A 72,089-nucleotide genomic window follows, 5' to 3' on the forward strand; every position below is an offset into this window, starting at 1 on the left:
CCACCACCTCCATCTCCACCCCCAAAATGAAGAAATAAAAAAATCTGACACAAAACATGACTACAGTTCCTCTTAATTCTAGCAATCCATTATTCTACTATGCCCGCCCCCCCCCACCCCCCCCGTTTCTAGCAGGAAAATGAAGCAAGAATGGATTCAGAGCTGTCAAGAGTATGTGGGTTTGGGGGCCGGAGAGATAGTACAGCAGATAGGGTGTTTGCCTTTCACACAGCCGACCTGGGTTTGATCCCCAGCATCCCATACGGTCCCCCAAGCACCGCCAGGAGTAATTCCTGAGTGCAGAACCAAGATTAACTCTTGAGCATTGCTGGGTGTGGCCCAAAAAGAAAAAAAAAAGTGTATGGGGTTTCAGATCAGACAACTTTGTAACTGTTAGTCTCATGGTGATTTGATAAAAAAATAATAATAATAAAATGTAACTAATTTGTGTGTATAGTATATGTATAGATACAGATATATACATATACACATATATAGATGTAGTTATTTTGTAGATTGTAATAAAGTCATAAATAAATAAATAAATAAATAAGGAGTATGTGGGTTTCCCAAGAGGTCCAGCTCATACAACAACTGCTGTATCCCATGACACTGAGCATTTGATTTTTCCCTGGAGGGCCAAAACCTGTCAATCAGTAAACCTCTGGGTTAAGCTGAGTGCCAGAGTAGCTCAAAGGTAGGGCTCCTTGTTTGTAATTCATTAAATAATTCCGCTAATTCCTTAGGCACAGCAGAACCCACCTAATCTTCCTCTTTCCTCCCCTTCCTTTTCCCACTCACTAAAGAATCCTGATCCATAACAAATCTCATGCAGAGCATAGTTGGAACCTATCCAATCTAGCAAACACAGCCTGCCCAGCTGAGACCTGAGCAAACCAGTTTGACATAGGAAAATTCAATAGCCTGCTATTATCACAGCCAGGGAGACAGGGAACAGTTCTATCCAGCACAGCAGATTTCTGAGACTTTTCAATATGGAGCTGCAGGAGAAGTTTCATCTATTGGAAATATACTGATAGGCACTTACAGCAGTCATTTTCCTTTCATTATCTGGAGATGTCAGTCTACAGTAGAAAAACTAAGGACGAAAGAACGAGGGCGTAAAGAGTACAGGGTACAGATGATAACCTCCTTTCAGTACCTGAGTCCAATCAAACTCAAAGTAATTCCTGGGCTTTCTAAATTTATGTGATCCATACAAGATACGAGAACCAGAAGAAGTAAGAAGGGGAAGAAGTGGAGAAATACTTTGGGGGTGACAAAATCTACAACTGTGCTCTTGCTTGTAATGTGATGTTGAAGGGTAGTGGGTGAAGAAAAGCTTTCTTCTCTTTTTGAGGAGATGGGACCTTCCTACCATTCTTGGCCAACCAGGAGAATGGTTCAACAAGAGGTCCGGGGATGAAACCAGTATTGGCAGCATGCAAGGCATGCATCTTAATCCCTGAACTATCTGGCCTTCTTCTAAACCGTTTCCCCAGCTCTGTCAAAATGGTCAATGAGAACTTTCTCTGAGCTGAGAAGCAAGATTTGGCACACTTGGTGCCTAATAAACATTTATTAAATAAATAAATCAGTACTTGAATGGGCAAACCTATTGGTCACAATGCTCTTTTTGCATTTGAAGATTCACAGAAATGACAGAAGGCATGAAGATAAGCTTCCTCACAGATCAAGATGTACTAACAGTCCCCACTCCTAGACTCTGTAAGCAGTCAGAATGAATCACATAAAGGTGACTTCCTTTAGTCAAGGACCAGTTACAAGGGAACCAGGACTACGTGAATCCCTGACTTGAGAAAACTTGTAAGCTGAAGAGACAGAGTCAGACCACAGTCAACAATGACATAAATTATAATCAGCCTGAAGTCAGATAGGTACATTGTAACTGTAACTAGAATTCAAAGAGAGTGGAGTGGGGCTGGAACATCCAGAAAGTTCCACTGAAGTGAGATTTGGCTTTGACATAGAAAAAAAATATATATATATATATATGTGTGTGTGTGTGTGTGTGTTCATTCAGGGAAACTTGGGTTAATTTCTTGAACTATGATCCCAGCTGAGACATAGTGGTGTTATTTTCCAGGGCTCCCTGAGCCCCCTTCCTCCCAGAATCAGCAGGGCAGGTGAGATGTCCACGGGCATTAAGGCGGATGGGGGCCTCACAATGGACATGCATCTGAGTGGGTAACAGGTTTGAGCCTGAGTGCATGGTTGCTGCCAGGCTGTAACCGAGACATATGAATTTGCTGCTTTAAATGTTCCATTGAGAGAAGCGGCTGGGGAGTACTAATCCTAAGTGAAATCGTCTTGATTACAAAGGAAGAAACGACAACACGTATCATTTAACTGTTGAACCTTACAATGAAACACGAGGCGGCATTAAAGTTCTCTGCCTGTAATGCCACAGTCTAAGCAGCTAATCTTATTTTAGCTGAATGGCATGTTCATTACAGCACATAAGTAGGTAATGTGTGGGATTATTGAAAGGAAAAATAAACCAGTTATGGGCATCATGTTGATTTTTTAACTGTCCGATTTAACTTGGTATTTTTTAAGTCAGATCTAATATACACTCACTTAGCAGAGCTTATGGGACTCTTGCCCAGAAAAAGTATTATGTATGATTTAAGATGCTGGTTTTAATGACACCAATCCATGGTACTCAGCGCTGACTCCAGCCTAAAATTATTAGGAACACTTCCTTAAATTGGAGGTTTCCTGGATGATAAAATAGCACTTCTCTTTATCCACTGAAAACAAAATCATGATGTTTTTGCCATTTTAACTTTTCATAGGCTATGAGGCTTTTTTCTAATGTCTCAAACACCATTTTAAGGGGACCGGCTAAAGATAGCTTCTAATACAATGCAAGATAGTTCAGGAATGTATTCTGTCATTTCAAGCTTTCCTTAAACAAGTATTATTCTGACTCCAAAAACAACTCTTTGAAGTGGGAGTTCAAAAGGAAAAGGAGATAGTTTGTTATTGAAAGAACTATAGTTGGGAGGGAATTTAAAATAAATACAGATATAGGGAATTTAGGAAACCAAATCAAAGGTATAAGATCACACTGCAATTTGTGTAGGCTGCTTGTGGTCCATGAGGAAAAGAAGGATGAGGTGTTGACCAGAGAAATAGCACAGCAGGTAGGCTTACCTTGCATGTAACTGACCCTCCTTGATTCCCAGGACACCTCATACGGTCCCCCTTCATAGCTGGGAATAACCCCCAACCCCAGAGCCAGGAGTAGCCTGATCCAGGCCTTGAATTCTGTGACCAGAGGATCACTAAGATCTTTTTCTTTCAACAATATATATGTTCTTGAAACATAATGTTTCCACTTTAAATTTTTTAGGTTGCTTGTATTTTTGCTTCCACAGTTCACAGTGGGTTATGTCTATTATATGCGTGGTTCAAGCCTTTGGTCAGGAATGCAGTCCCAATTGTAACATCACACTAGGTCTTATGAAGCAGCTCACTTGGTAAGACGCGCAACTGCAGTTCAAACTGGAATGCACCCATGAAAGAAAGCTTAGAAAATACTGGTCCCCTCTGGAGGAACATTTAGCAACTGGTGTCCATTGATTTAGACTTATACTTGAAGATAAGATTGAATTTCTACTTCTCAAGTCCAACAATAAGTAAATAATCCAAAAGTATATTTTTATTTACAGAAAAATTATTTAAGTATAAGGTAATTTTTAACAGTAGCATTTAAATTCAGTACTTGAAAAGCTGAACAATAATGTCAAATTACAACTGAAGTTTTAAAAATGTACTGAAAGGTCAAATACGATACTGTAACTTCCTTAAGCTCCTTCCTTTATTTCAAGGGGTCAAAACACCTACCAATGTTCCTGTGCAAACACATATGCTATTAGTTTCAGAACCGGGACCTAGGCAAAGAATTTTCAATATGACTGAAAAAAAAAAACACTTTAGTATAGTGCTTAATACTTACTTTTTTGAAATCTATTGCTGATGCTCCTTCCCAAAGCATGACTGAACCAGAAAAAATAGTAATGGCTGTCTTTTCTCTTTTAAAGTGCTTATTAAGAACCATATCCCAAAGCAATGGTTTTTAGAAATACAAAATATTGAAAGGTGCTCTAAGAGTCACTACTTGCGGAATCGAAGATGTCATCTTGTAACTTTGCCCATGTAAGCTGGTTTTATCTGCATTAATGAAAGATTGCTTTCAATGGCCCTCGACCACATGCTTCAAATCAAGATAGTGCTATTAGTATCAGCACATGAGCAGCAAACGCAGAACAAACCCTGGCACATTCTGAGTGGATCACAGCCGATTAGAAAAAATGTGAACAGCTTTTAGCTAGGTTACAGATCCAAGAAGGGGCCTCTGCTTTCACTCTGCATATATGGTAAACATAAAGAGAAAAACAAAAACACTTTATCTCGTTCGAGCATTTCATAGTTTCTTGCAGAGATTCAAACTCTTGTACCATTTCATCAAACTCTTATTTCTACAAAGAGCAGTCTTCATCTTCTGAACATTGAAAACAAAGTACTTCCACCAAGAAAGCTAGGGAAAAAAATGAATAAACAAAATTCTTAACACTGAAAACCTGAGGAATAAAACTGTGACAATTCTGAAACAAGGCTTTTACTTAACACATAATATGAACATTCTGAAATAGACTTTGTTTTCTGAGAGTGAAATAAATAAATTTGTTTTCTGAGACTTCATTTCAAGCCTATCACTTTTATCATTTAAGTAACTTGGGAAAAAATAAGCTTCATCCTAAATCAAACTCTCATTCCCACTCAGTCTCCTTCGGAACCATCCAGCAACTGTACAATGAGTGTTCTCCAGGGCCCAGCCTCTCTACTGAAGCTTCAGTTTTTTCCACTCTTCCCTTGTCTCCCTTCCAAAAAAGTCTTCACATATCCATGGGGAAAACCACCATTAAAAACACATACACATACACACACAATTAATATAGTGTGCAACGTTATATCTGCTTTAAAGTAGTAATAAATTATAAATTTCCAAATAAATTAATGTAATACACAATGCAAATTCTTGGTGTATAAAATGAATTCATCTTGTCCTGAATATAATAAAGCAGTCCAATGATTTCAAATGACTTATGAGATAAAGACCAAAGCAATGTGTAAAATATTTATAAAAGTTAAGAAACCAGTTACCATAAATTTTTTTACAAAGATAAATGTAATGTGCTGTACTTCTTCTAAAAATTGGTAGGGAGATTTATGATTAGTGATTCCAAAAGTGACTTTAAGAAAACTAGACACTGAATTGTGTGTTTTATGTAATGCATCACATATTAAATATATATGTAACCATAATACTGTAATGGTAACTTAATCTTTGGGACCTGCTACTTTTTTTGTTTGGCAAGTATATTTATTTTTCAAAGTCTGCTATAACTGATTAAGTTTTAAATATTATTTTTCAAAAAAATTTCTATTTGAGGTACTACATTAAGAAGGAAATAACAGAAGTCTCAAATTATAGTAATATGCCTACCAAAAACAAAGCCAAGATTGTTCTTGCATTTTTTTGTATAGTAACAAGTACACTTTAAAATAGACAGTATCACTATGCCTGGAAATTAAAAATACCATACCCTTAAAAGGGGGTGGAAAAGAAAAGGAAAATTCTTATTTAAAAACAAATTCAAAGTCCTTTCTCCTTAAGAACTTGATGTGTCGAATCACAGTTTCTCTTCTTGTGGACTGAACTGCGTCTTCTATCATTCATCCATGATTTATGCTGCTACATCTCCAATTTTGTAGGTTTTAGTTTGAATTTCCTTGAATGTTTGCAAAGCTGGTACTGGACTTGAGTCGCTTAGCTAGGTAAATAAAAATTATATTTTAACTTAAAATTAATTCTCTAAACATAAAAAACTTTACATAAACTTTGTTTTATATAAACTGTAGTATTCATCTATTTTGCTTTGAATATGAATATATTCAATTTTTTAAAATAACTTTACATATGTTTATCTATTCCCACCAACCTCAGAAACCCTACTTTTGCTAGAAGCTGCACCTGACGGTTAAAATAAACATAAAATGTTATGTTTATTGTGATGTTATCTCGAACATCACAAAATGTTCCAGCTTAAGAAAAGGTACTCAGCTTAGAAAATGGAAGTACTAGGCCAGAGAAATAGCACAGGGGCTAAAGGGTTCGCCTTGCATACAGCTGACCCGAATCCCCAGCATCCCCTAGTGCTCTGAGCACCAAAGGCTGTGATTCACCCCCACCTGTCCCGCCGCCCCCAAATGGATTACAAAATGAGTTGTACACTCCTTGTATACACAAGTATACAAACATATGCTTTCTACAAAAATGTTTTAATTTTATTGCAATGCCAATGAATCATTATTATTATTACTATTATTATTATTATTAGGGCATACTTGGTAGTGCTTGGCATCAAACCCAGACCTTTGAGCTCAGCCCTGAAATCTTTTAATAGTGAATTCCTGCTCCACTCCCCTGCCTCCCGTCTCCTGCCATTCTTCTCTTATCACATGGTAGCCCAACCAAAATACACCTGCACTACATTGGCTGGATTATGGTCAGTATATTCTTTGAGGATCAGTATCTTCTACTGTATCTTGCTCTTTTTTAAAATTCCTAATTCCTACCTCAGGACTTGATGACTATGGAAATATTAAAACAGTGGCATAAAGAAAGATACAGAAAACTACCCAAAAGGTACTATAGCATAATAACTGTTTGATGATACTTGCAAAAGTCCTTGAGTTAATAATTTGCTTAGTCATAAATGATGCTCTGTGAAACATTAAAAGGTATTGAGCAAAGGTTCTACTGAGGGCAGGCTTACGGTTAGATTTGTGGGGGTTTCAGGTTTTAGCTATTTCTGTGTTTATTCACAAAAATGAAAATGAAGTATAGAAAGATTATAAAAATATGGAAAATTGGTAGTTTTGGGCCTCAGTAAAGGGCAGGCTCACCCTCATCCTGGGGTTAGGATGAGGATTAGGATTAGTGGTTAGGGTTACTATCAAGTTACGGAAATGCAATTTCAGACCCTTTCATTTATATTCCAGTACACTAATAAAGCTTCAAAAGGGAATTTCACCAAATTAATATTCTGAGAAACACATCCTAGGAAGTGCTGACATTAAATATAATGTTTCCAGGAACACAGAAAGAGTATAGGGGTTAAGGCACTTGCCCTGCATTCTGCCAGCCCTAGTTATTTTTTTTTGGGGGGGCGGGTCACACCTGGCAATGCACAGGGGTTGCTCCTGGCTCTGCACTCAGGAACTATCCCTAGTGGTGCTCAGGGAACCATATGGGATGCTGGGAATCGAACCCAGGTCAGGCGTGTGCATGGAAAATGCCCCACCTGCTGTGCTATCACTCCAGCCCCCAACCCTAGTTTTAATCTCCAGTACCACAAATGGGTCCCTGAGTACTGCCACGGGTCACTCCTGAATCCAGAGCTAGGAATAGCCTTAAGCACTCCTCAAAAGCATAACGTTCTTTTATTCAACCACTATTTTTGAATACTTACTATGGGCCAGGTATTTTTCATACTAAGTACTTTACATAGTAGTGACACAGAACTGAACAAATAAACACATTAGGCCAGGGAGCTAGACAGGGGTTAAAGTACCTCGTATCCCTCTGAGTCTTGTTCAAATCCCCGACAACCTATGTGGTCCTCCAAGTATTGTCAGGGGTGTCAGGAGTGACCCCTGAGTAGGCCCTAAGCACCACTGGGTGTATCTCCTCTCTCTCCCCCCACAACGCCAAAGGAAAAAATACAGACACTGAAATCTGTGCTAAGGAATCACTCCTGGAAGGGCTCCAGGGACCATATGTGGTGCAGGGGATGTAACCTAGGTCAGGTGCACGAAAGGCAAGCACCATACACACTGGGCTCCACCTCTGCCCACCTACTTCTCTCTTTCCTGTGGACTTTGCATCTACCCATTCAAGAATTTCCCTAAAATTAGTAACCATTTCCAAATTTAGTAATTAGTAATTAATAAACATTTACAAAAATTAGTAAAAAACATTTATTATGCCTCATCTACAGTGACTGGGAAATTAATTGATTTTTTTCATATGTATTGAGGTGCTGGACTTATAATACTGTTCATTATGCTTTTCTTGCACACAGCATTCCAATACCACACCCAGCACTGAGAGCCTGCTTTTCTCCACTCAGTGCCTCAAGGGTCCCTCCCAGCCAAATTTTTCCTCTCATGTGAGCTCAGTTCTACAGACAAAATCTCCAGTGACTCTGCCACTTGTTGTTTGCTTACTGTTTCTTTATATCCCACAGCTGAGAGAATATTTTCTATTTGTTTAGAGGTGCACCTCACTGACATCTATACACATAATATAAATAGAGCTGAACTCCTGAAAACAAACAAAAACAAACACTGTCCTCCCGTTGTTCATTGATTTGCTCGAGCAGGCCCAGTAACGGCTCCATTTTTGAGACTTATTGTTACTGTGTTTGGCATATTGAATACGTCACAGGTAGCTTGCCAGGCTTTGCAGTAATTACTATTTTATCATAGTAATTTCTGGCTGAGGAAATAGTTCAAGGGTTAAGGTACTTGCCTCTAAGTGCCTCATGGACCCAGTTAGACATGCAGTGGACCAGTAAGACCGGCACTACATGGCCCTCACAACACCACTTGGGAGTGTCCCTCGAGCAATAGAGCATGTCGCAAGGCCTGAACACTGACTCCTCCTTAGGCTCTGAAGGATTGCAGGGAGTGGTTCCTACGCTTCCTAAACACTGCATGGCCGGGCCCTCAAACTTTAAAAAAAAAAAAAAAAGATTATTCTGATGAAGCTTGCAGTTGAGTCCAAAGATATGTACTCAGGAGAGAAAGCAGGATCCTCCAGAGAGAAGAGAAAAGCCCCATGAAGTAAAAGAAAGAAATTATATAACCCAGGTTGGGACAGGAGTGGTGTCACAGTGGAATGCGCCAAATAGGTTAATTTCAATATTGATTAAGTGCCATTAAAGAAAGATAATACGTAATAATTTTTAAAGGGTGTAGTTTTGGTTTGGTAGGGATGCCATAAGATGTCTCTTGCTTTGACTTAAGAGCTGGATGACAAGAAGCCGACAAGAGGAAGGCCGGGTGGGTAAGTACAAGAACAGTGAAAAGGAGGCATTCAGGGCCTGGAAGATGGCTCAAAAAGTTCTGGAGTGCTCGGTGTGTGGGAGTCCCGTGTTCAATCTTTGGCATCACCGAGAGGAACCTCCAAACACTGAGCCAAGAGCAGCCCCCACACATCACTGGATATCATCCCCAAAACAAAAACAAAATTAAAAAAGAAAGAAGGATAAAGAGTCAGTGTGAAAGAGCACGGAATGTTGAAGAGCAGAGAGAAGGGCAAAGTGCCTCCACATACCAGGATAAGCAAAGAAATGGGGAAGTAATGAGGGACAGGTCACATAAATGTGGAGAGCATCTCAGGAGCAAGTTTGGAAGTTATTCTAGATGTAACAGGAAAACATGAAGAGTTTCAAGCAGGAGAAGAATACAGAAACAATCTGTGTTAGAAAAAAATTACACTGGGAAGGGGTCGGGGAGGGATACTGAGAATATTGGTGATGGAGAATGGGCACTGGTGGAGGGATGGGTACTCCCTCAAACACTGTTTGATTGAAATGTAATTGCGAAAGTTTGTAAGTCAGTAATTGTATCTTATGATGATTCATTAAAATTAAAAACAAAATTGGTTTTTTTTTTTTTTGCTCTTTTGGGTCACACCCGGTGATGCACAGGAGTTACTCCTGGTTCATGCACTCAGGAATCACTCCTGGCGGTGCTTGGAAGACCATATGGGATGCTGGGAATTGAATCTGGATCGGCCACATGCAAGGCAAACGCCCTACCCACTGTGCTATTGCTCCAGCCCCTAAAAATTTTTTTTAAAAAATAACTCTAGGAACTAGAGAGACAGTACAAGGTTAGAGTGCTTGCCTTAAATAGGGTCAAGTTCATTCAGTTCAATCCCTGGCACTGCATATGGTCTTCTGAGTACTTCCTGGAGTGATAACTGGGTACAGGCTGGGTGTGACATGGTCCCCTGAAGACTGTCAGGAGAGTGATCCCTGAGCACCACTGGGCAGGGCACAGCCACTCACATCCCCTCCCTCTGGGACAAAATTACTTTCAGTTACTAACTGGAGAGAGTCAGGAAATGAAAGCAAGGATATCAAAGAGCTCCTCCCTCATGTGGATAACAGCTGATGATGGCCCAGCTAATGTCTCCTGGCAGACTCAGAGAAACGACAGTACAGGGCATATATTTGGAAGTGGGCTGGCAGTACTTGCTGAGGCATTGACCAAGGGTGAGTGCCAATAGCCACCACCGACCTCTCGGCCTCCCATCTTCCTTTCCAGCCTCTGCCACTGATGACCTTATTCTACAGGACAGTTGAACATCCTCCCCAAAGCCTTAGAAGGGCCCCTGAGGAGGACTTCCAACTCCCTTACTCAGCAACTGCCTTCACATCTCTCCCCTTAGGAGGCATGATTGTAGCTCTGGACGTGGGGAGCTGTTCTAAAATAGAGATGTCAAGTTTTCAGAATGTGTCGTGTTTAAAACAGGCCTAGACATGGCAGGGTTAGGTTTTTATTGAAATAAACCAACGGGGTGTAAGCAGAAACTTACGCAGGATGAGTTTGCGCTTCTTTTGCTCGGAGTGAAGGAAGCTACTCAGATAGAAAACCACAGGCAGGAAGAGAATGAAGACAGACACGGCCACGACGGGCACCGTGTCACTGCAGAGGACTGTGCAGTTGAAGGTTCGACTCCAAAGCTTCCGCGTAATATTCATCTGGAACAGCAGCAAATCATGTTATCAGGTTCTATACGTCACCAGTCTTCCATTCCATTCAGTTACTTTGTTAAAAACTTAAGAGGCACCTAAAATTTGGACTCACTAAACATCCCCCTAAAAAACTCTGTTGATAGGTGAGGGGACAATTTCTTCTGCCAAGATATAAGCTGGTTCACAATCAGTCATTTTATAAACTTATACCTATATTGAAAGTGCATACTCTACATTCATAAACTGTCCAGAGAATGTCCACCTTTCACTGACCTAAAGAAAATTTATTTCAATAAGAACATAGTTAAGTGTCTGCTTCATTTAAAAAAAAAAGAAAAAAAAGAATTTCAAGGGTAACTTTGGGAGTTGATACTGAACTCTGGGACTCCAATTCATAATGTACATGTTCAAATCATCACATCATACACAATAAATGCATCACAGTTTTTAGTAGATCGCTAATGTTCAAGTTGGTTAAAGGTATTTACAATGAATGTACCTGAGATTTGCTTGATTTTTGCCACTTTACTCCGAATGTCTAGATAGTGCCTGGTTTTCAGCAAGCTCAAAGTGGTGGCACAGCTGGCAGTGCCGGAGCTGGTATGGTTATTTATATACATCATTCTCAAGCACTGAGTTCACCCATTTTTATTTCAACCAAAAGTTTGTTTCATCTCACACCTCAATACTCAGGCATCATGTTCCCCTAAAGAGAAGACGTGGTTGCCATCTAGTGATGTTCCCTGTAAAGGCAGGTTCTAAAGTAGATTTTCAAAAAGTCTTTTCTTTTTTCATGCTAAGTGAAATTAGTTAGTTGCACTCATCTGTGGAATATAAAGTAGCATAATATGAGACTAACACTTAAGGACAATAGAGATAAGGGCCAGGAGGATCACGCCATGGTTTGGAAGCCTGTCCCACGTGCTGGGGGAAAAGGCAGTTGGGATGGAGAAAGAACCACTAAGTAAATGATGATTGGGGGGAATCGCCTGGGATGAGAGATGTGTACTGAAAGTAGACCAAGGACCAAATATGATGGCCTCTTAGTAGCTGTATTGAAAATCATAATGCCCAAAATTAGAGTAAGAAAGACTGTACCTGCCAGAGAGGCAGGGAGTGGGGGGAAGGGTCAGAGGGTGGGACACTGGGAACAATGGTGGTGGAAAATGTGCACTGGTGGAGGGATAGGTATTCGAGCACTGTTTGACTGAAACATAATCATGCAAGTTTGTAACTGTATCTCATGGTGATCCAATAAAACTTCTTAAAAATAAATAAAAAGGCTTTTTTGTTGATCATTCAATCAAAACAGATCACTAAGGGTCACTATAAGCCAGGAATTATGACAAAACATGCATGTGGCTCCTTGTCCTCATATGTCTTATATCATACAAGTATATAAGTACATATATAACATAGAATATGAAACAGATACACAAAATATAGCACTGTAATATTGTCCTCCCGTTGTTCATCGATTTGCTCGAGCGGGCACCAGTAACACCTCCATTGTGAGACTTGTTACTGTTTTTGGCATGTTGAATACACCATGGGGTGTTTGCCAGGCTCTGCCGTGCAGGCGGGATACTCTCAGTATCTTGCCAGGCTCTCCGAGAGGGGTGGAGGAATTGAACCCGGGTCGGCCGTGTGCAAGGCAACTACCCTATCTGCTACACTACCGCTCCAGCACACAAAACATATCTAGAAAAATTTAATGTTGAATGTGTGTTAAGGCCACACCCAGCTATGCTTGAGACTGCTCTTAGATGGACAATGAGGGACCATGAAGTGCTAAGAGTCAAACCTAGGGTTCCTGTATGCTGATGCTGAGCATGTACTCCAGCCTTTGATCCATCCCCCTAGCCCCATGGCATATATTTCAGTACAAGAATCCAGGCTATAAATACATACAAAAATTGCAGATCATAATAGACAGAAAGGCATAATTAAAGTAATGGGGTAAAGTGGTTGAGGAATGGTTTCCAGAAACACACATTAGCAAGGCCTAGACTTCTAGAATTAGCAACAAGTACACTGAGATTGAATTGAAATACTAAGATGTAACAAAGCTCATATATTTTTTTTTTTTTTTTTTTTTTTTTTTTGCTTTTTGGGTCACACTCAGCGATGCTCAGGGGTTATTCCTGGCTCATGCACTCAGGAATTACTCCTAGAGGTGCTCAGGGGATCATATGGGATGCTGGGAATCGAATCCGGGTCAGCCATGTTGGCTGCGTGCAAGGCAAACACCCTGCCCTTTGTGCTATCACTCCAGCCCCCAGTTCATACTTTTTAAAATGATGCACACTATCTAATTTTTTTAAAGGAGGCCTACATGGGGCAGGAGAGCAAGGACAGTGGGAAGGATGCTTATCTTTTCACACAGCCAACCTGGATTCAATCCCTGATACCCCATATGGCTCCCTGAACCCACCAGCAGAGATTCCTGAATGCAGAGCCAGAACTGAGCTCTGAGCACCGCTTGGTGTGGTCCAAAAACCAAAAATAAAATAAAAATATATAAAAGATGGCCTAGAAAGCTGCTCACATGATAGAACACAGTCCTTGAGTGTGCAAGGCCCTGGGTTTGGGTACTGTAGAGCCTTCATTCCCCCTAGTCCAGCTTCAAGTAGCCCTGGTGAACCCAGGTACTTACAGAGTGTGGCTCCCACTATAACAACAGCTAAAATAAATTGCAACAACTGTGTGGTCTCTTTATGAATTACCTGTTTAATTTCCTTTTGCAATCTTTTTTACTAAATGTTTATTAATTCTAAAACTTAAGGAGTTTACAACTCTGTTTGAAGACAGTAAATGTAGAGCCTGATGTACCTCTAAAAGAGAGACTACTACTGAAAGTACATTCAGCAACACTGGAAAATACGTATTGTATCAGAAACAAAATACTTACTGCATCTTCCACATCAATGCATAAATGTGTTCCTGATTCACCTTTCTTCTCAAGTTCATTCTCTTTTTGCATTTTACTGTACAGATTACTCAGGGATTTGTATGTTACACCACAGTTTTTACAAACTTCGGAATAATTTTTTAACTGCAGAAGGCTGTGTAAATCCCCCTAAAAGGTTTAAAGCACAGTAATACAAACAATGAATATTGCGTGTCTTTAATGTAAGCAGAGGACAGAAAATGACATAGCATGTAAAAATACCAATTGGCAGCATTCAGAAGTTATGAAATCACTGAATCCCTGGGACCTCTTTATCATCTCTGCCTACACATACACCCAGTTTTCTGGCTTGACTACCATCTGTACATGGTGACTCTCAAATCTGTGTATACTTAGCCTATGTTTCTCCCTTGAGCTTCATTCTCACTTAGAACAAATGACCTCAACTTGAATGTTTAATAGGAAGTTTGTGTATAGCATGTGCAAGGCAGAGTTGCTAATCCCCACTCCTTACAACCAGTTTTTCCCTTGAGCCCATTGTTCTCTAAGATATTCAGGGCCTAGGGTGCTCCTGGTTCTTCTTTTTCCTTCACTGATAAGCCTTTGGCTTTCTTGAAGTTATCCAAGTGATCAGCAAATCTTATAAAACACACTTGCAAACTATGCCTTAAATCTCTATTTCTCCAACACTGCAGTCCACACCTTCACACTGCAGCCCTCCTAAGTTTGTTACTTCAACTCTTACCCATCTACAACTAAGCTTGCACAAGACAGCCAAAGTGATATTTTAGTATATGTATCATAACATGGCACACTCCTGCTTTAAGTGGCCTTGCCTTGTGCTTAGAATTCAGTCCATACTCCTTCTGTTGGTACACAGGGTTCTACAGAGTTGCCCTCAGTCTAATTATCTCTTCAGGCCTCTTTCACATTTGCTTACTAGGCTCCCATCCACGAAGCTTCCTTCTTCCTCCTCTTTGCACATAGCGGGCTCATTCCCATCCTGGTATCCTTGTGTCTACAGGAAATACTGTCATTTGGCTGACGTACTATCTTAAACTCTAGATCATCTCCATACCCACTTGTTTAGCGAAGCACTTCCTACCCACTCTAGAGCAACATACTCCCTTTCCAGGACTCATTGCTATTCACCTCTCATTTCTTTGCCATGAGTTTCACCCCTATAGGACATAAGTTCTGAAGGACAGGAATCAGACGTCTTGTTTACTGCAGTCTCCTGAGTGCCCAGAATGCTGCCCAGCACATATGCAAGTACCCAATAAATACCTGCTGAATGAATTAGTGAATGACTACGGGTTGCCTCCAAGAACTTTCCAAAACCCATCTATAAAAACCAAACCCTTAGTGGAGCAGAAATTTGAGCAGAAATTTCTTCCTGGTTCTTCCAGCCTGGCACAACCATCCTACAATACTGCCCACATGGGCACATTAGAAAGCTGTAGTAACAGTGTGTGGGGGGGAGTTTTTTTAAAACCCTAATCTCATAAAAACAAAACAACAAAATGACTCAAAGCTAAGACATTAAACAAAGACATCAGGAGAAGTGCCATTACTAAAAATGGATCCATTAAATCTGCCACACAGGCAGGGGGTGTGGGGGGGGGTGGTATAATGGGGTTCTTGGTGGTTGAAAATGTGCACTGGTGAAGGGATGGGTGTTTGACCATTGTATTGTATGACCGACCGAGACTTGAACTGAAAGGCTTTATGACTGTTCTCACAGTAATTCAATAAATTTTAAAAAAAAAGAATCCATGCAGCAAAATAGAGATTGCTTTAACAAAGACAATAGGCTAAGGCTGGAGAGATAGTTTAGCAGACAGGGTACATCCCCTGCACAGGGCAAACCTGGGTTTGATCCCCAGAACCACATATGGTTCCCCTCAGCCCTGCCAGGAGTGATCCCCTGAGCACTAGGGTATGGCCTCCTCCCCCAAAATGAAAAATCAAAGCAAATTTTTTTTCAAAAGTCTCGAGTGTGTCATGAGATGTCCTAGTCACTTGCACTGCAGGCTCAGCTGCTGCTGAGGGAGTCAGGGATCTCTCATTGCTCTCCCTACTCCCCACTCTATCTCTTAGGCAGGTTCCAGTCCACCAAACATTAGACACAGAGAGGTGCAGATGAAGCCAGCATCCTCTAGGTGCTCTGAGCAGAGGAACCTTCAGGGGGGTGTCTTGCTAGCTGCCAAACAAAGCGGGTGTCTTCTGCCTCCAGGAGGCAAACTTCACTTTTGGAACTTCCTCTTCTACTTCTGTAACTCTGCTTTAAATCGAGTATCATTTGGCAACAGCGTTCACCTGCCTTCTCCACCTCCATTCCGGCATCCGTCCTACAGACCATCTGCAGGTTTCCCCGCTTTCTACACCTGCACACCAGCACCAGCCTGCACACAGGTGGCTGAAGACCACTGTTCTGTGGTGTAAGAAAACTGAGTGATAGGTTAAAACAACCAGATCTTTCTCTCAAAAGCTTCGGCAAAAAAATAAAATGTGTGGTGCACACAAGAGCATTGGTATGAATACACCGGCACAGAGGAAAGAAACCTTTTTAAAAAGCTGGTGACTACTGAATCTAGTTAGCAGACATGAGTCTTCATGAGCCTTCATTGTATCAGTCTTCAACTTCTCTGCAAGTTTGAAATAAAAAAGATTTTAAGATAACACCTATCAGTTGTACTTTTTTTTTTTTTTGCATAGACATGGGGTAAAGGATAAGATTAGGTTGCCTCTTTTCAAAAAATGTTCTGAAAGAAAAAAATGACTATATTAAAAATAAATGCTTAAATAAAAATAATGCTTAAAACTGACATACACTTAATAGAAGTGACAGGCTAAGGATATTTACAAAAAATCAGGTAGATAACTTGGAGGGTGGGGCATACGCCTGGCATGAGCAAGGCCCCTGGTTCAGTAAGTGACACAGTATGGTCCCAAAGTGCTGTCCAGGAAGCCCTAGTGGGTCCCAGCAGAACTGCATTACTAGATCCAAGTGTCTTACTAACCACTCTGTCTGTGTGTGTCTGTGTATGTGGTGGGGAGGGATAGGAAGGCGTGTGTGTACATACCTAATGGTGTTGGGGAACTATGTCATACCAGAGATCAAAATTGGGGCTCCAGTATACAAAGCATGTGCTCCAGCCCTCTGGCCCATCTCTCCTGCCTCAAGAACTCAGATATGAAAGGCATGCACTCTACCACTGAGTCACATCTCTGTCACAGACTTCTGAAGTTTGCCCTCATTTACAGTGTCTCTGGAAGTGGCACCAGGTCACCTGAACACTGCTTGGAGGATAAAGGGAGAGAAGTGGCAGGAGAGGGGGGAGATTTACAAATAACCCATCAATATTTTCATCTGCATTTCCCAGGGGCTACCTACAAAAGAATATGGAAAATAGCAACTTCACACTTAAAACAGTAAGAAAAGAGCACTTTCGAGAGCAAGAAAAACTCTTGGAAATTAAAAAAAAAAACCTCATGACAAGAAACACAGAAGCAAAGAAATGGAACAATAAAAGACACCAAGGATATACACAACTACTGCTTTAGAAGAGGACCTCACCTAGAACAAAAGGTGGAAAGTATTAGCAAAGAAAAAAGACAAGGGACATCGAAGAAAAGACTCAGGAGACACACTATCTCTAATACAAGAAGGACTATTACAAGCAGAGAGAGAAGCAAGGGCTAAAGACAAACAAGTGAGGATTTTTTTTTAATCTATAAATAAAAGCAAGCCAAATTGCACTGATTTCTACTTTAAAAACTAAAAATATATATATAGATTAACAGGAAACATAATTATCATCCAGAATCATGAGACTCATCAAACTCTCACACCCCTATTAAGTCTAGACCCTTCCTTCATCCCATCTTCCTTTTCTTCCTTTCACATCTGCTGTGTTCAGGGCTAACTCCTGGTGGGGCTCAAGAAACCATATGGGGTGCTAGAATCAAATCCTGGTCAGCACGCAAGACAAACATCAAACCCACTGTACTATCTCTCCAGTCCAAGAAATCTCCAACATGCAGTGTCTGCAAGAATACAGGATATTCTTTTAATATACTACATAAAGTAGCATTTAATAAAATGCCCTGTCAGACTGAAGAACTCAAAAAGGAAAAAAGATCAAAGGCTTAGAAAGGATCATGAACATGAAATAATAAAATATGAGTGACTCTTAATGGAATGGTTACTGGGGTAGGGAAAGTGTTTTTGGGTTTGGAAATTTTTTTTTTTTTTTTTTTTGCTTATGGCTTAGGGCCATACCTGGTTATGCTCAAGGGTAACTCCTAGCTCTGCACTCAGGAATTATTCCTGGAGCTGGGACCATATGGGATGCCGGGAATCGAACCAGAGTTGGTCATGTGCAAGTACCCACTGTACTATCTCTCCAGCCCCTGGAAGGGGTTTTGAGTAAAGTTCAGTTAGAAGGTAAGGGCACAAAATATTTAATAAAAATAATATAAATAATCATGTCAATTGGCTAAAAATCAAATTCAAATAAATATGAATGCAGTCTCCACATGGGCTTGATGCAAGGCAAATATCTTCCCCACTATACTATCTCTCCAGCCCATTAGATGCCTTTTAAAGTAAGTAATATAGGGTTTTTTTGTTTGTTTGTTTTTGCTTTTTGGGTCACATCCAGTGATGCTCAGGGGTTACTCCTGGTGGTGCTTGGGGGACTACATGGGATGCCAGGGATTGAACCTGGGTCAGTGTGCAAGGCAAACACCCTACCCACTGTACTACTGCTCTGACTCCAGTAATATATGTTTAAGCAAATGTTAATAAGAAATACTTGGAAAAGAATAAGCTTCCCATGGGCATAATAATATCTCATTCCAAAAACTTTTTGCATAACACGGAAAGCAAAGGTTAATACAGTGTTTTAATTAAACAACCTGCAGACCCAGTAAGTAAATTCATACTCATTATCGGAACTGGCTCCTCACTACCAAACACTTGAAAATAGTCAGGACAGATGTTTCCCTTTCCACTTTACACATAAGAAAATTGAAGTTTTGATGATTTACCCAAGAGCTAATAAGTGGAATATCGAAGCAAAAATCTCTCAACCACCAAATTCTCCACATTGTGTAGATAAATATCACAATGACTTTTATATATATAAATTGAGACTATTTATTATTCATCTGCACAAGGCAACATTTTAATTTTAAATATCATATAAAAAATACCTGAAGGTTATTTTCAAAGCAGGTCAAGGTGTGATTAAATAGAGTGAGGAAGTAAATCGTGCTATTAGATAATTCATCACTTGTGTTCGTTAAGCAATCTGTCAAGGAAAAAAAAGTATATTAATATGTCTCAAGCAAAAATGTTATTCCATCATCTACCTCTTAAGCTGTATCATCTGTTTCACACTATAGCACCTTATTCAATCAGTGTAAAATGTTACATAACACATAAGATTATTTTCCAAATACATGAAGCTTACACCTTTGGTTTCCTAATTTTAAAAAATCATTTTTTTAACCATTTCCTGGGACTGGAGAGATAGTAGAGGGGATCTATTATCTATAAGTAGAGCACTTGCCTTGCACGCACCTGATCCGGGTTAGATCAATCCCCTGCATCCTGTATGGCCCCCCCAAACCCCACCAGGAGTGATTCCAGAGCACAGAGCCAGGAATAACCCCTAAGCACCACCAAGTGTAGTCCAAAAACAAAACAAAAAGTCACCGATTTCCTTTTTCTTTATTTTATGCAAGAAATTTACATCTGAAACAGTTGCATAGTCTAAGGACACATGAAAAACTTTAGGATTTTCCTCAGCCATCACTGGGTATGGCCCCAAATTCCAAAATAAAAACCACTTAACTTATAAAATTATTATGAAAAATAAAAAGTATAATTTAATTTTTATAGGAAGCTACTTTGAATACAAAAGAACTTACTCTTCTATTTCACTGGCAGACATTCCTTTTCCATTCAAATAATTTAAAAATTAAACAAAAGCTAATGAAGAAGACTGGTCATCTTCTTAAGTACTGCATTAATGCAGTACCATCAAAATTTTTTAATGATCATTAGACAGTAGTATTATAACGCACAAAAGATTTCATTTATACTAGTGGGGTTAAAAATGTCTTCATTATTAAAGAGCTCTGACTTTCTACTTCAAAACAAAAGAACTCCAGTAAAATTCCACTTTCATCCTTTTGCAGGAATGGAGAACGTAAGGTGATGAGCAGTGAAAAGCTATATATTTTAGAAATTAGTAAGTTAAGGAATATTAGTAATAATAAAGCTTTCTATAAGCACGAAGTGAAGTGGTCATTATGAATTTTCCTCATCTCAGATAATCAATGCAGCCTCATCAAGGACAGATTAGCATAGCTGCTTTCTCTGGCATCAGCTCAAGAGGCCTTCTTAAAGGTGTTAAGGATTCAAGTTAAAACCTTACATAGAAATCTACTAAATTATCACAGTAAGAATTATGCATCTTTAGATAAAGTATGTGCCATCTATTAGGGGTTTATAGAAAGATCTCTGTTTTTCAGACTAGTTTTATGAAAAAACAACAAAGCCAACCACCAACTGAAAAACAGGGCAAGCTTCAAAAATATATAATAAACTGTTGGATCTTTGCACCTGAGTAACACAATTAAGTTTAATAAATATGAATACTAAAATTCTAAGATAGAAATGAGCAAGTATAAAAAGTCTTAGTACATTTCCATGTATGTAAAATATGGAAGAGAGGGGCTATTATTAACTGACTTTCTGGCTAGGTTACTTGTTTTTCATTGCTGGGGATTGAACCTGGGGCCTCACACATGTTGAGGCAAGTGACCCACATGGTTTCTACCCCTGCGCCACATCTGTGGCCCTATCCAAGTTTCAGTACTGATTTTTAAAGAATCAAGACAGAGCAAGTGAAGGGTGGTGAATATGACTTTCTAAAATATGCAGTAAGAATTTTTTTGTGCTGAAGGGACTTGAAAAGGAGTAAATACAGGGGTTTCTCTCTGAATTCTCTATCTGCCTAAAGAAACAATAGTTATAAATCCCTTTCCTAAGCATTTCATCAGTCAGAAAAGACGAGGACAAAAAGAGACTAGGACTTGACACTACACTCAAACACTCAGCCACAATCACATCTCCCTTTCTTTTCTTCCTCTAAAGGCCCATTAATCTTTCCTAAAAATCTTTTCATATTCCTGAAGTGGCCTATATTCCTACATTCCTCTTCCCTTCCCTTCCCTTATTAAAATGGTAGTAAGTTCCCTTCCCTTATTAAAATGGTAGTAAGTTCTCAAACTTAAGTAGCTTTTTTGTGTGAGGGGTGGGGGTAAGGGGAGTACTCACTTTCTTTCTAGTGATCCCCAGATGCTATAAGATTAAAAATAAATACATTTGGATGCCTTTTCTCCTATAAAACTACCAGTTTATTTCCTATCCAGCTAGTGAACTTACTGTAAAAAGCCTTTTCTTCTCAAGACGTTAATTTTCTTTTGATAGATCAGAACATACATCAGTAGAACACATATCCATGTTCAAAATCATCTTCATGTTCGCAAATTATTACCCAGATAACTATAGAGGTTATTCATAAAGAGCTTTTAGTATGCAAAAACAAATGTGTAAACTACTATTATGAGGTCTAGTTTAATAAAATACAGTATTTTATACTGTATTCTAGAGGCAAGAACCAAAACAGGACACCAGCATCATGGCCAAGACATCCGTAAGTTTTGACAGTCCCCTGTTCCCAACAATAAATATCTGGCATTTGCCTATAAATATGAGTGGCCTTTTGGGAACTATGGGATCCAGCACTAAGGGACCCAGGAGGAGTTTACCCTTTGTGTACTGGGAACAGGAAGACAGGTGTAGGGGCCAAGAATGGGGCTCAGCAGTAAAATGCATGCCTTACGTATGTGAGATCCTGGGTTCAATTCCCCTAAAGACGTCTCCCAAACACGGACCCTAAAGTGACCTGCTAATCAGTTCCAATCCCTCACAAATGTAATCTGAGGCATGTGCAGAACAGACCTGGATAATAATCCACGGATGAGAGTGCCTTTATAGAAGTCCCATATTTCAAAGAACAGACGATCCAAGAAGCCAAATATGAGTTTCAACACTCTAATGTGGGTAAATGGAAGAGTCTGATATTACCTACATCACCTTCTCCCAAGGTAGTACAGCTCAGAGCCAAAAGAGATTACACTTGGCCCCCAACACAGCCACAGGAGGGAAGCCTGTGGGTGAGTACCCAACTTCCCCAGCTGTTCAGACACGCTGAGGCTGATTTGTCTCTTGCCTCGATCAGAGAACTGAGTCGGAAACTCCACAACTGAGGGGGAGGGAGGCGCAGGAAGAGACTGAGAAAACAGCACTGTCAAAGGTGGTTAAAGGGGGGCTGGAGCGATAGCACAGCGGGTACGGCGGCTGCCTTGCACGCAGCCAACATGGCCAATACAGGTTCGATTCCCAGCATCCCATATGATCCCCAGAGCACCGTCAGGTGTGATTCCTGAGTGCATGAGCCAGGAGTAACCCCTGAGCATCGCCGGGTGTGACCCAAAAAGCAAAAAAAAAAAAGTGGTTAAAGGGACAAGGCCCACCCGTGAACCCCTAGGAAAGCTCCACCTACAGATACTGCCCCACCCTGGGCAACTCAAGCACCCCACCTGCCTCACCTGCCTCACTCATTCTGTGGCCAGTTTCCTGTGCATACCTCTCAAAGGCAGTGATGCAGTGATGAGAATTAGAACTGGAAGACAGCTAGTGAGTATGTGCAGAAAACAGACCCCACATTGGTGGGCGAAGGAGAAAGTAGAAACTTGAGATGAAGCACTGATTTAGGGGAAATAAAACAGAAGCTCTCAACACAGGACCTAATGTTTTGTAGAAGAGAAAAATTAGAGGGGCTGGAGTGATAGCACAACAGGTAGGGTGTTTGTCTTGCATGCGGCCGACCCTGGTTCGATTCCCAGCATCCCATATGGTCCCCTGAGCACTGCTAAGAGTAATCCCTGAGTGCAAAGCCAGGAGTAACCACTGTGCATCGCCAGGTGTGACCCAAAGAGAAAGAAAGAAAGAAAAAAAAGAGAGAAAAATAAGAATTCTGACATAGGAAGGAACAGGAAGTATGGAACATACATATCTATGAAAAGTTTGAGAAAGTACAAGATTCTCTAGCAGGGCTGAGAGAAGGGATTTTTCCCTTGAAGGAACTTGGTAAAGTTGGCAGAGGAATTATTTGCTGAACAACTGTGGAGATAGCAAAGCAAAACTCCCGGGGGGGGGAAATTTTTTTTTGATTAAACATTTCATTTTTTCCAACATGAATCAAGGAAAAATCAAGGAACTTTGGTTAACACTGAAGGATTATAATAATCTTCCAATAAACTAAATCCAAAGACCTGGAGAGTGATATGGGGAAAGGGAATTCAGAACAATTATTCTAAGGAAACTCAATGAGCTAGAAGAAAACAAGAAGACAATTCAGCAAAATCAAGAAAACAATACACAAACAAAATGAGAAGTTCACAAAGAGAAATAATAAAATAACAAAACCAAAAACACTCTGGAGCTAAAAATTCAAAGCATGACCTAAAAATGCAATACAGAACATCCAGCTCAAACTGGATTGAGCAGAAGAATCTTTTCTAAGAAACTGCTTTTAATTTAGTTCATTTGAAGAAAACAACAAATGAAAAGATCCCTTGCTAAGTGTCTTTTCCTTTGCAGTACACCATAAAAATACTCTTAAGTTCTGTCTCAATTCATTTGAATTTGCTGATCATATGAAGAGATCTGATAGCTGTCAATTATCTTCTTTTAAACAGTATAATTTGGCAGGGGTAAATTTTTTATACTAATGGCATGGCAAATTTTTAAATACTGGATTTTAAAACCATTTCTAATTAATAAGCAGGTGGACTAAGCAATATGAAAAATTTGGCATAAATAGTAAGTTACTTTATCTAAAGTTAAAGTTCTATTTTTCCTTTTTATTTCTCCTACTGCACTTCAATATACAATAATTTTGCTCATTTGGTTTGTTTTCTTTTGCTTTGTTTTGGGGTGATCCCCAGCAGTACACTTGAGCTGATTTTCAAGCTCAGTGATTGGGTTTATTCCTGGCGATGTTCTAGGGGATCAAGTGGTACCAAAGCTCAAACCCAGACCTCCAGCATGCAGAGTATGCACACCAGCCTGAATGAATGACATTTCTTTTTATATTTCTGGATCTCTGTCTATGATGCTCCTAAAACTGCAATATCCTTCATCTCTGTTTATTAAAATCATATGTGGGGGGCTGAGTGATAGCACAGAGGGTAGGGCGTTTGCCTTACATGCGGCTCAACCCGGGTTCGATTCCCAGAATCCCATATGGTCCCCCAAACATAGCCAGGAGTAATTTCTGAGTGCATGAACCAGAAGTAACCCCTGTGCATCGCTGGGTGTGATCCAAAAAAAAGCAAAAATAAATAAATAAATAAAACAAAATAAAATCATATGTGGGATCCAACACCCAAAAGGAGAGAACAAAAGAGAACAAAAGGAGAGAACAGAGGCAGGGTGGAATGTGGGGGGATGAGGGGTGGGAGGAATACTGGGATCCATGGTGGTGGGAAATGGTCACTGATGGAGAGATGGGTATTTGATCATTGTATAATTGAAGGGCTGGAGCGATAGCACAGCGGTAGGGCATTTGCCTTGCGCGCAGCCAGCCCTGCTGAGCCGGGTTCGATTCCTTCGCCCCTTTTGGAGAGCCCGGCAAGCTACCAAGAGTATCTCACCCGCACGGCAGAGCCTGGCAAGCTACCCGTGACATATTCAATATGCCAAACACAGTAACAACAAGTCTCAAAATGGAGACATTACTGGGCCCGCTCGAGCAAGTCGATGAACAACGGGAGGACAGTATAATTGAAACCTAAGCCCCAAAATTTGTAAGTCTATATCTGTACCTCATGGTGTCTCACTAATAAAAATTTTTTTTAAAAAATTTTTTTAAATCATATGTGGGATCAAAAGGCATTTTATATCTTCCCCAGTTTATTTCATTTTCAACGTCTCTGTTATTAAAGTATTTGTGTAAGATTTACTTTTCTTTCCTAAGAGTATATTATAAATAAAATGTTCTCATCAAATTATAAAGCAAGGAAACCAAGAAATGTATAGCACATAGCTGATACTGAAAACACACCTTTTTTAAAATTCAATTTTAAGTGGTGCATTTAATTTTTTAAATTTTTTTTATTAGTGAATCACCATGAGGTACAGTTACAGGCTTACAAACTTGTGTGCTTGCGTTTCAGTCATACAATGATCAAGTACCCATCCCTCCACCAGTGCCCATTTTCCACCACCAATGGTCCCCGCACCCCTCCCACCACCCCCACCCCATCCCCTCCACCCTACCCCATCACTGTGGAAGGACATTCCCTCTTGCTCTCTCTTTTTGGGTATTGTGGTCTACAATAGAGGTATTAAGTGGCCATCTAGTCTACTTTCAGCCCACATCTCCCATCCCGAGTGGGTCCTCCTAGCACCCTTTATTTGGTGGTCCCTTCTCTGTCTGTGCTGCTTTTTCCCCCAGCATGTGAGGCCTGCTTCTAAGCTGTGGAGTGATCCTTCTGGTACTTATCTCTACTATTCTTGGGTGTTAGTCTCCCATTCTGTTACTTTATATTCCACAAATGAGTGCAATCTTTCTATGTCTGTCTCTCTCTTTCTGACTCATTTCACTTAACATGATACTCTCCATGTAGATCCACCTATATACAAATTTCATGACTTCATCTTTTCTAACAGCTGCATAGTATTCCATTGTGTAGATGTACCAAAGTTTCTTTAACCAGTCATCTGTTTTCGAGCACTTGGGTTTTTTCCAGATTCTGGCTATTGTAAACAGTGCTGCAATGAACATATAAGTACAGATGCCATTTCGACTATACTTTTTTGCATCTCTGGGATATATTCCCAGAAGTGGTATTGCTGGGTCAAATGGGAGCTCAATTTCTACTTTTTTGAGAAGTGTCCATAATGGAAAACACATTTTTTAAAAAAAGAAATTTATCTGTAAGGGCTTTCTGTTGGTTGGCTGGTTACTTTTGGTCTTTGGGCCACACCCAGTGGTGCTCAAGGTTTAAAAGTTATGTCTTCAGGGGTCCATTTCTAGCAGTGCCCAGGGGACCGTGAGATATCAGGATCAAACTCAGGGTATCTTCATGAAGTGCACTTCAGTCCTTTAAGTCATCTGCCCAGCCCTGAAAACACTTTAAAATTAAAATAGTGGGAGGCTGAAGCAATTTAGTACAGCAGGTAGGGCATTTGTCTTGCACACGGCCAACCCAGGTTTGATTCCCAGCATCCCATATGGTCCCCCGAGCACCATCAGGAGTAATTCCTGAGTACAAAGCCAGGAGTAACCCCTGTGCATCACCTGATGTGACTCAAAAAGCAAAGAAAATAATTTAAAAAAAAATTTAAATAGTGGGGGCCAGAAAAATAACTCAATGGACTGGAGCACAATCTGTGTAGGCAGAAGGTTCAAGTTCAATCCTTTGCACTACGTACATACCCCAAGCACCAAACTGAGTGAGAATCATCCTTGAGTACTGCTAAATGTGGCTCAAATGTGTTTTAATGTAAAAAAGACAGCTAAATAAAAATAAAGCAGTGATTTTAATTATTCTAATGATTGATTAAAATGAATTTTATTTTAATGAAAAATAGAAATAAACCTGCAAAACTGGTAGAACAGATGTTAGCACTCCTACCACTGCCACTTGACAGATTATAAACATGATAATTAATATTAAACAGTTAACAGTTTTTGGACATTGACTATGTGCTAGATGCTGAGCTAAATGCTCTGTACAACTGAATTTATTTAATCCTTTTTACTTTTTTAATTTCTTTCTTTCCTTTCTTTTGGGGGGGTAGGGTGGAGCCGCAAGCAGTACTGCTCAGGCTTACTCTTGGCTCTGTGCTCAGGAGTCACTCCTGACTGTGCTCACTGGGCCATATGGTGCTGGGGAGTCAAACAAGGGTCAGCCCCACATGAAAGGCCAAAAGGTATTATCGCCTGCACTTATCTCTCTGGCCCTTGTGTCATCCTTAAAACAATCTTTATGGTAGGTTCAATTCCTAGTACCAATTTACAGATGAGATGGAATGGGCGTTGGCAGTATAGTGGTGAGCATAGCTGCCTTCCAATTTACAGATGAAGAAAACAAAGTTGAAGAGGCAAAATGTTATTCCCAAAGTCCGACAGCTAGTAAATTAGGGCTAGTAAGTGGCAGAGCTCAGAATCAAACCCAGATCCTTCTGTCTACAAAGTGCCTACCTCTGACAGCTATACATTTCAGTATCTGCCCAACAATCTCACTGATTAACTACGACACTGAAGTTAGTATCATAGTTAAAAAAAAAAATCTAACTGCAAAGATTCAAATATTAAGGAAAATAAACTCTGATATCTGAACTACTAAACCATAACTGCAGCATAACACATGAAAGGATTACTTACTTGCACAATTTGCTTTCTCCCACGTGGAATTAAAAAATTCAGACAAAATCACAACTATCTGCATTCTATCTGACATTAAGAGACTTCTGGCACAATTAGGACTCTCTGAAGCATTCTGTAACAAAAAACAGAAAAATACAATTTTAGTATTTTGAGACCTCGCAAACACTTAACCTGAAGTCAAAAAACTATAAAATTAAAATTTTTACCAAAATTAGTGCTTTTGCTTGATATAACCAGATAATGATGTCATAATGTAATAAAATACTAGCAGCTGACATTTATTGGTACCAGGTTCACGTACAAAGAAAGAAAAATCTTTCCTTCTTTTACAATGGTTCTTTCCCTCTTCTTCCTTCTGTAGAACTCCTTACACCTGCAATACTATTATGCATAACTATTTATTACTCTCTATCAATACGTAAGAAAAAGAAAAACTAGAAAGGCTATCCACAAAAATATTGTAGTGCTTATTTCTGAATAATAAAAATAGACTTTTTGTTCATTTTTGTCCTTCATATACTGTCTAAATGTTCCTATAATGAACATATATTACTTATGAAATTGTTTCAGTCTGGAAGGTAAATGATTATAAAACATTTAGTTTCAGCTTCCAAGCAAGTTCAAGTTCAAAATCTTATGATCCACAAGAAAAGGTGAATATCCCGTTTGTACCCAGATATAAGAATGTACTTTACATAAGTAACTTTAATCATGAAAATTACACTATGCAAACAATAAATCCAAGTTCCTGGTTACTTGATCCTTATATATTTCCTTTTCTTACAATAAATCCAAGTTTCTGATTACTTGATCCTTGTATATTTCCTTTCCTTTGTGCCAAAAGCAAGGAACTAAGTCCTACTGACTCTATATTCTTTCAGTTATTTAACTCCTACTATCTACCAGGCACTAAAAGATCCTTGACGCAGCTGGAGAAACAGTACAGGAGCTAAGACAGTCAACAGCTAACACAAATTGATCCCAGGCATGATACATGGTTCCCTGAGCATCACCAGGGATCATTCTGAGCCAAGAACAGTCCCTGATGGGTCAGAGATATTACAGCGGGTGGAGAGGCACTTGCCCTCCACATGGCTGCTCAGGTTCAATCCCTGGCATCCCATATGCTCCCCCACGCACCACTAGAAATGATTCCTAAGTGCAGAGTCAGGAATAAGCCCTGAGCATTGCCAGATGTGCCCCTCACCCCCAACTCCTGCCAAAAAAAAAAAAAGTTCCCTTCTGCACCTCCAAAGAAACAGTGACCAAAATACAAAGACAGTCTACAGAATGGGAAAGGATATTCACCGAATACATATCTGACAAGGGGTTGATATCCAGGATATACAAAATACTGGTTAAACTCCACAAGAAGAAAACATCCAACCCCATCAAAAAATGGGGCAATGAAATGAACAGAAACTTTCTCAAAGAAGAAATCCGAATGGCAAAAAAGCACATGAGAAAATGCTCTACATCATTAATCATCAGGGAGATGCAGATCAAAACCACAATGAGATACCATCTCACACCTCAGAGACTGGCCCACATCCAAAAGAACAAAAGCAACCGATGCTGGCGTGGATGTGGCGAGAAAGGGACACTCCTTCACTGTTGGTGGGAATGTCCACTGGTTCAGCCCTTCTGGAAAACAGTATGGACGATTCTCAAAAAATTAGAAATTGAGCTCCCATTTGACCCAGCAATACCACTCCTGGGAATATATCCCAGAGAGGCAAAAATGTATAGTCGAAGTGACATCTGCACTTGTTTGTTCATTGCAGCACTCTTTACAATAGCTAGAAACTGGAAGAAACCTGAATGCCCACGAACAGATGACTGGTTAAAGAAACTTTGGTACATCTACACAATGGAGTACTATGTAGCTGTTAGAAAAGATGAAGTCATGAAATTTACATACAAGTGGTACAATATGGAAAGTATCATGCTAAGCGAAATGAGTCAGAAAGAGAGGGATAGACATAGAAAGATTGCTTTCATCTGGGGGATATAAAGTAACAAAGTATGAGATTAATACCCAAGAATAGCTGAGATCAGCACCAGGAGGATTACTCCATAACTTAGAGGCCAGCCGGGTATCCTAGAGGAAAGGGCAGTTCAGATAGAGAAGGGAGCACCAAATAAAGGATGTTTGGAGGATCCTCCCAGGAGGGGAGATGCATGTCGAAAGTAGACTATGGACTGAACATGTTTGCCACTCAATGCCTCTTTTGCAGACCACAACACCCAAAAGGAGAGAGAGAACACAGGGGATTGCCCTGCCACAAGACAGGGGGGATGGGGGGATGGGGGTGGGAGGGATATTATCCATGGTGGTGGAAAATGGGCACTGGTGGAGGGATGGGTATCTGATCATTGTATAATTGAAACCAAAGCACAAAAAATTGTAAATCTACAATTGTAAAAAAAAATAAAATAAAGGGAAAAAAATTAAAAAAAAAAAGTTCCTAAGCACTTCTGGAAGTGTCCCCACAGCACTCCCCCATCCCCCACCCTCTGCCCCCTCTGTCAAAATAAATAAATCCTGGAGCACATGGGAGATAACTCAAAAGGCCTGGAGTACATGCTTTGAGGGTTCACTCTGCAGCACCACATCCCTAAGTACCATCAGGAGTTACCCCAAAAAACCAAGCCAGTAGCACCTAGCACTATCGGGTGTGATCACAAATGACAAACAATTAAAAAAAACAGGAGTTTTCGTGGTGAAGTGATAGTACTGGGTAAGGTGCTCACCTTGCATGTGGTTATTTATCCCATCGTCCCATAAGGTCCCCTGGCATCCCATGCGGCCTCCTGAGCACTGCCAGGAGTGATTTCTGGGTGCAGACCCAAGAGTAACACCCGAGTAGCACTGGATGTGCCCCCCAAAAAATAATTCTGGAATTTGGGGGCCAGGGACATAGCTAAAAGGGTCAGATCATATGCTCTTCATGCAGAAGCCCTAGGTTCAATCCCACATATTCCCCAGGCACCACCTGGAGTAGCCTCATAGCATAATACCACAAAGGGCGTGCCCCTGCAACACAAGGCAAAACAACCCCCAGAGTTTTAAGGATTTAAAATATAAGTAAAATATGCCACCAACACTGGGCTCTTAGAAGCCCCCACAGACATAGAAAAAGGGAATTTAATGTGATAGATAACTAGAGAGGAGAGTCCGTTCTCTAAGAAGAAACTGTCAGTGTGTGGGATGAGGAAAGAGGGAAGGGACATCATCCTTGCTTTAAGCTCTCTGAGGGCTAGAGAGATAGTTCAGTGGGTAAGGCGCTTGCCTTGTACACAGTTGACCATGTTCAATCCCAAGCACCATATACAGTGCCCTGAGCACCTCCAGGAGTGATTCCTGAGTGTAGAGCCAAAGTCAGGAGTAACCCAAGTATGGCCTGGCATGGCCCCCCGCACAAACAAAACAAAAGAAATTCTCTCTCTCTCTCTCCACATATATAAAGTTCATTATGACTTAGTTTTATGACTTCTTTAAAAGATGCACCAACATGAATAATTGCTTTTAAAACATTGAATTAAACAACACATTTTGAAGTCCCTTGCATAAAATTGCTTTCAGAGCAATTTTATCATCCAATGACAACAATTTCCATTACCTACTTTTTTAAGTTTTGTTTTTTAATTATTTACCCAATAACCAACTGATAGGGGTTAATATCAAAGATATAAAAGGCACCGATAGAGCTTTACAAGAAAAAAATTTCAACCTAATCAAAAAATGGGGAGAAAAAAATGAACAGAAACCTCTTCAAAGAAGAAATATAAATGGCCAAAAGGCATAAAAAAAAAATGCTCTACATCACTAATCATTAGGGAGATGCAAATCAAAACAACAATGAGATACCATCCCACGCCACAGAGACTGGCACATATCAAAAGGAACAAGAACAACCAGTGCTGGCATGGATGTGGGGAGAAAGGGACACTCATTTACTGTTGGTGGGAATGCCAATTGGTCCAGCCTTTTTGGAAAACAATATGGACATTCCTCAAAAAAACTAGAAACTGGGTTTCTATAAGACCCAGCAATCCCACTCTGGGAATATATCTTGGGAGTTCAAAAACACATAGCAGAAATGTCTTCTGCACTTCTATGTTCATTGCACCACTATTCACAATAGCCAGAATCTGGAAACAACCCGATTGCCTGGGAATAGATGACTGGATAAAGAAACTAAACTTCTAGATAACAGAATACTCTGCAGCCACCAGGAAAAACATAGTCATACAATTTGCTTATAAATGATGGACATGGAAAGTATCATGCTGAGTGAAAGAATCAGAAGGAGAGGGACAGACATAAAATAATTGTACTGATTTGTGGAATATAAAAAAAAACATAGTATGAGTATACTATACAAGAATAGTAGGAACAAGGGCTAGGAGGACTGGACCATAGTTGAAAGCTTGCTACAAGTCTGTGGGAATGGCAAGAGTGGTTAGCATCGAGAAAGGACCACTATGACAATGATCACTCTGGACAAGAACTGAGTGTTGAAAGTAGGTAAAGGGACAAACATGATAATCTGATCTGGGGGAGGGGGTAGCAGGGAAACTGGGGACATTGTTGGTGAGAAATGTACACTGGTGAATAGACAGGTGTTGGAACACTGTATGACTGAAACCCAATCATGAACAACTTTGCAACTGTGTATCTCATGGTGATTCAATAAAAAGTAATAATAACTTTTTACATTTTTTAATTTTATTTTTTTAGGCCACACTGGTAGTGCTCCAGACTTACTCCTGGCTCAGCATTAAAGGATCACTCCTGGAGGTGCTCATGGGATGACATGGGGTGGACTAGTATCCATCAGTTCTACCATCTCTTCAGCCCCCATTTACAGCTTCTTAAATAGCTCATGTCCTGAGGAATCAGACAATCTTGGGTCACTAGCAGGCAATCTTCAGCAGCTGAGGTGACTTCTATACACTTCTGTATCATAACTATGAGTTTAATAGTTGCTGAAGTAAATGATCACTTAGCACAAGGCCTGGTAATAATATCTGACATAGGCTATTTCCAACCTATCCAGCTAGGGCTGGAGCAATAGCACAGTGGGTAGGGTGTTTGCCTTACACATGGCCGACCTGACTGACCCGGGTTTGATTCCTCCGCCCCTCTCGGAGAGCCTGACAAGCTACCAAGAGTATCTCCCTCGCATGGCAAAGCCTAGCAAGCTACCAGTGACGTATTTGATATGCCAAACACAGTAACAAAAAGTCTCACAATGGAGATGTTACTGGGCCCACTCGAGTAAATCAATGAACAATGGGAGGACAGTGCTACAGTGCTACAGCTATCAACTTCAGGTACTTCAGTGCATGTAGTTGTATACGTGATCAGTCTTTAAATTGCTGAGAGCTAGTTGGTTAAAAATCATGACAGTACAGCATACACAGATGTTCAATAAGTAAAGCAACTTAGTTGATTGTAGATGTAACCACCCCATTGTAGGTGGGGGAAATTAAGAAAGAGTCCGTACCGAATTCATAAGGTACATGAAAGAAACATCGGCAAAACCCTCACAATGTTGAAGCTAAAGGTATCTTCAAAGATGAAACACCACTGACCAAGCAAGTGGAAGCAAAGATAAACAAATAGGGCTACATTAAACAAAAGGAGCTTCTGCACCTCAGAAGAAACAGTGACCAAGATACAAAGACATCCGCCCTCTCCTCTCTGGAAAGAAAGATGGCGGCTGCAGGGGAGCCTTGTGGACAGCAGGTATGAGCCGGGGGTGAGGGGGCGACTAAAACCTCATGGGAAGGGGGGCGTTCCGGCCCGTCCTTCATGCCCTACCGAGGTCACCAGTTGCCCCCCACGAGCAGCTCTCCAGCACGGCCATGACTCCAGAGCACAGAAACCAATCTCTTAATTATCTGACTCTCAGTAGAAATACTTCCAGGGTTAATAAGTAAAATAGCAGAAATCCAAAACCGCACGGCCGCGCGACATCACTTAATTCTTGAACCCAGCTGTAGAAAGCAAATCATTTCACGATGCTTTTTCAGCATATCTGATTGGGGGGGGAGGGAGGGGTAAACTCTAAATAATAATGGTGCAACTTTTATTGAAACAATGAAGCTAGTCAAAGTAGATAGAGTGTTAACTAGAATTCATCTGCCTCACAGGCATTGGGGGGGTGGGGGTGGGGTATATTGGGTTCTTCGTGGTGAAAAATAAGTATTGGTAAAGGGAAATGTGATTGATATTTGCATGACCGAGACCTAAACCTGAAAGCTTCGTAACTTTTCCCACAGCGATTCAATAAATAAATAAATAAATTATATATAAAAAAAAAAGATACAAAGACAGTCTTCAGAATGGGAAAGATGGTTCACCCAATACCCTTCTGATAAGGGGTTAATATCAAAGATAGCGGTTTTGTTTGTTTGTTTGTTTTTTGCTTTTTGGGGTCATACCCAGCAATGCTCAGGAATTACTCCTGGCAGTACTCAGGGGACCATATGGGATGCTGGGAATCGAACCCGAGTCAGCAGCACTGATACCACAGCAGGTAGGTCATTTGCCTTGCACGCGGCCGACCTGGATTTAATTCCCAGCATCCCATATGGTCTCCCGAGCACTGCCAGCAGTAATTCCTGAGTGCATGAGCCAGGGGTACACCAGGTAAGACCCAAAAAGAAGGAAAAAAAAGGAAAAAAAATCAAAGATATACAAAGCACTAGTTGAACTTTATAAGAAAAAAAACTCTAACCCCATCAGAAAATGGGAAGAAGAAATGAACAGAAACTTCCTTAAAGAAATTTGAATGGCCAAAAGGCACATAAAAAATGTTCTTCATCACTAATCATCAGGGAGATGCAAATCAAAACAACAATGAGATATCATTTCATACTACAGAGACTGGTACACATCCAAAAGAATAAGAACCGGTGCTGGTATGGATGTGGGGAGAAAGGGACTCTCCTTCAGTTGTTGGTGGGAACACTGACTGATAAAGCTTTTTTGTAAAACAATATGGAAATTCCTAAAAAAAACTAGAAATTGAACTCCCATTTGACCCAATAATACCACTTCTACGAATATACCCTGGATGCCCAAAAACACACAGCTGAAACACCATCTACACTCCTATCTTCACTGCAGCACTATTCACAATAGCCAAAATCTGAAACAACCTGGGGGCCCGAGAACAGATAAATGGATAAAGAAACTATGGCACATCTACACAATGGAATACTATGCACTGTTAGGAAAAACAAAGTCATGAAATTTGCCCATAAATGGATGGGCATGAAGCGTATCAAAGTGAGTGAAATGAGTCAGAAGTAAAAGGGGGGACATATATAGAATGACTGCATTCATTTGTGGTATATTTAAAAAAATAAATATACATATATATTTATATATTAGGTCTTCTTATATATATACATATATATGTATATTAGAAGACCAATATCCAGGGCCAAGGAAAACAGGGGCTAGGAGAACTAGTCAATTACTGAAATCTACCACAAGTGTGGAGGGGAACAGGGCAGGAAAGATAAGAGAAAGGACTGGTATGAAAATAACAGTTGAAAATGATCATGCTGGACAAGAACTGAGTATTAAAATTAGGTAAAGAAAAAAAAAAGAAAAAGAAAGAGTTCATAAACGAAGTGGGATTTAAATTAAGCACTATACCAAGCAAGGGGAGAGGATCCCAGATGGGAAGAATAAAATCAAAGGGTGAGTGTGGGAATGAATATCTGGTCCTGGGGAGTATTCAGCAGGCCCACCTACATAAAGTGGAGGGGGTCTCTGAAAGTAGAGACATCAGAGGGAGAAACCAGCGCAATGTAACAGGTCTCGAAGATCCTGAGTCAGACAATGAAAAACCTTTTAAAATTTTTGGAGGGTGACATGAAAAGCAGAGTTTGGGTAACATAGGTCTGGGTCACAATATATAGAGTGAGGAGTTGGAAAAGACTAACCAGAATACATCCATCGTTCAAGAGCCATCAAACAATGGCGGAGAAATGCTGAGAAAGTGAAAACTAATCAGCAAATCCATAGGAATACTCTTACAAAGGTGAAGATATATGAGAAAGTGGAAATTTTAACAAGATCAGTTTCCTGAGAAGGCAGATTAAATGGGCTCTGGTGTAGGCAGCGAGATGAGCAGGGCCTGGAAAGAAGTTCAGAGTGAGATTGAGGGAAGATGAAGTTTAAGCTTGATGATCCCCATCTATACAGTCAGTATAGATGGGGTAAATGTTAAACACTGGACTGTTCTAAATGCCCCACAACTGGAGGCAGGGAAGTGGCTTAGCAGGAAAGCATTTGCTTTGCATGTGAGGTCCTGACTTTGATTTCAAGCACTGCACCAAACAGTAAATGAATTTTAAAAACCTCAAACTTGGCAAACAATCAATTTTTGAGCCAGGGTTGAAGTTCAATGGTAGGGCTACCTGCCTTGCCTCTGCAAGGTTCTGGCTTGGTTCACTGGTACCATAGAAGATGAAGAAGAAAAGAACAAGTGCTCCAGGGGCCTGGAGCGATAGTACAGCAGGTAGGATATTTGCCTTGCATGTGGCCGACCCAATATTCAATCGTTGGCATCCTATATGGTCCCCCAAGCACTATCAGGAGTGATTCCTGAGTGCAGAGCCAGAATTAACCCCTGAGCATCACCGGGTGTGACCCAAAAAGCCTAAATTAATTATTTTTTTTTTTTTTAAAAAAGGAACAAGTGCTCTGAAAACATAACTCTAGGGGCTGGAGCGATAGAACAGCGGATAGGGCATTTGCCTTGCATGCGGTCGACCTGGGTTCAATTCCCAGCATCCCATATGGTCCCCCAAGCACAGCCAGGAGTAATTCCTGAGTTCATGAGCCAGGAGTAACCCCTGTGCATCGCCAAGTGTGACCCAAAAAGCCAAAAAAAAAAAAAACCCTAACTCTAATCCTCAAAACAATTCGATAAAATAAGCAGAATTATCTTTCTGGATTCATGCAACCTTTATTTCCACAATTAATCCATAATTCCAAAGTGCACTCCTTACTTTCCTACCTGTTTTCCCTCCCTACTTAAAGCCAGTATTTGCAATCTTTTCCACTATCCCTGAAACCCTGATATCCTTCGCACCTTTCATTCTCAAGAGGCGATCCAATCCTCTTGTTCACTGACTGTAGAGATGGGGATCATCAAGCTTAAACTTCCTCTTCCCTCAATCTCACTCTGAACTTGTTTTCAGGATCTGCTCATCTCGCTGCCTACACCAGAGCCCATTTAATCTGCCTTCTCAGGAAACTGACCTTGTTAAAATTTCCACTTTTCTTATATATCTTCACCTTTGTAAGAGTTAGGGCTGGAGCGATAGCACAACGGTAGGGCATTTGCCTTGCACGCAGCCAACATGGCCGACCCGAGTTCGATTCCTCGCCCCTCTCGGAGAGCCCGGCAAGCTACCGAGAGTATCTCGCCCGCACGGCAGAGCCTGGCAAGCTACCCATGATGTATTCGATATGCCAAAAACAGTAACAACAAAGTCGCCAATGGAGACGTTACTGGGCCCGCTCGAGCAAATCGATGATCAACGGGAGGGCCTTTACTTTTACTTTACTTTGTAAGAATATTCCTATGGATTTGCTGATTTCTACTCATGTGTTGATTTGATCAGTTCCTTCCATCTTGGGAAAGGAAGGGGGGAAAAACAAAGGGGCAGAGAAAGAACAAAAGAAATCCCACATTCCTCTTTATGTACCTCTTTTTTCTCTCTCTTCTTTCAGGCCAAGCGCTCATTAACAGCTAAATTCATTCTTCCCACTTACTCATCCTGCACCTACTTTATTTAGTCTTCCTTCCCCAAGAACTCCACAAGAACTGCTCTCGTACAATATCCCTGCAGAAAGTCTCTTTGGCCTACTTAGCAGGACTGAACACAGATCATCACCCCTTCCCTTCTCCTTGATGTGCAGGGTGCAACACTCCTGATTTCTGTTCCTCTGACTACTCCTTCTCAATCTGTTTTGATATTCCCTCTAACTCTGGGAGACACTGGGCCCCAGTTGAGAGGGAGCACACTGGAATCATCTTGGAGCTGGCAATAACCAACAAGTAAAATTGGGGAGTGGGGGGGGGTCGTCAATTTCTGAAAGAAGTTGATTAGTTAATTGGGGATGGGGAAGACAGTGATTATATTTCCCTTTGAAAAGTGGGCAATAGGCCTCATAAATCTGGGAAGCTCTGCTTTAACCCAAACTTCAACTCTTATCATTCCTCACTCACTAAGTACAGGTAAAACTCATCCATGCCACAAGTGCCAATGTTATTTTTCATCTGACTACTCCCAAATGTATGACGTACAATTCCGATCTCTAGACATGTACTTCCAACCATACATGCTATATCTCCACTGAGATGTTTCATAAACACTTCAAAATCAACAAGTTCAAAACGAACTTACCATTTCTGCCAGAGAGGCTCCTTCCTACTCCCATTTGAATAATAAGAACTTTACTCCCTAAGCTGCTCTTCATTAAAATCCTAAAAATCTTTTTCTTTCCATTCCCACTCCCCACATTCAACAAGCTACTAAGGGTGCTTCCTAGATGCCTCTGAACTCAATCCATTTCTCCTCACACAGGGTCCAAGTAGCTAAGTCACCACTATCTCCCTTACCACTCCAAGAGACCCCTTAATTCATCTCCCCACACCTGCTCTTCCCCTCCCATGTCCCTATGCCCCTCACTGGCACAGATGGCATTAAAAGGCACAAATGATATGTGATTCTGTAGACTTATCTACCAGACCAAAGCTTTAAAATAAATCTTATGGGACTGGAGATAGTATAGAGAATATACAGACAGTATAAACTAGCACATACTAGTATAGTACATCTAGCTTGCCTGGAATGTGCCCAGCCTGGGTTCGATTCTTGGCACCACACAGTCCCCAACCATTAAGGGTGCAGTCCTGGAGGCCCCCAAGCCCTACTGAGGTGGTCCCAGTACCCCCCTGATACTGCAAGGCCGGAGCAGCACACAATCCTCAGGCCCTTGTACTGAACCAAAGGCTCAGTTAGCTGCAAACTCACTCAGTAAGGCACCCAGAACTCTTGAGCACTGCTTAGGAGCCCCCCTAAATGAAATATATAGATAAATAAGTCTATGTAAAAAGATAATTCCTAATCATCAGGAAGATATATATAAAAACCATGATGAGCTATCACTTCACACCTATCAGAATAATTGATATCCTGGGGACCAGAGTGATAGTACAGCATGTAGGGTGTTTGCCTTGCATGTAACCAACCCGGGTTTGATCCTTGGCATCCCATAAGATCTCCCGAGGACTGCCAGAAGTAATTCCTAAGTAGAGCCAGGAATGGCCCCTAAGCACCATCATGTATAACCCAAAAAGCAAAAAAAAAAAAAAAAAAGAATAATTAATATCCAAGGCAAAAAAAACAAAGGTTAATGTGGATGTGAAGAAAGGGAACATTTGTGCACTGTTAGTGAAAGTATAAATTGGAAAAAACTATGAAGAACAACATAAAATGTCTTCAATATTTTTTTAAAAGAACTACATATGCAACAATTTAACTTCTGGATCTCCAAAGAAAATAAATGTTGGGATGGTAGGGAGCCACAGTCTAAGGTACTCAGGTGTTACCTGTAGCAGTACTTGAAGGCCAAGTGCTGTGCTGGGGAGCCAAGCAGAGCCAGTCACAAGAAAGATTAGAATGTACCTTACCCCTGGAACTAACCTTCCAGCTCCAAAAATTCCAAAAATATTTTTAAGTAGCTTTCAGGAGCAGAGATAAAGCTCAATGGGCTGATCATGCACTCAGCCCCAGGTTCAATCCCAGGCACACCATGATTTCCCCTGCCCAAGCACAGAACTGAGAAGTCTCTGAGTACCATGGGGTGTGACCCAATTTTTAAAAATAATTAAATAATAAAATAACTTTTAAATCTGTTTAGGAATTGGGCCGGAGAGATAGTATAGCAGGTAATACATTTGCCTTGCATATGGCCAACCAGGTTCAATCTCAGCATCATATATGGTCTCCCTGAACCACCAGGAGTGATAGTATTAGGCTGTCTTAAAGCAAGACTCAATTTTTTTTTTTTTTTTTTTTTTTGCTTTTTGGGTGACACCCAGCGATGCTCAGGGGTTATTCTTGGCTCTGCACTCAGGAATTACTCCTGGCAGTGCTGGGGCACCATATGGGATGCTGGGAATTGAACCCAGTTGGCCGCGTGCAAAGCAAGCGCCCTACACGCTGTGCTATCGCTCCAGCCAAGACTCAATCATTTACAAGTTTCTATTTTGTGAAATCATCTATGATTTGTCACATCTTCATGAGACTACTTGTCCCCTCCATACAAGCGGAACTTCACTGTTCCCCCACACAATGCATACCTCCTGCTTCCTCTCTCAGGCACACAAAGCCTAACCCTTGTGACTCCCCAACCATGACACTAATTCTTTCCTGTTCTCAGCCCCCCTGAGGCTCCTATGTGTCCTTTTCTTTATTCTATGCTAAAGCCCTCAGGCAGAAGACCCAAAAAAGCTCTGGGTAAAGCCCTTCCCATGCATGCAGTCAACCCCAGTTCAAATCCTGGCCCTGCATATACCCCTTCTGAGCACCATCCAGTGTGGCCCAAGAATTCTAAGAAATTCTCAGGGAGCCAAGAAAGAAGAAAGAAGGGCAAATTGACATGTCTTCAAATTCTCATTCACTGAAAAGTTCTACCACGTGCCAGTTTCCTAAGAGTGCCTTCTATGCTCATATGCCAGGTGCACCCACTGGCACCTGGAACCTGCCCAGAGCAGATGTAGACTCCTGGCAGGCTATGTCCACACGGTCTTCACGAAGAGGCACTGGCCACACCGTATCTTTTAACCCCTTTACATAAGGCCACCTCAGGAAGTGGTCTTTCTCCCTTTTATAGAGTAGAAAGATCATCAACCCGAGGTCACACTGCGAGAGAGGGGTGAATCGGAGATGCTCTCTTGCTCTCTTCCAAACACCAATGTAAGAGCTCCGGGTTGGGAGCGAACTCCTCCAAGTGAACCCTGGAAGAAGCTGCTGCAGACCAGTGGGGCCCGGCTGGAAGGGGTTGTTTAAGGAGATGAAGGAAAAATTAAGAGTCTCAGGAGCCCCCAAGAAAACTGACTCGTCATACCTAGCTGCAAATCTGTACCAAGAGGGAGCCACCAAGAGGGAGCCGGCTCAACAGCACTCACGGCAGCAGGTACCCAAATCCCTGAAACTACAAAGTCGCTTCCTTTCCTGGTGGCCTAAACTCTAACCCAGTTTCCTTACAAAGGGGAAACTGACATCCTCACCCCCCACGCCATCACACGGCATCACACACTCACACACACACACACACACACACACACCCTAGTATAGCCATCATTACAAGCCTCCTCCTTTCCAGACACACACACACACACACACACACACACACACACACACACCCTAGTATAGCCATCATTAGAAAGCCTTCTCCTTTCTCCTCCTTTTCCGACCCGACCCTCACGCTTGAGGTAAGGTCAGGGGGAGGGTGGGGGGAGGTGTTGTACATCTCTACCCACCCTCACAGTTCGGCTGATGTTGTCCATCTTGCTGGTGACCTGTTGGAAGAGGGGATAGCAGGTCTGACAGACGCGCACCGGCCGGGCGCTGCGCACCAGGCACCCGGTCAGCTCGGCGCTGCTGTTGGCAAAGTCCAGCAGCAGCTCCCGGCACTCGGGGTCCAGGTCCGGCAGATCGGTGGGCAGCGACAGCGGCCCCGGCCTGCCACCCTGCAACAGGGTGAGGGACAAGTCCTGCACCTCCAGGAACTGCTGCTCCGACAGGAGGTCGTGGCGGACCCAGCTGGGGCTGCTGCCCGAGGAAAGCGCGCTCGGGATCAGATCCGACCACAGCAGCGGCAGCAGCAGCAGCAGCAGGGGCGGCGGCGGCGGCAGCGGTGACCCCCTCCGCCGCGCGCCGGTCAGGTCCGTACCCATCGCGGGGCACCCACCCCGCCCCAACCCGCCAAGAACGCTTCCCCGTCGGCCAACGGCCGCGGCTTCCGGCTTCCGCGGGCGCAGGCCCGGAGCGGAGTCACGAGGGACGTGCGTCACGGCCCCGCCTCCTGCGCGCAGCACCCCGCTCCATTGGCTGCCGGGAATCCCCCGCCTCTCTCTCTAACCCCCCCCCCAACCCCGCCTACCCGCGCGCATGCGGGAACGCGCACGCGCCGGCGACTAGGCGCTCCTGCTTGGAGTCCGCGGGCTGGTGCGGGGCCACACGAGAACGGAGGTGGCCCCGGTCTGTGGGCCACCAAGCTGGGGCCAGCCCAGTGCTGCAACTGCAAATGTCCCGACTTTGAACAGTGAAATCTTACTGCGTCTGACCCTTGATTACCCATCGCCAGGGTGAATTCCTGCGTTCTAGAAGTCTTTGGACTTTTCAGCATCTCTTAAAAAAAAAAAAAAGGAAAAAGGCTGCTGGCGTGAGAAGGAAGGATATGCGAGTTCCCCCAGAGAGTCTGTTTGCTGGGCTCCTTTTTTGCAGGTTTTCTTAATTTAGTATGTGCAAAACTGATTTTTATTCGTCCTGTTTGGAAACACTGCAGTTGTTAGTGGCCAGCGGCTTCCAAACTTAAAATCCCCCTCGAACCCCTCTACATCAGCGCCTTCACTTTAGGGTGAAGGAAAATTTCATATTAGTCTAGTGAGACCGAGGAACTGAAGGTTTTCTTCTCACAGGACCCTCTGCGGTGCCAAGGATAGAACCTTAGTCTCGCCTGTGATTCAGTCCTCTGAATTGTCTGCCTGGCCCCAAGAGCTGACTTGGATTTTATTTCATATAATAGCCCCCACAGACTAGGGGTGCTGTGTTGGAAAGTGAGCATCTAAATTCTTCCTCTCTGTAGCCTAGTTCTAAGGTAGGAATAGTCGTCTATTTGCTAGTGATAGACGAAGTTTCCAGAATGCAGGACGTTTGGTGCAAAATCCTGGAAAAGCCTGGGCAAACTGCCCCATTCCAGACTCCCATTCAATTTCTGTCCTATCCAAGGCCATCACGGAAGAGTTCTCATTCCATCACTGAACCGTAAAAAGAACTTCCGACCATGATCTGGGAAAGTTGCTGATAAGTATCTGACCAAGAAAATTTCTTTCCTGGCTGTAAAAATTTTATTCAACCAGGAAAGAATATACATATATACACAAAGCTTTTAATGACAAAATTTCAAGCATTCAATATTCCCACTCCAAACCCACCATCAGTGTCAGCATCACTAGCCCAGCTACTCAAGTTTCCTTTCCTCTCCCCATCAGCTTTGCTTTATTTTCTCTTGCTTTCATTTTTCAGGTTGTAAATTACAAAGTCTTTACACTGTTTCAGCATAAGGGCAGAATTTACCTTTCTGAGGTTTCTTGGAGTTACTTTTTACTCAATCTGGTCATTGTCTTTTGTTACTAGTTGTGTTAGTAATGGTTACTTTTGTTTCATTTCCCCTGCCTCCAAGAAAGTAAATTGGTAGGATATTTTATTTGTATAACAATAAAAGTATTTCCAAAAGTGTCTATGAATCGTCTTATTTTTCTGAAATGCCCCCTAATTTTAGATCTCTCTGTGTATGGAAATTACTTTTCTTTTGGTTCGGGGGAGTTTTGTTTTTAGGTTTTGAGCCCCCAGGGATACACAGGGCTTACTCCTGGCTTTATGCTCAGGGGTTATTTTGGCAATGCTAGGGGATCATATGTGATGCTGGGATTCAAACAGGGATTGGTCCAAAGCAAAGCAAGTGTTTTGTACCCTATACTATCTCTCACCAGCCCTTGTAATTTTTTTAATAGAGTTGTGAGAGGAAATGTAGAGCCACTCCTCATGATGATCACCAGGACTGACCACTGATGATCTGTGGACAGTTGGGTACTTGGGCACTGCTGAGAGCCACCAGGTCACACCCACTGTGCTGAATGATACCATTTGTTACATGTGACCAAATTCAAAGGTCTCACAAATGGTAAGTACACTTGAGCTATCTCCTTGACCCTTGACTTACTATTCATAAGAGGGTTTTTTCTTTTGTTTTGATTTTGGTTTGGCAAAATCAGCTGTGTTCAGGGCTTACTCCTGGATCTTCACTCAGGAATCATTCCTGATGGGGGTCAGGGGACATATGGGGTCCTGAGGATCTAACTCTGGCTAACCTCATGTAAGGCAAGCACCCATTAAGAGGTTGTTGGTTTTTTTAAGGCACCGTTGTGTGTATTATTAAACCTCTAAAGGAATTAAGGGTGGTAGAAACATTACTAATGCACAACCTCCCTCTTTCTGCAAGTCCACTTCCTGGAATTTACCTTTAAAAATAGACTAATCTTGTGTAGACAAGACTCTTAACTATAAACGGTGTTTTGTTGGTTTTTCATTTTGTTTTGTTTTCCTGGGTCACCCACCCAGTGATTCTCAGGAGTTACTCCTTGCTCTGTGCTCAGGAATTACTCCTGGTAGGCTTGGAGGACCATATGAGATGCTAAGATTGAATCCAGGTTGATCATATGTAAGGCAAGCGCCCTCTCACTGTACTATCACTCTGTCACCCAATATAATAATACTTTTAATAGTAAAAGAATTACCTGGTGACTCTGTTTTCTGTCATTCTTGGTGGCACCAACAAAAAAGATGTGCAACCCCAGTAAACAACACAGCTTAAAAAGATGCATGAGTGTACAAACCAGGAAGTGTGACCCTGACAAATACATGTGCAAGCAGCATAACTACAGGAGCATAGGTAAGCTCTACAATCTGGGATGTGTGACCCCAGAGAGCACTACAACTAGCTTTGTGGGAGAATCACAGCTTAAAGATAAAAGAGTCAGGTTTTTATGGTGAGAAAAGGGAGTTACAAATGTTAAATTATTTATATTTTGATTTACTGAAGAGAGAGTACTTGTATGCAGCCAACCCTAGTTTGAATCCCTGGCATCAGATATGATCCCCTGAGAACCACCAGAAGAGACCTGTGAATATAGATCCAGGAGTAAGCATTGAGCACGATTGGATGTAGCCCCAAAACCCAAAGAAGGAAAAAAATTAAATGGAAAAAGCAGAACAAACTGTTTTGTGTTAAATTTGTGTTAGTGCTACTTATTTGTCTTGAAAGTCATACAGAAACATAAATGTACACTTGTGTACACTTGTATTTGTGTGTGTATTTTTCCTGGTTTTGTTCACTGAGAAGACCTAATAGCAGAGGCAACCAAATAATGAGTACACACAGTGCCCAGACCTTGACATCTAAATATTGTTCTTTGATTAAAAAGAATCCCAGGAACCTTGAGAAAAATAATTGGTTCTACCAACAAGGCAAGAAAAGCAAATGTTCAGCCTGCGATCATTTTACTATGCTAGAAAGTAAAGAAGCACTCAAAGAATAATAGGGATATGATAGGACCATGTAAAATCCTGTCTGAATAGACTCCCATTGGCTAACTCTGGAACAATGTGGGCATCATGAGAGTGGTGGCTAGTAAGTGATAACTCAAATAAAATTGAAAAATTATAATTTAAATTTTGCCTAGTTATCTCTTAAAAGTACCGGTGTGGTAATGTGAGGCCCAAGAGCAGGTTCCTCAGGAGCCATAAAAACCTGCAGTTAATATTAAGTCTCAACTAGGCCTCAGTTTCTGTTTCCCCGGAGCAGGACTTGCAGTTTCTGGTAGACTACCAGTTGAGTAATGTGTCTAGATAAGGAATTGGGCAGTTGGGTCTGGCTGGTTATGGAGGGTCACCGTACCCTCCTTAGAAAATGTTGCTAACCATTGCCTAATTGCTGACCACATTGTAATAGGGCCAATGCTAAAAATAGATCAGTATAAAAATTGCTTCCTAACTCTGAACCCTATATAAACTGCTTGTGATTTGGACTCCACTGTGTTGGATGAGACTTGGACCCTAGCTTGGGCTAGCGCTGGCTTGGGCTAGTAATAAAGGTCCTTTGCTTTTGCATTATCATGTGTGGAATGGATCTCTCCACAATTGAGGATCTGAAACTTGGGCACAACAGTGTGACCACTGATGGCCCCACTGGGCATCTGTCAGACTGTGCCTGAGTCCACTAGATCTACACAGTATGGGAACTGGTACCCACCACCTGAGTTCTCAGGGAATCATAGACTCTAGAATGAGGAATTGCTTTTTGTAGGAAAAGGAAAATTCGTTCTGACCACTGCTTAGATTTTTGCTTCCATCACAGAAAATAGTCTCATAAAGAATAATAAAATAGTTTTATTATGAGAGAGAGAGTGAGTGAGTGAGAAGAGAGAGAGAGAGAGAGAGAGAGAGAGAGAGAGAGAGAGAGAGAGTTCACACACGGGGGGGCGGGGAGAGGAGGGAGTGAGGGAGAGAGGCAGGGAAAGAGAGAGAGAGATGATTGTTCAAGAGACAATTCAGGCATCTCCAGAGGTAAAAGAGCTGAGAGTACACATATCAAGCTGAGATGCAGCCAAATAACCACCAAGATAAAGAATTTACCTGTTTTCCACATGAGAAAATGCTCTACATCATTAATCATCAGGGAGATGCAGATCAAAACCACAATGAGATACCATCTCACACCTCAGAGACTGGCCCACATCAAAAAGAACAAAAGCAACCGATGCTGGCGTGGATGTGGCGAGAAAGGGACACTCCTTCACTGTTGGTGGGAATGTCCACTGGTTCAGCCCTTCTGGAAAACAGTATGGACGATTCTCAAAAAATTAGAAATTGAGCTCCCATTTGACCCAGCAATACCACTCCTGGGAATATATCCCAGAGAGGCAAAAATGTATAGTCGAAGTGACATCTGCACTTGTTTGTTCATTGCAGCCCTCTTTACAATAGCCAGAAACTGGAAGAAACCTGAATGCCCAAGAACAGATGACTGGTTAAAGAAACTTTGGTACATCTACACAATGGAGTACTATGTAGCTCTTAGAAAAGATGAAGTCATGAAATTTACATACAAGTGGTACAATATGGAAAGTATCATGCTAAGCGAAATGAGTCAGAAAGAGAGGGATAGACATAGAAAGATTGCATTCATCTGGGGGATATAAAGTAACAAAGTATAAGATTAATACCCAAGAATAGCTGAGATCAGCACCAGGAGGATTACTCCATAACTTAGAGGCCAGCCGGGTATCCTAGAGGAAAGGGCTATTCAGATAGAGAAGGGAGCACCAAATAAAGGATGTTTGGAGGATCCTCCCAGGAGGGGAGATGCATGTCGAAAGTAGACTATGGACTGAACATGTTTGCCACTCAATGCCTCTTTTGCAGACCACAACACCCAAAAGGAGAGAGAGAACACAGGGGATTGCCCTGCCACAGAGACGGGGGGATGGGGGGATGGGGGTGGGAGGGATATTATCCATGGTGGTGGAAAATGGGCACTGGTGGAGGGATGGGTATCTGATCATTGTATAATTGAAACCAAAGCACAAAAAATTGTAAATCTACAACTTTAAAAAAAATAAAATAAAATAAAGGGGAAAAAAAAATTAAAAAAAAAAAAAAAAAAAAAAAAAAAAAAGAAACATCCCGAATTTGGTGGTGGGATGGTATAATGGTAGTGGGATTGGTGTTTGAATATTAAATGTAACCAAATATTGTGAACTAACTTATAATATAAACAAAATTTAATTAAAAAAAAAAAAAAAAAAAAAAAAAAAAAAAGAATTTACCTGTTTTCCCATTAACTTAAATAAATGAACTAATGGAATTTTCATAAGGAATATTACTTTCATCGTTTAAAAATCATTCAAATACCAATTAGTTATTAAATAAGTGAGGGTATGAATGGACTTTTGGCAAAGAAGTCCATCAGACCCCATATTACCCAAATGATCAACATGAATATCATCAGAATAGAACAAATAGAAATTGTGTGCCACTTCAGAGAATTCAATTAGAAGAATACACCATCACTTCTACTATAGTCCCACCAAAGACTGTAACATGATTCTATTCTAAGACATAACCTGAGTCTAATCTGAGAAAACATCAAACAACTCATGTTAAGGATCATTCTATAAAGCATCTAACCTGCAGTCCTTCCAACAAGTATAAAAGTCAGGAAAAATTAAAGAACTGCACTTGACAAAGGCCAAGTGAAGAACTACACTGGGATAATGAGAAAAGTTCAAATGGGATCTGAGAACAAAATGACAGATACAAAACATAATTTTAAAAAAAATTTTCACCATTGTATGTTGATTACAGGAGAGAATGTGTTTGTAGAAAATACACAAGAAAGTATTTGGGGTGGTGGAACATCAGGTTGCAACATACTTTCAGATGGTTATGAGGAAAATAATTTGTACTGTGCTTGTATTTTTATAAAACTGTTCCAAACCTAAAAATATGTGTTGTAAAAGAAAATTAGGGTACAGTAATACATTAAAATTCTATTCATTTTAAATATTATATACTTGTAAAGAATAATTGCCAAGATAAATGGAAAAAGCAAGTGTAAGGATGGGTCTGGAGAGAGTACAGGAGATAAGGCAATTGCCTTACATGATGCTGACTCTGGTTCAATTCCCAGCATCACATTTGGTCTCCAAAGCACTGTCGAGAGTGATCCCTGAGGGGCTGGAGTGATAGTATAGCGGGTAGGACATTTGCCTTGCACACGGTCAACCCGGGTTTGGTTCCCAGCATCCCATGTGGTCCCTGAGCACCACCAGGAGTTCAGAGCCAGGAATAACCCTTGAGCATTGCCGGGTGTGAACCAAAAACAAAAAAAAGAAAATAAAAGAGTGATCCCTGAACATAGAGCCAAGTAAGCCCTGAGCATCAATGATTGTGGACTCCAAACAAGCAAAACAAAAAGGTAGAGAGGAGAGTGTAAGAAAAAATGTTTTTAAATTCTCATGCATGTATCCAGAAAGATGGACAATTATTGGGTGCACCTGGGTAATAGAATAGTGTAGAACACAGCTAAGGGAGAGACTATTGATTGCAAATTTTGGTGCTTTAATGTTTTTGTTCCACAAGAATATACATCTTAGCACTGTCTGTAGCACTGTCTTCCCGTTGTTCATCGATTTTGCTTGAGCAGGCACCAGTAACGTCTCCATTTGAGACTTGTTGTTACTGTTTTTTTTGATGTTGTGCTTGTTGTTGTTACTGTTTTTGACATATCAAATATGTCACAGGGAGCTTGCCAGGCTCTGCTGTGGGAGTGGGATACTTTCAGTAGCTTGCCAGGCTCTCTGAGAGGGATGGAGGAATCAAACCCGGTTGGCCACATGCAAGGCAAATACCTTACCTGCTATGCTATTGCTCTATCCTGGATATACATCTTAGTAAAAAAAATAATAATAATACAAATGAAAAAGGTCATTTTTCTCATCTATTAGTGGACTCAGGGCATTTGTGGAAACATGTTTGTTTTATTTTCCATAGCAGATATGGAATACAGAGCTTTACATATGCAAGGTAAGGACTGTACTGATGAATTGTACCTCTAGTCCCAGGGCTTTTGTCAATCCATCAGAATTTGTTTATAAATTTTTGTATACCTTTATATTTTTCAAAGGAGAAAGTAAATCTTCATCATAGTCTCTTTAAAGGATCTTACTCCAAAAACAACAATGAGATATCATCTCACACCAAAGAGACTGGCCCACATCCAAAAGAACAAAAGCAATTGGTGTTGGCGCAAATGTGGGGAGAAAAGGACTCTCCTTCACTGCTGGTGGGAATGCCGACTGGTTCAGCCCTTTTGGAAAACAGGATGGACAATTCTCAAAAAATCAGAAATTGAGCTCTCATTTGACCTAGCAATACCACTCCTGGGACTACATTCCAGAGCGGCAAAAAAGTATAGTCGAAATGACATCTGCACTTGTACATTCATTGCTACACTGTTCACAATAGCCAAAATCTGGAAAAAACCCGAGTGCCCGAGAACAGATGACTGGTTAAAGAAACTTTGGTACATCTACACAATAGAATACTATGCAGCTGTTAGAAATGATGAAGTCATGAAATTTGCAAACAAGTGGTTCTACATGAAAAGTATAATGCAAAGTGAAATGAGTCAGAGAGGGACAGACATAGAAAGACTGGACTCATCTGGGGAATATAAAGTAACAGAATGGGAGACGAACACCCAAGAGTAGTTGAGATAAGTACCAGGAGGTCTGCTCCATGGCTTAGAAGCCGGCAGCACATGCTAGGGGGAAAGGCAGCTCAGATAGAGAAGGGAACACCAAGTAAAGGTGTTTGGAGGACTCTCTAGGGATGCGAGACACATGCTGAAAGTAGACTATAGACTGAACACAATGGCCGCTCAATACCTCTATTGCAAACCACAATACCCTAAAGGAAAGAGAGATCAAAGGTAATGCCCTGCCACAGAGGTGGGGCTGGGGGGGGGGGGATGGTGGTGGGAGGGCTAGTGGGTTCATTGATGGTGGAGAATGGGCGCTGGTGGAGGGATGGGTACTTGATCATTGTATAACTGAAACCCAAGCACAAAAGTTTGTAAGTCTACAACTGTACCTCATGGTGTTTCACTAATTAAAAAAATCTATCATCAGAGCAATAGTATGGGAACAGGGCATTTGTTTTGCATGTTCTATCCCCAGAAGCCCATATGGTCCCTCAAGCCCTACCAGGAGTGATCCCTGAGCAGAGAGCCAGGAAAAAGACCTGAGCACTGCCAGGTGTGACACCAAAACCAAAATAAAATAAAAAAGTAGAAATATAAACATTGTGATAATCCCTGGAATTTAAAAATGTGAGGGGCTGGAGATGGCAGCCGGAGACCTCCAGGACCAGCCACCACCATGCTGAGACCACTCTCCGCACACCTGAAGGTACTGGCAGAGGGACAAAGCCATGCGGGTTCCGGGGCCGAGACCTCCAAGCCTACTCGAATTGGAGTCGAGCATCTTCCACCCAGATCCTCCAAATTCCAGTAGGCGGGGGTCACACCCACCACCTGGCCCCCTGGCGCCGTGTAATCCCATCAGCGGCCAAGACTCAGAGACTATAAAATCCAGATCCCGGACGAGAGCAGTGCAGTCTCTGCCCCCGCGCCTCGGTGTTCCTTCCCGGAGTCCCTTGGAGGGGAGCGGGTTGAGCTTTCCTCCCCGCCCCGGCCAGGGCTACGGCAGCCGGAGACCTCCAGGACCAGCCACCACCATGCTGAGACCACTCTCCGCACACCTGAAGGTACTGGCAGAGGGACAAAGCCACGCGGGTTCCGGGGCCGAGACCTCCAAGCCTACTCGAATTGGAGTCGAGCATCTTCCACCCAGATCCTCCAAATTCCAGTAGGCGGGGGTCACACCCACCACCTGGCCCCCTGGCGCCGTGTAATCCCATCAGCGGCCAAGACTCAGAGACTATAAAATTCAGATCCCGGAACCGCGCGGCCGCATTTGGGGCCGCGCGACATCTTAACAGAACTTTTTTTTATGACATCCTATTGTCTTATTCCTACTTTGGACAAACTTGCAGGCTATCGAATGTAGCCTGCCCACAGGGCAGAGTCTGGCAAACTCCCCGTGGCGTACCAAATATGCCAAATACCAGTAACAATGATGGGTCTCATTCTCCTAAATAGCCTTGAATATAATCTCAGGGCTAGGATGAAAGAGACGTTACTGGGACCTGCTCGAGGCAATCGACAAATAACAGGATGATGAAATGAAAAAATGAAATGTTGCAAGAGTAAAGAAATCATTCATGTGCTTTATATGTTAGAAACTGGGTGTGATCCCTGGCACCACGTAATTCCCTTCCACTGGTGGAAGTGACTCTGGAGCACCAAGCTGGGAGTGGCCCCTGAGCATTGAGATGGGTATGACCCACAAAGAAACAAAAGAAAAAGTTTGGGGTTTGAGGGGCTGGAGTGATAGCACAGCGGATAGGGCGTTTGCCTTGCACGCAACCAACCCAGATTCAATTTCCAGCATCCCATATGGTCCCACGAGCACCGCCAGGAGTAATTCCTGAGTGCATGAACCAGGAGTAACTCCTGTGCATCGCCCGGTGTGACCCAAAAAGTAAATAAATAAATGTGCATTCTTTAAAAAAAAAGTTTGGGGTTTGAAAAGAAGGATAAGATCATTGTTTTGGATAGTGAGCAGGCAAGTCTTAGGTAATGAGAGCACAGACACTATCGAGAGCCTGGTTCAGTTTTGTGAGCACAATTTTAAGGGTTGATCAGTTGGCCTAATTAAGTGTTCGCATCAGCAGTTATCAATTGCTTAGGTGAAAATGGAGAGCAGCATAAAAGTTGAGTTTACAATTATTGGGGTGTTGCTGAAACAGGATGAGGAAAGAGGAAAGCACCACTACAGCTTATTGGTCTCCAAGGAATCCTTCCACCCTTCCACCTCCCCAGGAATCCCACAGAGTGCTCTCACCGTCCATCACATACTCTCCCCCTGCTCAGTGTCTCTACTCCACAGTGCCTTCACCCTAACTAAAGTTGGCTGTACCTCGAGGATCCAACTCGAGCCTCCTCGATAACAGCTCAGGATGAGACCAAGAGGAGAGTTGGCAAAGTAACAATTTGCACAACACAATCTGCTTTACATATCGCAATTGTTCATAGTAATTCTTCTGATTCCAAGAAATGTCACTGTCACTGTCCTGTTGTCCATCGATTTGCTCAAGCGGGCCCAGTAACATTGTGAGATTTGCTACTGTGTTTGGCATATCAAATACACCACAGGTAGTGAGCCAGGCTTTGGCATGTGGGCGAGATACTCTCTGTAGTTTGCTGGGCTCTCTGAGAGGGGCGGAGGACTCGCGGAGGAATCAAACTCGGGTCAGCTGACCTGGCCTCGTGCAAGGCAAATGCCCTACCTGCTGTCCATCACTAATTAAAAAAAAGTGTTATGTTTGTTTCTTTTTTATTTGGAGGCCACATCCAATGGTGCCCAGGGCTTATTCCTGCCTCTGCATTCCAGGATCATTACTGGAAATGCTCAAGGGACCATGTGGGGTGCCAGGGTTTGAACTAGGGTTCTATTACATGCAAGGCAAATGCCCTACCCACTACACTGTATCTCTCCAGCCCCATAAAAAGTAATTTTAAGACCACTGTTTTGTTTTCTTGCTTTGCTATGTGCTAGCATCTGCCATTCAGTTTTTCCAGTCCTGAGATTATTTCCTTCTGGTTCCATCATTAATATATATATTACATATATATAACATGTATTAATATACGGGGAAAGATCACTTAATCACTTAATCACTTAATTTTCCGTTAGTCGGCGATTTGCTCGAGCGGGCGCCAGTAACGTCTCCATTTGTCCCTGTCGCGTGCTAGTGTAGCCCAATGGCATCTGTTCGCTCCAGGAACATGAAGGGCCTCAAACCGATCGTTCATGATCTTCACGAAGAAGTCTGACCATCTGGAAGGTGGGCGGCCACGCGGTCTTTTGACATCCCGTGGAATCCAGTCAGTAACAGCTCTAGTCCAGTGGTCGTCTTTAAATCTCATTACGTGACCAGCCCATCTGATTTTCGACACCTTGGCAAATGAGACAGCGTCCCTGATTCTTGATTGTCGACGGATGTCAGAACTCCGGATTCTTTCTCTCATTTGAGTGAAACGTGATATTCCAAGCATAGCTCTTTCTATTCTTCTTTGGGAGACCTGAATAGCGTTCTCATCTTGTTTGCGTAGGGCCCAGGTCTCTGAGGCATATGTTAATGCAGGAAGAACAGTGGAATCAAAGAGATGTGCCCGGAGCCGGAGGTTCTTCATCCTCTTAGCTATTTCTTTGACGTTCTTGAAGGCGTTCCAAGCCGCTCTCTTCCTCCTGTGCAGCTCGGGTGCCAGGTCATTTGTCATGTTGACCTCTCGACCTAGGTACACATAGCTGTTGCATTCAGAGATGGTCGTTCCGTTGAGAGCGAATGGGGCGTCAGGAACAAGGCTGTTTCTCATAAACATTGTCTTCGTAAGATTCAGCTGTAGTCCTACCTTTCCACACTCACGGTCAAAGTCGGCCAGCATTTGTGCCGCTTGGCTGATGTTTGGTGTTATTAAAACAATATCATCAGCAAAGCGGAGGTGGTGGAGTTGCCGACCATCTGTCTTTACTCCCATTCCTTCCCATTCCAGTCGTCGCATGATGTTCTCGAGGGTGGCACTGAAGAGTTTCGGTGAAATGGTATCACCCTGCCGCACCCCTCTCTTGACATCAACGATCACTTCTTTGTAGAATGGTGAGATCCTGGTAGTGAATCCGCAATACAGCTCACGGAGGATCCTGATGTATTGGGCTTGAATGCCCTGATTGGCTGGGGCTTCAATGACCGCTTCCGTCTCAACAGAATCAAAGGCCTTCTTTAAATCAATGAACGTTAAACAGAGCGGCTTCTTGAACTCCCGAGAAACCTCAATGAGCTTGGTTATCGTGTGGATATGGTCGATGGTGCTGAATCCTTTGCGGAACCCTGCTTGCTCGCATGGTTGTACTTCATCTAGTGTTCTGCCAATCCTATTTAGGATGACTCGAGTGAACAACTTGTAGATGACAGACAATAGGCAGATCGGGCGATAGTTGCCAATGTCATGGATGTCTCCCTTCTTGAACAGTAGTACGGTCCTGCTGGTTTTCCATTGGGACGGAACCTTGCATTCAGACAGGTAGTGAGTGAAGAGCCGAGCCAGTGTATTGATGAGTACTGACGGCAGGTTCTTCAGGTGTTCAGGTCTGACCTTGTCTGGGCCGGGTGCTATTTGTTTCTTTACCGACGAAATGGCGTGTCGGATTTCGGAAGGGAGAACGTTGGGAACGACATATCCATCCTGTGGAATTTGGTATGTCAGCAAGTGGACATGGCTATCGAAGAGATTTGAGTAGAAGTCATGGATAATCTTCTCCATTGCCATTCTGGAGGATGTGATGGATCCATCAGGACGTCGGAGGGCAGTCATCTTGTTCTTATAGTTGGCGAAGGACAGGCGGGCGTTATGAATACTTTTCCCGGCTTATGCCGCATCTACCAGCACTTCTGCTCTTCTCTCTTTTTTTTTTTCTTTTTTTATTAGTGAAAAACCATGAGGTACAGTTATAGGCTTACAAATTTTGTGCTTGGGTTTCAGTTATACAATGATCAAGTGCCCATCCCTCCACCAGTGCCCGTCATCCATCCCCACGGGTCCCAGCATCCCCTTCTCTCTTTGAGGTCTTCCTTGATCGCATCTCTGCACTGCTTTGCGAGCTCGGATGTTAGCTTGCAGTTGCCTGAGGCATGCGCCAAACCACGCTGGCGAATTAGCTCAAGAGTTTTCAAAGATAAGCGATTTTTTGTGGCTATCTCTCTCTTGATAAAAGAAGCTGATAAAACACCAAGGCAGACATGGGCTGCCAAAACGCAGAAAAACAAAAATGATTGTCTGTACTTTTAATGCTCGTACGCTGGCATCTGCTGCATCCATTGAAGACCTTATGGTACAAGCACGAAAGATCAAGTACGACATCATTGGTCTGACCGAAACGAGAAGACATCAATCCCATCATGCTGTTTTCGACACTGGAGAAGAACTGTTCCTTGGAACATGTGATAAAAGAGGCGTCGGTGGTGTCGGTATCCTTGTCAACACAAACTTAGTCACAAGCATTGATTCATTTGAATGCCTAACAACCCGAATCGGACGATTACACTTGAATAAATGTGGCTCACTACCGGCAGTTTCTATCTTTGTTGTCTACGCACCAACATCCAGTTATGGTGAAAAAGAAACTGAGAAATTCTACATGGAGCTGGAGAAATTCTATAAAGAAGATCACACCTTCTACAAGATCATTGTCGGTGATTTTAATGCCAAGATAGGACCAAGAAGATCAGTCGATGAACTCCACATCGGAACCCATGGCCTGGAATGGAACGAACAAGGTGACAGACTGTCTGAGTTCATCATGTCAACCAAAACCTTCCATGGTAACTCACAATTCCAAAAGGCTGAATCTAAACGTTGGACATGGGAGTCTCCCGATGGACGGTTCCACAATGAAATAGACCACATCATATTCAATCGGCGGTTTTGCCTAACCGATGTTGCTGTTGTCCCAAAATTCCAAACGGGATCAGACCACCGTCTTCTTCGTGCAAAATTCTACCTCACAGAACGAGGAGAAAAGAATGCAAGGTTTAAGAAGAAGACTCCCAGAACAACCACCAACTGGGAACTCTTTGGCTCTGTTGCAGCAACATGGGAAGATGCCGTCATTGACAACATTGATGAGGAATACGATCGAATGATTCAGCACCTCCATGATTGTGCAAGGAATGCCAAGAGAGAGATAACCACAAAAAACTGTCTTTCTTCGAACACTCTTGAACTTATTCGCCAACGTGGCGTGGCACGTGCCTCAGGCAACCACAAGCAAACGTCCGAACTGGCAAAACAGTGCAGAAAAGCCATCAAGGATGACCTCAAAAACAGGAGAGCAGCAGTACTGGTAGATGCAGCAGAAGCTGGGAAAAACATTCGTAATGCCCGCCTGTCCTTCACCAACTACAAAACCAAGATGACTGCCCTCCGACATCATGATGGATCTATCACATCTTCCAGAAGGGCAATGGAGAAGATTATTCATGAATTCTACTCAGATCTCTTTAATAGCCACATCCACTTGCCCACATACCACATACCACATGATGGATATGTCGTTCCCAATGTTCTCCCTTCCGAAATCCAACATGCCATCTCGTCGGTAAAGAAACAAAAAGCACCTGGCCCAGACAAGATCAGACCTGAACACCTGAAGAACTTACCATCAGTACTCATCAATACATTAGCTCGACTCTTCACACGCTACCTGTCTGAATGCAAGGTTCCATCCCAATGGAAAACCAGCAAGACTGTACTACTATACAAGAAAGGAGACATCCACGACATTGGCAACTATCGCCCAATCTGCCTATTGTCTGTCATCTACAAACTATTCACTCGAGTCGTCCTGAATAGGATTAGCAGAACACTAGATGAAGGACAACCATGTGAACAAGCTGGATTCCGAAAAGGATTCAGTACCATCGACCATATCCACACAATAACCAAGCTCATTGAGGTATCTCGGGAGTTCAAGATGCCGCTCTGTCTAACGTTCATTGATTTAAAGAAGGCCTTTGATTCTGTTGAGACGGAAGCGGTCATGGAAGCCCTAGCCAATCAGGGCGTACAAACTCAATACATCAGGATCCTTCGTGAGCTCTATTGCGGATTCAGTACCAAAATCTCACCATTCTACAAAGAAGTAATCATCCATATCAAGAGAGGGGTTCGGCAGGGTGATACCATTTCACCAAAACTCTTCAGTGCCACCCTCGAGAACATCATGCGACGACTAGAATGGGAAAACATGGGAGTGAAGATAGATGGTCGGCAACTACACCACCTCCGCTTTGCTGATGACATCGTTCTAATAACACCAAACATCAGCCAAGCGGCACAAATGCTTGCGAACTTTGACCGTGAGTGTGGAAAGGTTGGACTACAGCTGAATCTTACGAAGACAATGTTTATGAGAAACAGCCTTGTTCCTGACGCTCCATTCGCTCTCAACGGAACCACCATCTCCGAATGCAACAGTTACATATACTTAGGTCGAGAAATCAACATGATGAATGACCTGGCACCTGAGTTACGCAGGAGGAAGAGAGCGGCTTGGAATGCCTTCAAGAGCATTGAAGAAATAACTAAAAGGACAAAGAACCTCCAACTACGAGCACATCTCTTTGATTCCACTATTCTTCCTGCATTAACATATGCCTCAGAGACCTGGACCCTACGAAAACAGGATGAGAACACTATTCGGGTCTCTCAAAGAGGAATCGAAAGAACTATGCTTGGAATATCACGATTCACTCAAATGAGAGATAGAATCCGGAGTTCTGATCTTCGTCAACGCTCAAGAATCAGAGATGCTGTCTCATTTGCCAAGACATCAAAAATCAGATGGGCTGGACATGTAATGAGGTTTACAGACAACCGCTGGACTAGAGCCATTACTGATTGGATTCCACGAGACATCAAAAGATCACGTGGACGCCCACCTATAAGATGGTCAGACTTCTTCGTCAAGACCCTAAATGATCGGTTTGAGGCTCTACATGTTCCTAAAACGAACAGATACCATTGGGCTACGCTAGCACGCAACCGGGATGAATGGAGACGTTACTGGCACCCGCTCGAATAAATCGATGAATAACGGGGATTAAGTGATTAAGTGATTAAGTGATCTCTCTCTTGGCGTTCCTCGCACATTCATGGAGGTGCTGAACCAGTTGATCGTATTCCTCGTCAATGTTGTCAACAATGGCATCTTCCCATGTTGCCGCAATAGTACCAAAGAGTTCCCAGTTGGTGGTCATTCTGGGAGTTCTTTTTTTGAACTTTGCAGCCCTTTCTCCCCACTCTCTGAAGTAGAATTTTGCACGAAGAAGACGGTGGTCCAATCCCGTTCGAAATTTTGGGACAACAGCGACATCAGTCAGGCAAAACTGTCGATTGAATATGATGTGGTCTATTTCGTTGTGGAATCGTCCACCGGGAGACTCCCATGTCCATCGTTTAGATTCTGCCTTCTGGAACTGTGAGTTACCATGAATGGTCTTGGTCGACATGATGAACTCAGACAGTCTCTCACCCTGTTCGTTCCATTCTAGGCCATGGGTCCCGATGTGAAGTTCTTCAGCTGATCTTCTCGGCCCTATCTTGGCATTAAAATCACCCACAATGATCTTGTAGAAGGTGTGGTCTTCTTTATAGAACTTCTCTAGCTCCATGTAGAACTTCTCGGTTTCTCTTTCATCATAATGAGATGTTGGTGCGTAGACAACGAAGATAGAAACTGCAGGCAGTGAGCCACATCTATTCAAATGTAAACGTCCGATTCAGGTTGTTAGGCATTCGAATGAATCAATGCTCTTGGCCAAGTTTGTGTTGACAAGGATACCGACGCCTCTAACACCTCTTTTATCGCATGTTCAAAGGAACAATTCTTCTCCAGTGTCGAAAACGGCATGGTGAGATTCGTGCCTTCTTGTCTCGGTCAGACCAATGATGTCGTACTTGATCATTCGCGCTTGTACCATCAGGTCCTCGATGGATGCATCTGATGCTAGCGTACGTGCATTGAAAGTGCAGACGATCATTTTTGTCTTCCTTCGTTGTGGCAGCCTACGTCGGCCTTGAGATTTTGTCGGCCTCTCCTTTCTCCTCCTTCTCAGTGCTGCCATGTCGGTGAAGCCTTCAGGGTCAGGTGAATGAGACCAGTTGTCATTACTGGTTTTGGCATATCGAATACACAGCGGATAGCTTGCCAGGCTCTTCCGTGCGGGCAGAATACTCTCGGTAGCTTGCCAGTCTTTCCGAGAGGGATAGAGGCTTTTGGGGCGACCTCTAATCACCCTTGTAGGTGTTACCATATTTGAACCTTATCAAATATGGTACGACAATTCCAGAAGATGGGTATTTAGTGTCTTATGATGTGTCGCGTGGCCGCTTTGCAGCCGCGCGGGTCCGGAAAGCGTCCTGGAGTGTGGCGACGGCTGGGTAGTGGAAGTAGTGTCGAGAGTGGAAGTCTGCCAGTGGGGTATTTATCTGGGTAGGGTGAGTCTCCTGTGCACAATTCGATCCCTGGGTGGTTGATGGAAGCAGACAGGGCAGGGTAGGGTGGGGCTCCTGATTAGAATCCCTTTGTCACCTGTGGTGGTGGGAGCAAGCAGAGAAGCTCTGTCCCTGGGTCCACCGAGCCTGGAGTCCAAGGTCTCAGAGAGTTCCACTTATCTTGTTCTGTGGGTCTTCAGTCGTGCGTGGGTCTCGGCTGGAGCTGCCACGAGGGTCCGGAAAGTGTCCTGGAGTTGGCGACGGTTGGGTAGTGGAAGTAGTGTCCGCTTTTTTTTTTTTTTTTTTTTGCTTTTTGGATCACTCCTGGCTATGCACAGGGGTTACTCCTGGTTTTGCACTCAGGAATTACTCCCGGCAATGCTCAGGGGATGGGAATCGAACTCGGGTCAGCCACGTACAAGGCAAACACCTGCTGTACTATCACCCCAACCCCATAATTTTGATGTTTTACTTCATTGGCCTTTGTACCAAATAGGCTACGTTGGGAGCCAGAGAAGTAGTACAGTGGGTAAGAGGCTTGCCTTGCGTGCAGTGGACCTGAGTTCGATCCTTGGCATGCCATATTGTCACTTGACCATCAGCAGGAGTGATTCCTGATTATAGAGCCAGGAGTAACCCCTGAGCACTGCTGGGTATGGCACTCAAAAAAATAAATTAAATAAGTAAATTTAATAAAGAACCAACAGGGCCACATTGAACCCATGTAGAGACTACTATAGACCCTCAAAGATGGTTGGACTTTATACTAGGACAAAACAGAATTTTGAAGTTGTATGCCTTGAGAGGGGTGGGATGAGGAAAGTAAATTTGCTGGCAGGAAGGTGAGTGAACCAAATATTTAGGTCAGCTGTGGTAGTCATTAATAGCTTTCAATAAACACTTCCGTTTTTTCTCCTATGCATGTAAGTAGAATTGTGTTTTTGATCAGCTAGAGACTAGTGCATCTCCACTCTGTTCTCTCAACTCAGCCAACCTTGAGATGAGCCAAAGGGGACACCAAAGTGGAGGCAACGGGTTCTGACTTTTCACAGAGCAAATCCCTTACTGCTCAGGATCTCCACAGAGGCAGCCTCTCTCCAAAACTATTAGGCCGGGGAGCAGCAGAAAATAGCAGATGTTAGCCCTCACTGCAGCATACTCACTGCAGAAACAAGAGCATAGTTTTAGAGCTAGAGAGACATATCCAAGTAGAAAATTGGCTTTTTTATAGGAACTGGTGGAGGGATGGGTGTCCCATCGTTGTATGGCTGAATCTCAAATATGAAAGCTTTGTAACTCTATCTCATGGTGATACAATAAAATAAAAAAGTAATGTGGAGTTCATGCCCAATTCAATCAGCTTAGTCAATGGCTGAACAAATAACAGTACTCCTACATTTTTTTTAAAAAATTATTTTTAAAAAATGAAAACTGGCTTTTTGCTTTCTTGCTACACATTCTTCATTCTAGACCTCCAGTTTTCTCTGAGAAAAACACACTATGTTTGTCATGTGGACCTTCTCCACTTCTTGTAACCAAAGACTCCATGGTAGATTTGCCAATTTATCAATCTGCTTTGCCACCTAAGCCACCACCAACCTCTGACACATCCTGTGCCACTTCCTGCAGGGTGGTGAGTGTAGGAAGAAGCTACTCTTTACCCCATCCCAGTAATTTTCCTTTTGGAGAGTCTCAAGATTCAAGAAATTGATTGCCAGAAAAGGCATTCTTACTCCTTTGTTCATTACAGCACTATATACAAAGGTCAAAATGCCCATGAACAGATGAATGTATAAAGAAACTATGGTACATATACACCGTGGAATACTATGCAGCTTTAAGAAAAGGTAAGGGCATGCAATTTGCTGTTAAGTGAATGGATCTGGAGAATATCATGCTGAGGAAAAGCAGACAGAGGGACAGAAACAGACTCAGAATAATCTCTCTCATATGTGAGATATAAAGAAACCTTGTAGGGAAATATTAAGTGCCCAGTGGCAATAGAAACCAAGAGCAGGAGAACTGGTCTTCAATAGGAAGTTTGGCACTGGGACAGGGATGAAGGGGATAAATTAGGGAAGGGAGCACTAGAACAATGGTGTGGGATGTGTATGGAGAAGTACCTGCTACAGAGGCATGCTGGGGAGTAGAAGGGAAACTGGGGACATTGGTGGAGGGTAGTGGACACTGGTGAAGGGATTGGTGTTGGAACAATGTATGCCTGAAATGCAATCATAAATCTCTTTATACCTTTGTAATTTGTTACAATTCAATCAAAAAAATATTGATTGGGGACCCACTCCCTCAAGTTTTCAACTAATATGACTCCAGGTCATTTTAGATTCTGCTGGGCGAGGGATGTTTCTACTCTGGTTTCTGAGATTCTGCTTTCGAACTCCCACTTAGACCAAGCCCAGTATCTACATCTTCTTCAGGTTTTCCTCTTTCTCTTAGCCTCTTTCCTCAGAGTTACATTTTTTCCTTAAATGTCTAGTGAACCTTGGCTGTATGCTACAGCTGAAAAATACTACAAGGCTAAATGGAAGTCCAGTGCCTATGAATACCGCTTTGGGGATTGGGGCTGAGGCCACACCTGGCTATGCTCAGGGCGTACTCCTGGCTCTGTGCTCAGAGATCACTCCTGGCTCAGGAGACCATATAGGATGCCAAACAGAAAACCAGGGACAGTCACATTCAAGGCAAGTGCCCTGCCCACTGTACTATAGCTCTAGATCTTCATATAAATTTTAAATGACCATTTATGCCAAAGAAAAGGCCCTCCCGTTGATCGTCGATTTGCTCGAGCGGGCCCAGTAACGTCTCCGTTGGAGACTTTGTTGTTACTGTGTCTGGCATATCGACTACTCTCGGTAGCTTGCCGGGCTCTCCGAGAGGGGTGGAGCGATAGCACAGCGGGTAGGGCGTTCGCCTTACAAGCGGCCAACATGGCCGACCCGAGTTCGATTCCTCCGCCCCTCTCGGAGAGCCCAGCAAGCTACCGAGAGTATTCGATATGCCAGACACAGTAACAACAAAAGTCTCCAATGCCAAAGAAATAAATAGAAATACCTATGAAGACTCTTGTGAAGAATTTGTGTCATATCAGTAATCAACTCTTATTACTAAATTCATTTCCTAACATAAGAGGAGAGTCTATGGTTAGTTGCTTGTGCCTGGTGCTCTCTTCAACAGCCAGAACTTAAAGTTGCAGGAATCAAGAGGTGAAATAAAAGTGGCACCACTCATTATTACCCCTAGTGACCCACTAGCAAAAATTTTGCTTCCTGTTCCTGTAGCCTTATGTTCTGGCTGGCCTGGAGGTCTTAGTCCAAAGGGAAGAAAGCTTCCACCAGAAGACAGAACAATGATTTCATTGAACTGGAAGTTAAGACTGCCGCCCGGCCACTTTGGGCTCCTCATGCATCTGAATCAAGAGGCAAAGAAGGGAGTTACTGTGCTGACTGGAGTGACTGATTCTAGCTACCGAGAGAAAATAGGACTACTGCTTCACAATGGAGGTAAGGAAGAGTATGTCTGGAATACAGGAGATCCCTTAGTATTACCATGCCCTGCGATGAAGGCCAATGGAAAATTACAACACAATCTAGGCAGATAACCAATAACCCAAAATGCTCCAGGAATGAAGGTGTGGGTCACCCCATCAAGTAAAGAACCACAATCAGCTGAGGTACTTGCTGAAGGAAAAGGGAATGGAGAATCACTAGTGAAACAAGGGAGTTATAAATATCAATTATAATTATGGGACTAATTATAGAAATGAAGGCTCTTATCCTTATGAGTATTTTTTATTTTATTTTGGACATAGGTATATTTCTCTTCTATTGTTCTCTTAAATGACATGAGATGTTTTACTTTATATCAAATTATTTTGTATTATTAATTTCACATCATAGTATTTAAATTATGTGATAATAAAGAGGAGGGATATGTTATTTGTTGAAGGAATGAAAGTTGTATCACATTAGGGTAGAATTATTACCTCATTATTATCTTTATCTAGAGATTTAGTTTGGTTTAAAGAAATGCACTCAGATGCCAAGTGGTACAGGGATAAAATTTTGTTGTGTTTCTTTATTTTGATTTTGGGACCACCCTCTATAGTCCTTGGGTAGAGGTTTCTCCCAGTTCTATGATCAGGCCATATCCATGTGGTGCCAAAGATTTAATCTGGGCCTCTTGCAATATAAAAACATGCTCTTAGCCCATTGAGCTAAATCAAGAAATAGACTTGGTTTTGTTCGTTTGTTTGTTTTATTGAATCACCATAAGATATAGTTACAGAGATTTCATGATTGAGTTTCAGTCATACAGTGATCAAACACACATCCCTCCAGCAGTGCACATATTCCACCACCAATGTCCCCAGTATCCTTCCCGTCACTCCCACCCCATGGCAGACAATTAAGGAACAGATTTATGACAGATTTTTTTTTTTGCTTTTTGGGTCACACCCGGCGATGCTCAGGGGTTACTCCTGGCTCATGCACTCAGGAATTGCTCCTGGCGGCGCTTGGGGGACCATATGGGATGCTGGGAATCCAACCTATGTCGGCCATGTTGGCTGCGTGCAAGGCAAACGCCTTACCCGCTGTGCTATCTCTCCAGCTCCGACAGTTTGTTTTCTAGATAGATACCAACTTGACTGGACCAGGGGGTACACAGTCATGTATTCAAATAACATTCTGGGTATATGTGTGGGTATTTCAGATATGTTAATCTTTGAGTTGATACTGAGTAGAGCAGATCACCCTCTCTGTTGTGGTGGTCTTCCTAAACAAAACAGGAAATCTGAGTATGAGGGAACTCCTGACCCATGTCTACTTTGAGCTGGAACTCTGATTTTTTTGTTCTGCCTGACTTTGGACTTGTACTAAAACATCAGCTTCGCTTGAGTCTTATAACTGATGAGCTTTCAGATGAAACTTACCCTATCTGCTCTCCTAGTTATCAGGCCTTCAAATTCAAACTAGAACTATTCATCAGCTCTCCTAGACCCCCCAGCTTGCAGAACACAGATCCTGGGATCTCTCAATCTCTGTAAGTAAGCAAAGCACAGCCTTATAATTTAGTATCTCTTTATCTTTCTACAGATAAGTGGATAGATCTAATTTTTCTACACATAAATCCAATTTTTTCTGAGGAATCCTGACACTAATATCAATATCTTCATGAGAAATGGAAAAATAATTACACTATTTTTAAATCCTATTAGGCCTGAGAGATAATATAGTGGCAGGTAATTTGCCTTGCATTTTGCCGACCTGGGTTCTATGTCCAGCACCACATATGGTCCTCTTAGCACCTCCAGGAATGATCCTTGAGCATAGAGCCAGAAGAAATCCCTGAGAACCATCAGGTACAGCAAAAAAAGTAAAAAATAATTAAATAAACAATAAAAAGATCTTGTTAGGGGACAAGAGAGGTTGAACAGAATATAGAATTCTTACCTTACATGTAGCCAATCTACTTTAAACAAACTGGCAGGCTACCGAATGTAACCTGCCCACAGGGCAGAGTCTGGCACACTCCCCGTGGCATACCCAATCTGCCAAATACCAGTAACAATGAAGGGTCTCATTCTCCTAACTCTGAAAGAGCCTTGAATATGGCACTTTAAAAAAAAAAATCTCAGGGCTAGGACGAAGAGACGTTACTGGGGCCTGCTCAAGGCAATCGACGAATAACAGGATGGTTGTGATTGATTGATTTCATTGTGATTGTAGCCAATCTGGGTTTGATTTCCCAGCAGCCTATATGATTCCCACGACTGCCAGGAGTGATTCCTGAATGCAGAGGCCTGAGTACTCCAGGGTGTGCCCCCCCAAAATAACCCAAAAATCAAAGTCTTGTTAGAGCTAGAAAAATAGTACATGTCTATCTGTTTTGTTTGCACATGTCTGACCCTGGTTTGATTCCTGGCATCTTAAGTACCCTAAGCACTGCCAGGAGTTATCTCTGAGCACAGAGTCAGAAGTAAGCCTGAGCACAAGTAAGCCAGGTGTGCTTCCCACAAGAAAAAGAAAATAATTTAAATGTTTGATAACTTATCAATAATCAAACATGGATTTGATATGTAGCTTGACAGTTCCCCTTTGTCTTATTATTATTCATAGTTTATTATGTATTTGACTTACTGAAATATACAGATTGATAAAGCAATAAATAAATAAATGATGTTATTTCTATACAGTACACCTTTTTTCAATATCAAAGCTTAAATATCTTTTGTGAGGAAATCTTATTGACTCTGGCCCTGACAACAGAGGCAGAAGGAAGCAAAAATAACAAAGGCTTAGTGTCTGCATGTCCTTGTCACAGAGAAGCGGATGGTCTTCATTTTGTCTCTGACAACATTCAGAACAAGCAACACTTGTTATCCTCCTCCCATGATGGTTACTTGAAGATGAGAACCAATGCTAAATTGTTTGCTTTGCTACTTTTGTAAACTATTTTATTTTCCTTCCAATTCGAATTCTGTCCAGTCTCTCTATTCAAGTAACATCATCTGATCTCTCCTGTTCCGATTGAAATTTTAATTATCCAGTTCTTACCAGCTGGGTCCATCTCAGCTTTTTATGAAGACAAGAGGGCTTTGCTTTTTGTACTTGAAAAATTAAACTAAAGACAGGGTCATTCTTTTCTTACAAAAATTAGAGAAGGAAATTATCCACACACAAAAAAAGTCCCAACAACAAAAAGAAACACACACACAAAAAAAACCCTATTTATTCTGCTGCTCCAAGACCCATGTGGTCAGACTGTTAGCTCTCTTTCAAAATTCTAAAACACCTTGTTCCAGACATACATCATTAATCCTCTAATACTTTGGGTGATGTTACAGAATTACTTGTTTTATGGCAAAGAAATATATTTATGCAAATATAAATCTTAACCTTATAAGAATCAAGATCTAATTTTTATTTCCCTGGTGTCCAATAATTTGTATGCTTAAGCTTTCAGAACCAAGAGTGTCTGTGCATTTGAGGATAACCAGTGTTTGTTCTTATAGAGGCAATGAGGTAACTATGGGACCTGTCGGGTTGCCTACATCTACACAGTCTATCTGCTGGGTCTGTTTTGGTGTCAAAGAACAAAATACAGCTAACGTTAATGTAAGCAAAATGTAGAAAATGAGATGAAAGCAAGTCCACATCTCAGAATAGAACTGGAAGTTTATGTACCAAACACTCTTTCTAACTTTGTTCTACTCATGTATCTCTTTAATTTTTTTTTTTTTTTTTGCTTTTTGGGTCACACCTGGCAATGCACAGGGGTTACTCCTGGCTCTGCACTCAGGAGTCACTCCTGGCGGTGCTCAGGGGACCATATGAGATACTGGGAATCAAACCCGGGTCGGCCGCGTGCAAGGCAAACGCCCTACCCGTTGTGCTATCTCTCCAGCCCCTCATGTATCTCTTTAACTACCTAGTCTTTCTGATAGAAAATATGCCACATAATCATTTTTTAATTTTTTTTTTTATAAAGTGGTTGACAACGCAGAGTATCCTCATCAGCCACACTCCAGAACTTCAGAACTCACGGCTGCTTCTCCCGGAAGGGAGCATAAAATGAGGCCTCCCTAACCATTCCACCAGACACCTCACCAGGCTGTTTACACTCAGGGTGTCCCAGAGGGGGGCAGGTGAGAGCCCTCCCTGCCCCAAGAGACCCAGTCCTGACAGCTGACCTCCACTACCTAACCACCACCACGCTCCAGGCTGCTTTCCACACACTCAGCCCAAGCCTACATATTAGTGAACATATTCCTGGACTGTGACACATCATAAGACACTCCCTACCCATTTTCCATAATTACCACGCCATATTTAATGGGGTTCAGACAGTAGGGAACAAATCATAAGGGGAAATATATATATATTTATATATATGTATATATATGGGCTGGAGCGATAGCACAGCGGTAGGGCGTTTGCCTTGCACTCAGCCAACATGGCCGACCCGAGTTCGATTCCTCCGCCCCTCTCGGAGAGCCCGGCAAGCTACCGAGAGTATCTCGCCCACACAGCAGAGCCTGGCAAGCTACCCGTGATGTATTCGATATGCCAAACACAGCAACAACAAAATCGCCAATGGAGACATTACTGGGCCCGCTCGAGCAAATCGATGAACAACGGGAGGACCTTTATCTTTATGTATATATATACATATATATGTATATATGTGTGTATATATATATATATATATATATATATATGCCTCTCAGAGAGTCCGGCAAGCTACCGAGAGTATCCTGCCTGCACTGGCAGAGCCTGGCAAGCTACCCATGGTATATTCAATATGCCAAAAACAGTAATAATAACGGGTCTCATTTCCCTGATCCTGAAAGAGTCTCCAATACGGCAGCATTGGGAAAGACGAGTAAGGAGAGGCTACTAAAATCTCAGGGCTGGGACAAATGGAGACATTACTGGTGCCCGCTCAAGTAAATCGGTGAACGAGATGACAGTGATACAGTGATACAGTGATAAAGTAGTTCACAATATTTGACTACATTTAATATTCAAACACCAATCTCCCCTTCATTACACTTTCCCACCACCATATTTTGGATGTTTCTATCCCGAACACGAAATCCCTGGCCCAAAGCAGAACCGAAATAATATATTTTGTATTGTTTGTTACAAAAAACAGCTGAAAATGCTACAACAAAATTTCCTTAGAGGAAAGAGTATGAATATCATTGTATTTCACCCAGGGGACATTAAGTCCTTCTATAAGCGATCACAAAGATATCATTAAAGGTTGTGCCTTATATGCTTAAATATATATGTATATATGTATATATATGTGAAAAAAACCCTCGTTTTTTGTTTGTTTTTGTTTGGGGGTTAAACCCAGAGGTGCTAAGGGATTACTCCTGAATTTATGCACTCAGGGATCACTCCTGGTAGCCTCAGGGACTGTATGGGATGCTGAGGATAGAATCTGGGTCTGCTGCATGCAAGGCAAGCCCCCTGTCTCCTGTACTATCTCTCTGGCTCCAACAAACCCCGTTTTTAAATATCTCTTGTATTAAAGATTATTTTACTTGGGAGGGATCACACCTGTTGGTTCTCAGGGCCTACTCCCAGCTCTGTGCTTGGGGGTCATTCCTGGTGATGATCAGAAGACCCTGTGAAGTAAGATTGAATCCAATCAGTCACATGATATCACAAGTATTAAGGTATTCACCTTGCTTACAGCTGGTCTGGTTTAATCCCTGGAACCACATATGGTCCCCTGAGTATCTCCAGGAGTGATCTTTGATCACAGAGTCAGAAGTAAGCTCTGAGCACAAAGATTTCAAACTAGGACTGAGACTGTAACTCAGCATTGCATGTGTGAAACGCTAGGTTGGATCCCTAACAACACACATGCATTTGTACAAACATCCAATACTTGAACCTAGACAAAGACCAGATCTCTTTCCCCCAATTGCAGATTTCCGAAGGAAATCTGGATCTCCAGTGCAAACTACAGCAAGAACTAAAGTTTAGGAGCCATAGTGTATGAGGCAGCTCAGAGGAGGCAACTCTGTGTCCATGGGATTAAAGGGAAGGAAGAAAGGAGCTTGCGTGACAAATTTAACAGGTATCCACTGCCAGTTCGTTCTTACACCTTTGTGTGCGTTTCTATTTGGGGGTCACATCTGGCGGTGCTCAGGGCTTAGTCCAGGCTCTGCACTCAGGGATCACTCCTGGCAGGCTCAGGGGACCATATGTGGTGCTGGGGATCAAACTCGGGTGAGCTGCATGGAAGCAAGTACCCTACTCATGGTACTATCTTTCTCCAGTCCACTGCTGGCGCTGATCCCCTCCCCCTTATTTTCATAGCTTCTAAAGGAAATTTGGTCTTAAACAAGAGTCCCAGTAGAGTCCATGCTAAGGAAAAGGGAGTAGTTGATGCTATCATATGAAAATCACAGGATCCGCAAGCAGAGAGTGAGTGTAGACAAGGTGGGGGTCAGGAAAGAAGAAACTCTGGCATTATGCTGCATAGCATTAGGGTGATGCAAGACCCTAGTTTTCTCGGGTGGGGGGAGGGGGAATTATGCATATTTATGAGGGCTGAGCATGAGCAGCTGTGAAGCACCTAAAGGAACACACAAAAACCATACATCCCAATAGAGAAAGTGGCTGAGGCCCACGAGAGAGGCCTAATAGGGGTTAGGTGCATGCCTTGCATATAGCCAAACCCTGTTCCATCCCCAGCACCACTTGGTCTCATGAGCACCACTGGATGCAGCCTAGAGGCCACTGAGCACCATAAGGGTAGCTCTGGTGGTCACCAGCACCACAAGGCCCAAGTAGTGTCACATTCTCAAGTCCTTGAAGTGAGGCCGCCTTGAAATATCCTAGGGGCCCACAGGGCACCACATTGCCCTTAGTAGAGAAAGTCGAGTGTAATGGGAGGGGGAGAGGAGAGAGGAATGGGAGAAAGGGAGGAGAAAGGAGGGAAGGAGGAAAAAGAAAGAAGGGAAAGAAGAAATTAGGAAAAGACAGGAGAAATGGTACAGCAGGTAACACAGTGCCTGGCCTGGGTTCAATTCCTGGCACCATATAACACCTATAGTTCACTAAGCACGGCCACATGTGGATCAAAAATGAGGTGGGGAAAGGGGGGAAAGAAGGAAAAAAGCAGGAAAATGTACCAGGTGTGCTTCGAGTATGAGAGTAAGAGAAAAAGCTGTTGTGGGTGAGGTCATCACTAGCGCACATTCTCCACTAATATCCCGCCTGGGCTCTGAGGTCTCTGTCACAGCCAACATATTTATAATGGTCTGTCTGTCCAGTCAGAACCAAAAGAACATAACAACACCGTTGCTCCCTAGAACAGGGCTCCCCCACTGTCTGAAGCAATGTTTTGAACTGTTTCTGAACTATTTTCCAACCACTGGCCTCCTTCAGATCTTGTTTCCTTCCTATGCCCACTTCCTACTCATCGGTCACCTAGTCTCATGCTATGGCCTGCTACTGATGCAATTTTCACCTGTGGTCTCCATGGATTATCCTGGGGGTCGACAAGGCACCAAGTGGCTTCTAGTTGAGAGATGCTGGTCTAAAGCACAATCCTACAGTCAACTTGTTTTGCTTACTAAATCTCAGAGAGCCAAGTTTTAGTTTTGCCAAGAAAAGGGGATGCAAAATTTTGATTATTTTATCATAGTATTAAGGTTGGATCACTGAGATAAGAAAAAAGTTAAAGTGCATTAAAATTTAAATTTTTAATTAAAAAATAAATTTAAAAAAAGGTTGGATCACTGTATGACTGTATCACTGTCTTCCCATTGTTCATCAATTTATTTGAACAGATGCCAGCAATGTCTCTATTCATCCCAGCCTTGAGATTTTAGCAGCCTCTCCTCACTCATCTTTCCCAATGACTGGAGGCTCTTTCAGAGTCAGGGGAATGAGACTTATTATAGTTAATGGTTTTGGCAAATCGAATATGCCACAGGTAGTTTGCCAGGCTCTGCCCTTGTGGGTGGGATATTCTTGGTAGCTTGCCATATGTATATATATATATGGGCTGGAGCAATAGCACAGCAAGTAGGGCAGATTGCCTTGCACGCAGCCAACATGGCAGACTCAAGTTCAGTTCCTCCTTCCCTCTCAGAGAGCCCAGCAAGCTACTGAGAATATCTCACCCACATGGCAAAGCCTGGCAAGCTACCCATGACATATTCGATATGCCAAATACAGTAACAACAACTCTCATAATGGAGACATTACTGGGCCCACTCGAGAAAATCTATGAACAACGAGAGGACAGTGACAGATATATATTTCTCTCTATGATTTGTTGCCTACTGTCTAAACTCCATCAAACATGGTGTGTTAATTTTGGAAAATGGGTAGGAAGTGTCTCATGATGTGTCACACAGCTGCAAGTCCAGAAAGCAACCTGGAGCATGGCGGCGGTTGGGCAGTGGAGGTCAGCTGCCGGTGTTGAGTCCCTTGGGGTGGAGAAGGATCTCGCCCACCCCTCTCTGGGGCATCCTGAGTGAGAACAGCCTGGCACAGAGTCCCAGGTTTGATCACTGTATCACTGTCATCCCGTTGTTCATCGATTTCCTCAAGCAGGCACTAGTAACATCTCCATTCGTCCTAGCCCTGAGATTTTAGCAAGTGCCACATTGGAGGCTCTTTCAGGGTCAGGGGAATGAGACCCATCATTGTTACTGGGTTTTGGCATATCGAATATGCCACAGGGAGCTTGCTAGACTCTGCCAGACTCTGCCAGACTCTGCCACGCAGGCAGGATACTCTCAGTAGCCTGCTAGTTCTCCGAGAGTGACAACTAGACAATAAGAAGTTGCACAGTTGCAAATGTGGCCGCGAGCTTCCAGGAGCTTGGTTTTATAGTCTCTGAATCTTGGACATTGATGGGATTACACAGTGGCTGGGGCAGTTGGTGGGTGTAACGCCTAGCTACTGGAAGATGGGGGATCTGGGTGGAGGAAGCCAAGTCCTGATCCAAGCAGCCCTGGGTCCCACACACCTGGGTTCCTCTGCCGGTTCCTTCATGTGTGAGGCTCATTGGAGCATGTGGAGAGTGGTCTTAAGCATGGCTGTGGCTGGTTCCAGAGATCTTCAGCTGCTGGAGCTCTACTCAGGGCAGGGAGGGAAGCTCAACCCGCCCCCCCCCTCACCCCGCCAAGGGGCCCTGGTGAGGATAGCCAGGTGCAGGGGCAGGAGACTCTCAATTCATACCTTAAGTGTGGTTAACGAAATAGAGCTCGTTATTTGGAACAGTCTTACCAAAGAGATTTAATCGTCGCAAATTTATCCCTGCATTTTGAGCCATCTTTAAATATATGTTAATTAGCTGGATCATATTTGCAGAGATTCAACACAAATGCTCATGGTGTCTGAAATAACCATAATGGAAAGCATTAACATGTTTCTATCCTGTAAATCCTTAAGTTCTAGCCTGAAGGTTCTAGACATCTGGGAGTCTCAAGTAAGACTTGAAGATCCATAAGCTATTTCCAATATGTCATAAATTCTAAAGGAAATGATAAAAAATTTCTTGAATAAAGCTGTACTATGACACCTAAAATATCAGATTTCTCTGTTTTAGAATGGGAAGTATGCTAGCACATGTGTGGAAATAGAGGGAGTTAG

The 72,089-nt window shown here is 42.4% G+C and overlaps 1 protein-coding gene across 1 annotated transcript; it reads right to left on the bottom strand.

Annotated features, from left to right (window-relative positions):
• Positions 1 to 3,668: 3,668 nt before the first annotated feature.
• Positions 3,669 to 41,354, bottom strand: OSTM1 (osteoclastogenesis associated transmembrane protein 1). The gene is made up of 6 exons (XM_056125226.1): positions 40,901 to 41,354; positions 27,312 to 27,426; positions 18,994 to 19,091; positions 13,774 to 13,941; positions 10,703 to 10,868; positions 3,669 to 5,864 (listed from the first exon to the last, which is right to left on the bottom strand). Exons 1-6 carry the CDS (start codon positions 41,315 to 41,317, stop codon positions 5,809 to 5,811), a joined length of 1,020 nt encoding a protein of 339 aa, XP_055981201.1. The 5' UTR covers positions 41,318 to 41,354; the 3' UTR covers positions 3,669 to 5,808.
• Between the last annotated feature and the right edge of the window lie 30,735 nt (positions 41,355 to 72,089).

Source organism: Sorex fumeus, unplaced genomic scaffold, assembly GCF_029834395.1.
Source record: "Sorex fumeus unplaced genomic scaffold, SorFum_2.1 ptg000054l, whole genome shotgun sequence".
NCBI classification, from domain to species: domain Eukaryota; kingdom Metazoa; phylum Chordata; class Mammalia; order Eulipotyphla; family Soricidae; genus Sorex; species Sorex fumeus.

Excerpts from the sequence above, each read along its gene's own strand:
- OSTM1 (XM_056125226.1), bottom strand. The coding sequence starts at position 41,317 with ATGGGTACGGACCTGACCGGCGCGCGGCGGAGGGGGTCACCGCTGCCG. Across the intron at positions 13,942-18,993 it reads GCTTTGAAAATAACCTTCAG|GGGGATTTACACAGCCTTCT; the intron begins GTATTTTTTATA and ends TAAACCTTTTAG. Across the intron at positions 5,865-10,702 it reads GAAGCGCAAACTCATCCTGC|CTAAGCGACTCAAGTCCAGT; the intron begins GTAAGTTTCTGC and ends TTATTTACCTAG.